General features: G+C 39.1%; 1 protein-coding gene across 3 annotated transcripts; it reads right to left on the reverse strand.

The window, feature by feature from the left end:
* Positions 1-1,183: 1,183 nt before the first annotated feature.
* On the reverse strand, positions 1,184-50,074 carry csk.L (C-terminal Src kinase L homeolog). 3 transcript variants are annotated; one of them, XM_018250591.2, is made up of 14 exons: positions 49,453-50,074; positions 32,818-33,096; positions 21,151-21,226; positions 20,539-20,652; positions 18,024-18,136; positions 15,041-15,260; positions 11,285-11,378; positions 10,076-10,141; positions 9,678-9,777; positions 8,793-8,883; positions 7,370-7,443; positions 5,360-5,555; positions 3,688-3,774; positions 1,184-3,250 (listed from the first exon to the last, which is right to left on the reverse strand). In XM_018250591.2, the coding sequence occupies exons 2-14, from the start codon at positions 32,859-32,861 to the stop codon at positions 3,068-3,070; spliced, it is 1,458 nt and encodes a 485-aa protein (XP_018106080.1). In that variant the 5' UTR covers positions 32,862-33,096; positions 49,453-50,074; the 3' UTR covers positions 1,184-3,067.
* Between the last annotated feature and the right edge of the window lie 22,015 nt (positions 50,075-72,089).

The following is a 72,089-nucleotide window of genomic DNA, read 5'->3' on the forward strand; positions in this document are numbered from 1 at the left end:
CAATTAAAGGGGAATTATGGCAAATTCAAAAATCAATAGGGATGCACCGAATCCAGGATTCGGTTTGGGATTCGGCCTTTTTTCGAACCCGAATTTGCATATGTAAATTAGGGGCAGGTAGGGAAATCACATGACTTTTCGTCACAAAAGAATTCTTTCCACTTTTTCCTTTCCTGCCCACAATTTGCACATGCAAATTAGGGTTCGGATTCGGTCGAATTTTTCACAAAGAATACGGGGATTCGGCCAAATCCCAAATAGTGGAATCGGTGCATCCCTAAAAATCAATAATGTAATTTATTATGCAGTAAAAATGTTTTAATATAAATGCATGTGCAATGCACAATCATTTTCACTTTTGGCATTCCTCTGCTTCAAGCGGCAGTTTTCTTATGACCAATCAGCATGGAGCATCTCATTAAAGGAGATGTTGCTCCTCCTATGAGCTTCACACAGCCTTCTGCCTGGGTCTGATTATATTTTTCTCTCTGACCTTTGTATGCAACAAATAGAAAGACTATGAAGATAAACAAGGGTACATGTATTTAATTAGTATCACGGTCCCTCCACAGTGTTATGGGGCATCTGGAAAAGTCAAGGACATATGTATATTGTGCTAGAGCAGCACGGATATTGCAAAGTCAGCAATTTACATGACCATCAATCTGTCATTTTATGAGAGCCAACATTTCTGGTGCACCAATAAAAGCAGCTGGGGGATCAACCACCCTGCAAGATGGTGTGGCACCAAACCTGACCATCAGTAAGAGAAATGCTTAAAATTCTTTTTGGTCGTGCAAATTACACAGTGGGTTGTGCTATGCTAAAATAATACATATATCTGTTTCAGTCATCCTCCCTCTCTATAGTCACTACAAAAACAAAACAGCAAGAAAAATATATTTCAACCCAGGGAGAATATTATTAGCACCTGTGTAAACTCAGGGCTCAATGGAGTAGGAACAACAGGAGTGAAGGTATCAGTTGTCCATCCATCTCTGATCTCCACTCCAGGACATTTGCTGATCAGAGAAGTAAATAAATGAGTAAGATGTTTAGCCTGTCATAGATACATCCAAGAATAAAGGTTTTTAGGAGGGTAAAGAGAGGAAGTCACAGCAAACATTAAGCTATCGTGTGAAACACTGCAGAATTGTGTGTGTTAATTGAAGAAATGATTGTATACAACTAAGGATTTTATTAAAAGACTTTGGCGATAGTTCCCCTTTAACATTTGAGGCAAGTGAAATGTGATTTGAGGTTTTTCCAGAAATTCAAAAACATTGCTACAAATTAAAATGCTTAATGTCCGTGGTAACTCAAATAACAAATAGGAAGAAATGAATGTGTGATGATCACCACCATTCAAGTCCCTAGATAAACTGCAAAAGGCCCACAGAGTTGTCACAGAGTTGTTCTACTAGAAAGGAAACTGAGAAAGGCCTGGGCTTGGGGCAGATTGTGTGTGTGCAGTAACTTCCAAACACTTATTGCAGCTCTAGGAATGACATGTACGTCCTCCAGTTCGCCTTTGGGTCTTAAAACAGCATTCATGTACATGATTTAGAACGAAGGGTCTTCAGGAAACTGACCAAGATCACCAAGCTCAGTCTTCCTTTCAGTTCTGATATTGTACATCACTGTTTGTATGATAGTGCCACGCTTGGGTGATGAAGTTGACAGGAAATACTGGCAGCCACCAGGTCGCCTCTTGCAAGATGTAGTAACTTTATCGCCTGAGTTGGACGTTGGCTCAGTATTAAAACAAAGTAAAGGTCCATGATGCTGATAATACAGACATACAGCTTCAGACAGTTTTTCCTCTAGTAACTGTGTTAGAAAAATAAACTTTCAGATGTATGAAGGCAGGATCACTGAGACCATTCAGACTCTCTTGCTGCAGGAGCTATTGGGGCTGAGAAGAAATAAACTGAAGTGTTATTTGGATCTAACAGAACCAAACTCTGAGGTTACACAAATGTACGTGTCCTGACTTGTAAATGCACATGTTTAGATTGTAGCACTTGCAAAATAACACACTCAATATTTATTGGAGCCTGCCAATAAAAAAAAAGGCTGTGGAATTCACTATCCACCTCAAAAATGTCACATCAACCAGGAGAGCTGAGAGAATAACCTGTAGTTTGAGGGAATGTCCAATATGATTTAGAAGCAAAGCATACAAAACCTGCAGACCAGGTAACAATTACTAGTGATACCAGGACTGTCAAGCAACGGCGACAAACCCTTTGTCCTGCTAGCACTGGAAATTATTTGAAATGTAAAATTGAATTTAAATGCTGTAGAAAGTAGAAATGTCTGCATTCATTTTCTTCTTCATTCTGTAAATTGAATTTCTTTAATGGACAAGGGTGAACATGAGCCTACAGAGGGTATTGGGATAGAAAAGGATCTGTATATAATACAGTAGTTACATTCTCAGGTTGGGAGGCCATTTGTCTATTCTTGAGGATACACCATGCTGTTGAAATAAAGTCAGCAGCATGTGTGTAAAAAGGTAGGCAATTGTGAGATTGAGAACGTGAGAAGTCACCATGTACTGTGTCATCATGCCCAGTTTCACAGCCGAAATCTCTTCTCATAGTCAGCTCTGTATATTGGTTAAAATAAACTGTATTAAATAAGGCAGACACGATACAGAAGTGATTTTTCCAGTCTGTAATATGTATCCTTATCTGTTCCACTGAAAACGGAACTAGACTGGATTGTTTAGTTTGCCACACATTGTGTCCAAAGCCAATGCAATATTTTTCAATTCGCAGTTCTCGGCTGATCTTCATGAAGTCTCTCAGGCCCACTCAAAACAGGCAATTATAACAGGAGAGGGAGAAATTGAGATTTGGCAAAAATCAATGTAAGAAAATATCGGCATCCTTCCACAGACCAGCACTAAGTTGGTAACTAGTGCAAAACATGTAGGTCAAGGAGCCCAATAATAATTATTACTTTCTGGTGTTATATCTCATATTCCTGATATTGTGGAGTCTGTCTCTTAGGCCAAGGAATGGCTCTGTAGTGACAGAGGACCCCTAGCCTTGCCGATGCTTCAGTGATACAGTTCCTTGGCTTTGATATGCTCTAGCTGTTCTCGCAGATTCCTAAAAGTGGGTCGCTGTTTTGGGTCCAGATGCCAACACTGCTTCATCAAATCATACACAACTGGAGGACAACCATCGGGTGCATCCATTTTATACCCATTCTCCACCTTTGGTACCACTTCTTTGAGGGCCTAAGGCAGAAGGAAGCAGATAATTAGAAATGAGAATGATCAGAAGACTCTTTAGTCATAATGCAAATGCTGTACAGTTGTAATAACCCACACTGCTTGCAGTCATATGATAAAGTGCTTTATAAAAATGTATCAATAATCAATAAATGAATAGGGCAACCCTCTATGCATGTTTCACCCACCAGAGTGACCTATCTCAGCTGACCTATCACAGGTCCCAACTACAGGCAAACCCTGCTTGTTTGTGCCAATATTGCTTCCTCGACTGCAGCTCAGACTGAGACAGAGTAGTGTTATCCAGTATATACAAAATAATAAAGGCTTTCACAAAAAATTATAATTATTTCTCAAACGTGTCACATGAATCATTGAATCTAAAGAGTTTTATAAATTGATAATAAATTGACAAACTATATGAATAGCTCCCTGTGACTTACAATGCGAGGATAAGGCACTCGCCCAAAGGAATAAATTTCCCATAATAGAATTCCAAAACTCCAAACATCAGACTTGGTTGAAAAGAGCTGCAAAAACAAACACAGATATAATTAGAAGTAATTGAGCAATGCACATTTATTATAGCTTTAAGCTAATAATGCAAATATTGGATTTGCCATGAATTATTAGAAATAATTTTATTTAAAATGTCTGCAGGATAAAGATGAATTATCTAAGGCATGCAACTAATAAACAATAGCAGAGCACAGCAGAACTGATAGCAAACAAACTGAAGACAAAGACTTTTTGCTTCAAAGAAAACATTATTCCATGAATAGTTTAATGAATAGTCATTTCAATTAAATGTTTTATGGTGTTAATGGCTTTTAAATTCAGGTTATATTCTTAGAATAAATTAAAGGAATACCTGTCCCCTAACCTACTGCTGCCCAGAGTGCATACTGGCACAAATCTTCAAGTAAAGTCAACTGCAGTCATTGTTCAGTGCTGCTCTGGTTCCACATAGTCCCTCATTTTCATGGACAAACACTTCTGCTGTCCAGGGATGGCCACTGCCACCAACCTTTAATGAAACTGCCAATGCAGTTCTTCACCCATTTCTGCTCACATTTGTCTCAAATCATAAGAATTTGCTTGTCCTATATTTTCTGCCTTCAACACTACAGATCGTCACTACACTTAAAAGAAATAAATACACATTCCCTTCTTAACTGCCATACTGACACACAATGCCAGAAAATCTCAAAGATATGAAAACACATTTTCTCACTGTGATGGGGTGAAGTAATCTGTGTATGTTTATAATTTATGTAAATACTTTGTTTAGGTGTAAACTAGTTTTGGCTAACAAACTGAAGCATACTTAGTGTGAAGCATGTGGCTCAACTGTGCTGACAGTATATGTAAATGGTGCTAAACCAACTGTTTATTGAAAGCGGTGTTTGCTACATGTTAATACACAAGGGTGTGCATGGAAAGCTTTACTTATATATATAATAGTGAAATTGATTGTACAAAGCTTCATGAAGCATTTGCCTAGAGATCTCAGAGACGTCATTTCCTAAAAGGGCAGGTAGCCTCTCTTAATGAATATTTATAGGGTAGATGCTGATCACATGGTGTCCGCATAGAGCAGTCTGGAAGCTATTAAAGGCTGCAGACTGAATTCATTGGGAGTCGGTGTCAGTTCTGGAGTTCTGGACCTCCGGTGTGTGTGCTGGCAGGGTTACTGCTGGTGAAAGTGTATACTGGATCTTTGCACAGTTTTCTGCATTTGCTTAAAAATAAAGTACAAATTTTCCACTGAAGACCTGGCTACTGAACTTACATGCACCCAGTAACACTCGCCCTCTGTCATACTGGCTCCACACTGTAATTAATGTTAAAAAATATACCTCAGGATCCTCACTTGTTGCTGTGTAGGCAATAAACTGACCATAAGCTTCTCAAAAAATGGTAACACATATTCACTCCATCTGCCATACTATCTGCTGTACAATGCCACAAAACTAATCCTTGCTCCCTCACTAGCTGCAATTCAGGTTGCACACTGAGACTAAGCTCTTTTGAAAGGTAAGCCTAGTACCTTATTCTACACTTTATGGTACAAATACTAGATATAATATGTAACGCATGTAATTTTACACTTGCCTTTTCCCGCAATGCTTCTGGTGCTGTCCACTTAACAGGCAGTTTGCTTGTGTCCTGTATGGCAGATGCTTCCTTGGTGAGTCCAAAGTCACTGACTTTAGCAATATTCTCTTCTGATACCAATACATTGCGTGCGGCTAAATCTCTGTGTACAAAGTTATTACTTTCAAGATATTCCATGCCTTCTGATACATCCCTGAAATAAAGAAGATAACAGCTAGAAATTAATCTCAGATTCATCATCCACGTGATGTGAGTACACAATCTTTTTAGTTTTTAGATTTTAGCTTGTTTACAACTGGTCCATTAGATATCAACTACCATGTACACTCAAACTACACAAAGTACCAGAGCATTGTCTGGTGGAGTCCAACATACTAAGATTTTTCAAGCTCTTCCTATTTTCACAACAGGTGTATAACACCTACTACACCAACTGGTTGTAAGGGGAGTGACTGGAAGGCCCTAGGAGATCAAGTATGGCTCCTCCATTTTTCATAATTTTACATATGTCAAAAACCAGGGATTGTTCTTGTAGTTTATCAAATTATCTCTAAGGTTGAATCAGATTGAAAAATCAATTGATTGTGTGTTAGCAATTATTAAATTACATACTACTGCACGGTATCAGAAGCACTAAGCACTTTCACTAATTGATGCACTTTAATGGTAACAGTAGTTTTAAATCAATTTGGATTAAATAAATGACTCAGATAGTGTGGGGTTACTACTTTTTTGGTGGGTAAATCATTTTAAATAATGCAATGAGTTTCCAGATTTAAGGAAACAGTTCGTCACATCCAAACACAACTGTATTACTAAATACAGCTTGCATTTTAAAGGGTACTGCCACACTCTGTGCTTAGTCACTGGCAAAGAAACAGCCCAGTAAGGGCCATGGCAGATGGGAAGATTTGATAACACTTGATAAAGGGCGTTTGAGGCCCGAAACATGTTGTGTGTTTGTAGCAGCTAATAAATCACATTGTTGCAGATCTTCTGCCCTGGGTCGCTCTCCTCACTATTCTACTTGGATAGATGGGAAGATTTGTCGCCTGCTGTCGCGCAAATTTAAAGGCGGCAACAAATCTCCCCAAAATGCTTTACCACCTGCAATAAAGTAAATAGTTGATGGGAAAACATATGCAGTGCTTAGTTTACCGAAGTCACCTCGAGAGGCAACTTTAGACACTCCAGAAAACGAAGTGGCGCATATGTTTTCCCATCTATGATTTACTTTATTGCTGGTGGGAAAGCATCATGGGGAGATTTGTCACCCGAGGTAGAGCAAATTTAAAGGCGGTCGGCCCCCATGTGCAATAGCCTAAGACAAAATCCTTAAACTACAGCTGAATTAGGGGCATGGTAAATTTATTAGCTTTGGTGTTGAAAGGACTGGTTAAGTATGTCTAACAAAAATGAATTTAGCAGCTTCATAATAACAAAAGTACACAGTGCTTTCCTTGTCTAAGACAGGTGAAAAAAGTCACAAATAATAATCTTGAGTCATGAAACTCTAATTTGTTCATTTAGAAGGACTTACAAAAACATATTACTCTAACTCAATCAAAAGCCTTATGAACACCCCAAAAATATGGGGCTACCAGTACATGAGGAAAGCTGGATCAGAAACTATGGAGCTAGTTATGCTCTGTGAACTGCAGGGAAGAGGGATACTAATATACACAGAGTGAATTTGGTGATAGATGAGGAAGAGCTAGCAAATAAATATTCAAGCACCATCTGTACCCACTAACTGTATAGGCTACACTAAATCTGTATGTATTGCTATTGATACAGCATGGAACACCGTATGGTGCACCTTAAAATACATTTACAAGAACAATAACATGGTAAATAACCAGTGAATAGTGCCATAAAGCCAGGGTCCTAACAGTGAGTGTAGATTTAGGAACAAACCAGTCTCAAAAATTAAAATACAAAGACAGATTAGATTAGACTGGAAGTGCCATAAGGCTAAACCTATGTAGGGTTTTACTGGATACTTACAGTGAGAACTTTAGTAGACATTCGCCACCTAGCACGGACCTTCCCCGAGACCTCAAATAATCCACTAGGCTTCCCTAAAAATGGAGAACAACAATGGTCACTGTATACACAGCAAAAAAAAATTCAGGCAATAGCAAATCTTTTTTTCCTGGTTTATTACTTTGTCTATAAATTGTTACCCTGACTATCAGGATGGGAACTTGGAGACTTCCCTTCATTAGATGAGAACAGTTCGTTTTAAAATGACAGCTGAAATCGGCAGTTGAAACTAAATATGGTTAATGTGAGCCAATTTAAACAAATAAGTAGTTTAGCAAGCCATGTATATATTTGTAATTATTACAGGTATGGTATCCGTTATCCAGAAAGCTCCAAATTATGTGAAGGCCATCTTTCATAGACTCCATTGTAATCAAGTAATTACATTTTTTTGAATTATTTCCTTTTTTTTGTGATAATAAAAAGTACCTTCTACTTAATCCAAATAAAGATAGTATTCATCCTTACAGTGTAACCATAAGTTACCCTGGTGGTCCAGTGGCTTACTCTAGTGGTCTAGTGGCCGGCTGGGACTCCCGCCGCATGCGTCCTCTTTCCTCCAGCGCCAGTTTCCCTGGTGGCGCACACAGAATTCCGGGTTTCATAGGCACAATTGCGCTGGCCTGATGACGTCATTGCGCAATGGCGCGAAATTCAAATTGTATAAAAGGGGATTTATGTGTTTAGGACTTTGCCCATTGTTAGGTTCTATTTGATTGTTCCTGGGTGCTTTAATATTCGTGATTCCAATTGATCCTCGGTGTATTGACCCTTGCCTGCCTGTGACTACTCTAATCTCTCCTATCCTGACCCTTGCCTGCTGTGACTACTCTGATCTCTCCAATCCTGACCAATTACATGTCCAATTCCGATTGTGGCCTGTCTGACGTTTCTACTCTGCTTGTGTTGGCCCGGCCTGCCTGTTCCACGCTGTGTTATCTGCCATCTTATCCAGTATCCTTGGTCAGACGATCGTGCCCCTTTGCTCGTCCAGAACCGTTAGCTTTGCGCCTGTCTCAAATAAGACCTGGCGGCATCCGATTAGCCGAGGGCTCCTCCCCGAGCGATTATAGGCAGAAGTGAGAGCCAAGACCGCGGAGCTTAGCTTGGGTTCTGGATTTAGGGTGCCAATTCGTGATATACAGTAGGCAGAACAATCCTATTTGGTTTAATCAATGCTTCAATTATTTTTAGTAGACAATGTATGGTAATTACGAAATTACGAAAAATCCCTTATGCAGAAAACCCCAGGTCCCAAGCCTTTTGGATAACAGACATTTTAGAAAATGTCACAACTTCTCTGTTCTTTTCTAAGGAGAGCAACATTAGAAGAGTTTCCTCTAAGGACTGAGGAAATAAGGTAGAGAGAGAAGAAAGAAATTACCTTTGCCATGAATTCTGTGACGATAAACAACCCACTTTTATCTTCAACGATCACTCCCAACAACTGTACGAGATTTTTATGTTGCAATTGCCTGAAAACAAACAGATTATTTATCGACTATATTCCATCAAATTGAGAGTGTATAAATTTTGTGTACATTCATACGAGTCCAAGGTAGACATACAATATATTTTTATGATTGGAGAGACAATCTTGGCACTGCACACTTTGAGGCATGGTTTTCATGGTCTGTGGAATTTTGCATTATGAAATTAGAGTTTTTTTGCATATTGTAATTTTAAGCAGTTTTCCGATATAAATTCTTTAAAAAATGTCAATGGCTTTAAGTTATTTGTAAATGTAATTGAAGCTGAAAAGCAGTTTATTTTTGTTTATGCTTCTCTGAATCCAACTCTTAAAATGCTGTAAGAAGAGTCAGGTCTCCAACAGTTCTGTTAATCAGCTGGCTTCTTTTTTTATAGAAGTCAGAGCCAGAAAAACAGAGAATATAAACAATCAAACAGATTCTGATTTTAACAGCAATTACAATTAAAACTTATTTAAATAACAATACAAATATTTAAGGTTTATTGGAAATTGTTTCTTTTTCTGTCACTGTGCAAAAACAGAGCTTGGGTATACAGAAAGATAAGGCAACATTGTGTTTTGACCTGTTACTGCGTGAGAGGAATGTACATTTTCTTTCACTGTTTAGAGGACCCCTTTAAAAAAACCGCAACTGCCAAAATACAGGAGACTGTACAGGTTCCTGGTCCACAACAATGTGTCAGAAAAGTGCTGACTTTGTTGATGACACTGGAAATAGAGCAGCAAACTCAGTTGCAGAATCATTCATAAGTTTAGTTACATTTCCCCTCAACTCACGTCATCACCATCGCTTCCGCTATAAATGCTTGTGCTGTGGCATCGTTCTTGATACATTTCACAGCTACTTTCACTCCTTGATGTTCTCCAAGCATGACATCTACAATTATAGCATAAAATACATTTGTCTTATGACATAATAATAGTATCCTAAGTTAAGCATTTGTAGTTATTTTGTAAATGTGGTGAATTTATTAACTATGAATGAATAGATACAACCTATTGCATCAAACCAACTCCTTTTATGACATATTTGCCCCCATGTCTGTAGCTTGTAAACCAGATATTAGAAGCTGGAAGCAGACAATAGTCTAAGAAACCCAACATATATTTATCATTGGATAAGATTATTATAGCTAGGGGCTGAGCCATTCATATAAGCATATACAGCAAATTACCTCCAAATTCTCCCTTGCCAATGGTGTGCTGCAGTTTAAGATCTCTCATCTTGAGGGCCCAGCCACCTGAATGACACAAAAATAGCAAGAATAGGACACAAATACATGAAGGCTAGCAGAGCATGAAAATGAAGGGAGCCAGGTTGGGCCAATATGTAAGTGAGAGTGGAGTATTCTGTGACGCTACACTGATGTGCAGAAAGATCTTGGTTGAAGGCCGGTTTTGTTTACCAATGATTACTAAATCTAGCATGTAACGTAGAAGGTCATGCTATTCAGTAATACAGAGGTTAGTATAGGAGAATATGTGTGTGTGTGTAATAACTACAATAGTTTCATCGGGTGTATGAAGTGTAGGGATGCACCAAGTACATGATTTTTGGACAAAAGATTTTCCCAAATTTGGAACAGAATCTGAACTATAATTTGCTTATTCAAATCGGACAACTCAGAGGGAACAATGTTTATGGTGCATCTAATGTAAGTAATTCTAATTTGAATTACTTATTAGATATACCATGGCCTGGATGAATGAAAATCTTCATAGTCAATGTATATGGTGCTTTGGGCCAACTCCAAGATTGGGATTTTCTGCACTACTGTGAATATCTACAACTTCAGTACACTGACAGTTCTCTGATAAAAACTCAGCTAACAAAAAATCCTTTTGTGACTTATTAATTGATTCAAAGTGAAAAACAAAAGCATTTAAAGGAGAAGGAAAGGCTAAAATTAAGTAAGCTTTATCAGAAAGGTCTATATAAATACACCAGCAAAGCCTCAAAGTAATGTTGCTCTGAGTCATCTGTCAAATGAGACACAGTATTTATTTCCTTCTATTGTGTACACATGGGCTTCTGTATCAGACTTCCTGTTTCCAGCTTAAACCTCCAGGGTAGGGCTTGAGCATGCTCAGTTTGCTCCTCTCCCCCTCCCATCCCTGCTGTAATCTGAGCTCAGAGCTGTAAGTGAGCAGGGAGAGACTCAGGCAGGAAGTGATGTCACACCAAGCTTATATGGCAAACAGCTCTAGACACAGAGACAGTGTCTAGAGCTGTTTACTCAAGTATGGTAAAGCATACTTCAGAATAAATATAGTAATCTAGTTTACACTATTGTGGCTAGTCTGTTGGGAATGAACTGTCTTGGAGCTTTACCTCTCCTTTAAGAAAGATAAAGCCATGTTATCACTGCATTAATGATACGTACTCCGGGAGAATTCATCCTGAGCGGCTACTGTTCCCTCCATCAACTTGGGCTTTATCAAGTTTGTGCACAGACCATCTGCATCATTGGTATAGTGCTGGAAAAGGAAAGAGAGTTGTTACAACGAGTGGAAATAAAAGGCATGCAGGTTGCTAAAAACCACTAGATCACCACACACACACACCCACACAATTTTAATTAAAAAAAAAAAAACGACAAGGATTTAACATTTTTACTGAATGAAAAGTTATGGCAAGGTGGTGACCATTAAAGGGCATGTAAAGGCCAAAAAATAAAATTCCATTTTTACTTTCTTTAATGAAAAAGAAACCTATCTCCAATATACTTTAATTAAAATATGTGTACCGTTTTTATAAGAAATCTGACTGTATGCAGTGAAATTCTCCCTTCATTTACTGCTGTGGATAGGAATTGTCATATGGTCCCTAACTGTTGAGCAGGGAAACAATCATACTTATGAACAGCAGGGGGAGCCCCCACCTTACATCCCAGCCATGCAGAACTCAAGCAGCTTTGTTTATGATGATCCCTAAGAAGCCCAGACCACACTGAGCATGTGCACAGTCCTAGTCTTGCAAAGATTTTTAACAAAGTTACAAGATGGTGACCCCCTGTAGCCAAATTTGAAAGCATAAATTATTTGTTTGATTAGGCTTGTGGTGCAGTAAGTTCATGTTTATGTTTAGTATACAAAATACAGCATTTCTAGCCTTATTCTATTTTAGACTTTACATGCCCTTTAAGGAGAAAACAGTTGGCTTTGGCAGCACTACTACACCGCCTATTGAGAAGCTGGATTGAGACAGATATCACAGGCATATCCACTACGTTTCCCCAGCTTCCTATGTGTTCTATTACTGTATAATATTATAATAGCATACATTTCTTGGAAATACATATTGCTGAGACAACGTTATCATTGCATTTGAATAAGATATCAGCATCAGTGATGGTTAATTAAGGTTATTTAACTGCAGGGGTAATTCTCTGTATTTCTGCCAGCAGCACAAAGCTCTAAGTATCATTGCAACAGAATGCAGAATATATGAGATAAGTGCTGCACTGTCATCTCAGTCTATGTCAGTTCCTGGCACAGGAAGTGGGGCGAGGGGCTAGTCATGATCAGGAAGTAATGAATTCTGCATGGCTCACATCAGCAGTCTAGCTGCACTGTGCACAAATGCTTATGACATGGTATACACATTGCATAGTGGCAACAATAACTTGCTTAATGTGAGCATCTTGTGGTCTACATGGCTACAACATTGACTTTTATTTAACCAAGAACCATGAGAAATCAACAAAGAACAGCGGCAGAAAGATCAGAACAGAGAATATGAAAAATATGTAACATTTCACCCATCACATTTATTGTCTACCTGCACACAATAGACAAGATGCTGCTTGTGTGGATAAGTGGATAAGTTCTATTTAACTTTTAGCATGTCATAGAAATTCTAAGAAGCTTTTCAATTAATCTTTATTATTATTTTTTTTGAATTATTTGCCTTTTTCCGACGCTTTTCAGTTTTCAAATGAAGGGTCACTGACCCCATCACAAATGTATAGTTATTGCTACTTTTTATTACTCATATTTCTATTCAGGCCTCTACTGTTCATATTGCACTTATTCAACTTAATGCATGGCTGCTGAATTTTTTTTTTTTGCAGAGACAACACGAGATGTGAACCAGTAGTATAAATCCAGATCCAGTAGCTGCATTTAACACAAACCCAGGCTACCAAAATCACCAATATGCTGTATTAATATTATTGGATGACAAGGGTATTAAAGCCAATTGGGGGTAATAACCCTGGATGACATTTGTGTCTTTTCCACACTGGGTTGTCTACAAATCTGTGGAGTTGTGGATTTGGAAGCAATGTACCGTCTCAGACTCCTAATAACTTTAAATACAAGCACTGAAAATAATCAAAATCAGATTTAAGAGCTCCTATGAAGTAGGATATGGCAGAAGAAATTCGAATCCTGCTGAAAAAGTCCGAATCCCAAACCGAATCCTGGATTCGGTGCATCCCTACAAATGCATTTGTATATTAAATGAACAGTAACACCAAAATATGAAAGTGTTTTCAAGTAATTAACATATAGTATACTGTTAGCATGCACTGGTAAAAACTGTATCAAAGGAATTAAAATATAATGTACTGTTGCTCTGTACTGGTAAAACTGGTGTGTTTTCTTCAGAAACACTACTATAGTTTATATAAACAAGCTGCTGTGTAGCAATGGGGCAGCCATTTTAGTTGGAAAAAAGGTTTAGGTTACAAAACACCATTGTACTGGGCAGGGCTTATCTATTATGTGATATGTAACCTGTGCCTTTTATCCTTTTTTCCAGTTTGATTGGCTGCCCCAATGGCTACACAGCAGCTTGTTTATATAAACTGTAGAAGTCTTTCTGAAGCAAACACACACAGCTTTTACCAGTGCAGAGCAACAGTACATTATATTTTAATTACTTTGATATTTTACTTTAATTACTTTGAGATTTTGGTGCTACTGTTCCTTTAAAAACAGAGGAGTCAGATGTACCATAAATTGAGGAGTCGGATTTTAACCGAATTCACAGCCCTTGTTCTCTCCAGGTTAACCATTACAGCCTTCACATTCAATATATTATTGTGTCACGTCCCTTAAAATGTGCTATAAAAATTGATCTGGCAGGGCCTGGACCCACTAGCTCGATGGCTTAATATGCTTTTTTTCTCCATTGTATATAACCCTGTGCACTTTGATTTCACAATGAGGACTTACTCAACCATGTAGCCAGTATGTAATGCATCTAACTGCTTCTGATAAATATGGGTGGTGTAGCAAATAATTTATACCGTAATTAGAAATAAGGTAACAGTAACGATTGGTGGGCAAAGATTCCAGGTTTCTGATTTTATTACTAGAACATTGCACAATTCATTTCTAAAATATCCATTATTTCCCAGCCTCTAATATTGTATGTATCAGATACATGATGAGCACTTTAAAAGAACCAAATAAAATGACAACAAGCCTTTGGCTTGCTCAATGGATAAGAATCTTGCATGCAGAAAGTACCTGCTTCTATGATCTTATTTTAGATTTAGTCACAGACAAACCTTATTAAAGCATACAAAGGAACACAGCTGTGGAGTTAGAGTTGTGGAGTTGGAAGCAATTTTGGGTATCTAGAGTCCGACTCCTAATTAACTTAAATACAAGCACTGAAAATAATCCAATCAGATTTAGAAGCTTCTATGAAGGAGGATATGGCAGAAGCAATTCTTTTTCTAAGAACAGCTATTCTACAGCTTTATGCCAGATTCAATTCCACTTCCTCTTCTGTTGATTCACCATGCACTGGCCAACATGAAGCACCAACATACGAAATTTTCTAAACTCTCGGCTTGGAGTAAGGTTCTTAGTGGGCTCAGGGCTCGGTATTGGGTCCACAAAATTTATACAGACAAATACAAGAAGTCCTCTGCACTCAACCCATTATCAATATATTAAGGACATTGAAACATTCTGTGCCTTAAGCTACTAAAAGTGCCTTATCCTTTAAACACAACAGGGACTGTTTGTCCATATATTGCAATATATTTGCAACCAGCAAACCCCACCACTTTACCATGAAGCCCACCCTACCAGGTTCCTCTGCTTTAAAGTATTCGGTTAGACCCTAATCGGATGTTAACCTTTCCAACACCTTCCCTCTAATGGTGGCCCGGGTTTCATACCTCCACCAGTTGCATGAGATTTTCAAAGTATTCCTCTTCGTCAATGCTCAGCTTGCCAGAAGAATAGATAATGCGGTAATGCTCCACTTTCCCTTCACAACTCACACATAGAGTATAATCTCCAGGATAGTTTGTACTCTCCCGCACAAGGAACAAGCCTGTCTCGGGAGGACATAGGAGAAGTTCAGCCTGCTCTCGGGTTATCTTGCCATGAAACCATCTGTAAGGGCAGAACATGATATAAGCTGAAAGAAGTAGACAGAGAAGTGACAAGCATATGACATTCAAAGTAAAAGCATTAACTGTATATAATGGATTTAAATTCGATACTTTGACACTTGCTGATTATGATAGATGTTTTAAGCACACAGTTCATTTTGTTTTCAGGATAGCAATATTAAATGGGTGGTTCACCTTCAGGTTAACTTTTAGTATGGTATAGAATGGACAATTCTAGGCAACTTTTCAATTGGTCCTCATTATTGATTTGTCATAGTTTATGAATTATTTGCCTTCTTCTCCTGACTCTTTCCAGCTTTCAAAAAGGGGTCACTGACTCCATCTAAAAACAAATGCTCTGTAAAGCTACAAATTTGTTGTTATTGCTACTTTTATGACTCATCTTTATGTTCCATATTCTCATTCAAATCAATACATGGTTGCTAGGATATTTTGTACCCTAGCAACCAGATTGTTGGCACTGCAAACTGAATAAAAACCAAAATAACAAAAAACACAAATAATAAAAAATTAAAACCAATTGCAAATAGTCTCAGAATATCACTTTCTACATCATACTAAAAGTTAACTTAAAGGTGAACAACCCCTTTAATTTTGAAACACTTTTACAGTTCAGTTAATTTCAGGTGAAATACCAGAAAGATCAACTTTTTTGAATGGCTTTTCTTTTTGAAAGTTTTTTTATTTTTTATAAAAGTTAAGCTTAAAGGGGTTGTTCACTTTTGAGTTAACTTTAAGTAAGACGTAGAAAGTGATATTGTGAGACAATTTGCAATTGGTTTTCATTTTTTATTATTTGTGGTTTTTGAGTTATTTAGCTTTTTATCCAGCATCTCTTCATTTTCCAGTTTGAGCAATCTGGTTGCTAGGGTCCAAATTACCTTAGCAATCATGCACTGATTTGCATAAGAGACTGAAATAAGAATAGGAAATGACGTGAATAGAAAGATGAGTAATTTAAGTACCAATAACAAAAAATGTGTAGCTTCGGAGAGCATTTGTTATTAGATGGGGTCAGTGACATAAAATGGCAAAAAATGTAACTTCAATATTAGCAAGAAGAGTCTAAAATAACAAAAAATAGAAAGCAATCAACTGAACTGGAAATAAATGGTTCATATGGCAAACAACCATGTATCAACTCTTTTTTCAACTGACTACAACTGTTCAGATCAAGATTTCCTTGTAAGTAGGAATTTTGCCACTGTACAAATATAATGCAGCTTGAATTTGGGGCAATTTGGGAAAAAGGAACTGCTGCAAATGTGCATCTTAAAAATATATATGTAGATATGATCACATTAGCAGCACTTTATATATAAAATGTGCATGTTAATTTGTCTGCAAATTGCTAGGGTGGACTGGTCACATTTTGTCAAGCTAGTGCTGCATTTCAATTCTCACACAAAACATCAAACTGCTAGAAATTCAGTATAAGGAGCTCACTAGTCACAGAAACCTCCAATAACAAATAAGTAAACAGCAACAGTCTGTTCCTTTCTGGACAAAAATGTACCATAAGAGACTAAGATACAAAAGTTTGTCACTCTTTAAAGCCTCTGAATGGGATATAACGAGCATAAAACATTTTTGATTTGAGTATTGTCTTACAGCTTAACATATTAGTTCTGCATGTCATTTGATATAGGCGTGCATGGGGATTATGCATAGGAATCCAAATGGGAGTTTGCCATTTCTGTTAAATACCAGGAAATGTTTGCAAACATTTTTACAGGGCAGTTCACCTTTAAGTTAACTTTAAGTATGTTACAGCACAGCCAATTCTAAGCAACTTTTGGTCTTCATTATTTATTATAGTTTTTGAATTGTTTGCCTTCTTCTTCTGACTCTTTCCTGCTTTCAAATGTGGGCCACTAACCCCATCAAAACAAATGCACCATGAGGCTACAAATGTATTTATATTACTACTTGAATTGCTCTCCTATTCATATTCCAGTCTCTTATTCAAACTAACGCATGATTGCTAGGGTAAGTTTGACCCTAGCAACCAGCTTACTGAAACTGCAGTATGGAGAGCTACCAAATAAAACTACATCCACAAATGATAACAAATGAAAAGCAATTGCAAATTATCTCAGAATAACTCTCAATAGCATCCGTAAAGTCACTCAAAAGGTGAACAACCCCTGTAATGGCTGCCACAGCATATTTGCAGCCATTGCAACCAGGGCCAAAATCACAGCAGCATTTTATAATGTTCAGGAGATGGGGTGGCTGGCTAGTAAGAGACATGGTTACCTAGATGCTTATCCTCTCGGTGGGCTGGAAAGCAGAGCGACATAGTTACACTAGCCGACCCCCTTCCTAGGATGGTATTGACATAATCTTTGATTGAAGCTCTGTATAGGGGAGCCCATCCCCCCTTCTCTTTTCAATCTTCTTCTTCTTCATTTTCCTTATTTCAATCTCTATCCCCCCTTCTCTTTAACTTTCCTTTCCTAAACTACTATGGTTGGAAAAAATCTCAATAAAGAAAATCTTACAAAAAAAATAATGTTCAGAAGATCTGTGGTGGCATCACAAGATAAATAATAACGTCCTTGTCTGCTACTGAACACATTTTTATAGTATACCTCCAATGTTGACCGTAGAGCTTTCATGAGAGGCTCACAGAATGACTTCATTAAGAAAAAGTTAACCGCTCTTAGAAATCCAGTTAAAATAATAGCAAACAAAGGCTTTGATGTTTAAAAGTTGTCGTTTTCTTGCTCAATATACTCACGGCATAAGGCTGAGTTTGGTTCCAGATTTCACTCCTTCTCTCTTCTGGACATAGTTTGCAGGAATAAAGCCCACTCTCCCCACTTTGTTCTTTGCCTTGTACCAATTGGGATCCTTAATGAAGAAAACAAGAGGTACATAAGTTTCTGCCTCCATGAAGTTAATCTAACACTTTAGACAAATGTCGTTAAAAAGCATTGCAACATTTATAGCCTCACATGTAGCCCTGCAATTTTTTAGTCTGCATATTATATTTTAAGCTGGTAATTGTGCAACACCTTTTACTATAAGAAAGACTGTGTAAACAAAAGTGTGTTGTCAAAGCTGTTACTGAATAAATCTTAATTGCATTCAGTATTAAATAAATGTGGAAATGCGAATTACCTGCATGCATACAAACATATCATGGTGTATATCATAATAGTGCAGGTAGCAAGAAATTGGCTTCCTGGTGGATTCTCTAGAAGGGGAGCATCTGCCTTAAGCCGGCCATACATTATAAGATCTGCTCATTTGACTAATGTCACAACTTACACAACTGTGCAATACCTACTTGCACCAGTGCAGAACAAGTGAGTGCTATGGTGAAAGATGTGCTGGTAGAAAGGCTTTGAGAGGAGCATGGCAGTTGAGGGCATAAAGGAACAGTATCTTAAAAGTAATTAAAGTGTTTTAAAGTAATTACAATAGCCCTGCACTGGTGAAACTGATCTATACTATAATAAACTAATTCATATAAACAAGCTGCTGAGCAATGGTGGAAATGGAAAAAAGGCTATATGTTAAAAGGCTACAGGTTAAATAGTGGATGACAAATAACACCATTATGTTCTACAGAGTTTACCTGCTGTGTAATCTGAGCCTTTTTGACACCAAAATAAATTCAAATTTGCTATTCAGACCTTAATAAATCTGCTACTCATAATAGGCTGCTGCTAAAATTTCCTTTCATCTATGGAAGAAGCGAGGAGGACAAACTTGGAATGATAGGTTACACTATAAAAGGTATGGCACATGGGCCATCACCCCCCCCACACACACACACCACTATATGCTCTAATTTACTACACATTCATATCAATGGAATATAAACAGGGCCAGATTTACATAGCACACACCCCTAGGCCCTCTGTCATTCATAGCCCCCCTCCCCTCCCTTTTATTCACTCAAATTTTCATCATTGGGACTAGAGCAATGGGGATTGGTGCATGGAAAATTTGAAAAACTATTGTATCTCCTGTGCATCCCCAGTGTTTCTGAACCAATGTGGGTGTGGTTGGGCAGCATGCTACCCCCTAAAATCCTGCCGCCCTAGGCCCCAGTGGCCTCTCCACAAATCCAGGCCTGAATATAAAGCACCACAGGGGTATTTTCAAGTAATTCATGTTTCAGATTCATCACTACCTGCAGTGATTTGCTTCATACTGCTATGGAAGGGAAATTACTCAGTTACCACAGACATGCACATTTCCCATGCAGTACAATTCTCAACACTTGCTATTCATGACAATAGGAACAACACTACAGCCATTAAAGGGGTGGTTCACCTTTAGAGTAACTTTTATTATGTTATAGAACGGTCAATTCTAAGCAACTTTTTCAATTGGTTTTCATTATTTATTTTTTATAGTCATTTGCCTATTTCTTCTAACCCTTTGCAGCTTTAAAATGGGTGTCACTGACTCCCTTCTAAAAAACAAATGCTCTGTAAGGCTATAACTGTATTGTTATTGCTCCTTTTTATTACTGATCCTTCTATTCAGGCCCTCTCCTATTCATATTCCAGTCTCTTATTCAAATCAATGCATGGTTGCTAGGGTAATTTGGACCCTAGTTACCAGATTGTTTAAGATGTAAATTGAAGAGCTGCTGAATAATATGATAAATAACTCAAAACCCTTCAATAATAAAAATAAATTGCAAATAGTCTCAGAATATCACTTTCTACATCATACTAAAAGTTATCTCAAAGGTGAATAACCCCTTTAAAGGAATCAGTGTCTTTCTGTGTGTAGTTCATGTACATTAAACTGTGATAGTCCTCTCTTCCTAACCATATTTTTAACATTCCAGCGAGCAGCACGGAGCAATCAGCTTCCTTCTTCTTTCTATGTGCCAGTGCGCATGTGCAGTATCGCGAAAAGCCAAACTTTAACGAATAAGTCGGCTATTTTTAATTGTACTGTGCATGCATCTGCCCTGGGAAATTTGAAGAGGGAAGTAGATCGCTCCGGAAGAATCTCTGGATCAGTTTTTTGCTGATAGGAGCACCAGGCCAGGGTTTCTGGTAAGTATATACAAACACTTGGGGGAACAAACTTTTGGCACCCCCAAGTAAACTTAGCCTTTCCTTCAACAACTTTCCAACATACTTTAGTCATTTTTGTGTACCTTTAACATTACTTGTATATCTATTTGCAATTTCATAGCAGTGTTTGTTTATCCATTTCTCTTTTCTACCCTCTCTCCTGGTTCTGACTCTTGAAACAATGCACATGAAACAGTTCTTTGTTACCTTTGTCACAGCCACAATGGTCAGCACTTCACCTTTACTAAAATCAAGGTCCTGCTCAGCCTTTCCTTGGAAGTCATAGTTAGCAATGCATTCAATTCCAGCCTGCCAAGGGGCCTTTAAGAAAAAAAAAACCAAAAAAACTGAATTAAAGTCTTAAACAGAACAAGCATGAACTTTAAAAATGTTAACCATTTAACAATTATCTAAAAGATGGGCCAATAAAGAGAGGTGATGTGAGAATACATAAAATAAATTGGTTGTTAATGTTCATGGCATATTCTAGTCACTGCTCCATTTCTGAGCTGGAGCCAACTGTGCAGTCGGTGATTTGTTTTAATGGACACTGCCCATCACTAAAGAAATGATGTACTGCAAATCTGGGATCTGGAGGCTCTGGGCAGTAACTAAAGAGAAAGCAGACCCTGCGGCTGGGGGGGGGGGGGCTGGAAGTAAAGGGGCCCTATGAGGCCCTAATTCATACACACTTTCAATAAATATTGACATACACATTTTGTGGGCCTGAAAAATTATTTTCTGTGGGGCCCAGTATTGTCTAGTTACGCCACTGCTAAGGCTATAATTGGGTAAACTTGTGATGTTATCATAACTTACCTGTACCACCGACATGTTGGGGCAATATATACTGTAAAGTCTCAGAGAGAAAAATATCCACACAGTATCATCAGACCTAAAAATAAATAAACCAATCAGTCAGCAACTTTAACTTAATGTGACATTATCTAGTACAAAGTAACTCACAATATTTGATTTTACTTAAATAAAATATATCTGAATCTTTTACAGTGTGAAGTGATCTTTCCCAGCCTGCTTTACACTACTAAGATAGGAAAGCAGGCTGGAAGAGATCAAGTCACACGGTCAAAGCTTTAGACAGATCTGCTTTAAGCAACATCAAGCAAAAAACTGTTGCGCCACTCGCAGAGACATATTCCATTAGTATGAAAGCACTTGAAAGGATATCCTTGTACTAAAGTTTGAATGTGCTGACCTTCTTTCTTGGTTAACATATTTACATCATTTAGAACTACCAACCTTTCTACTATGCTACTATTTATTTTACCCCCACTCATCCTTAAAGGAGAAAAGCCCTTAATAAAAAAACCATAACCCCCGTACCCTACACAGACCCCCCCCCCAGCATAGCTGCTACCTTCCCACCAGCAAATGTCCCTAACTCTTTACCTACCCCTCCATACCGATTCTGTCCAGTGGAGTTGACGACAGCCATCTTCTTCTGTTCGGTAATCTCCGGAATGAGACCAGCGAAGTGGCGCATGCGCAGTTGGAGCAATATTCTGCTCCGCGACACCTGCGCATGTGCCGAAACTCACGAAAATTGCAGAAACGCTGGTCTCATTCTGAAGATTACAGAAGCGGCTGAAGATGGCGCCCGTGAACTCCGCTGGACAGAATCTGCATGGAGGGGTAAGTAAAGAGTTAGGGGAATTTGCCCAGGGGGGGGCAGCTAGGCTGGCGGGTCTATGTAGGGTAGGGGGGTAGGATTTTTTTTATTAAGGGTTTGTTTCTCCTTTAAAGAGACACGTTTAATACGAGTTAAATAACCAGGGCTTGTTATGAGCACAAAAAAAAATATGGTTTTATTTCTTGACCAAAACAGGCAAAGCTACTCCATGTTTGTTCCTTGCGAGGTAAGTAATAAAACAATGGACAAAATGGAGGTTAGGCCTATTTACTGAACTTGTGCAAAAAAAATGAGAAAAACTTCCCCTTTAAAACAGTTACAATAGCTGGCAGGTCAGTTGGATGTTATATTATTTGGACATGAACATCCCACTTTAAGTGTCACTGATATGCTTATTTGGACAATGGGTTGAATAAGAGAAGTGCAGCAATCAGGAGGGTAGGGTAAATTGCTTCCCAAGGGAGCCACACATTTAGCAATAGCCGGGGAGGCCGAAACTGCCTGACTGCATTACTCCATGAATCTTCCTTCCACTTTGCAGATTGCATTTGCACTAATTACCTTGTGTGTGCTTTTAGTGAGATAAGGGGCTGGGTGCTTCAGCAAGCCATGGAGAGAGGAAAGAGCACAAAAGGAGGGAATAATGGGGAGAAAGATTATAGGGCAGAGCAAAAAAGTGCTCTGGAGAGAGAAAGAATGGAGTGACCATAAGCTATGTCATAGTTGGGGTCACTGGATTAGAGGGCAGCCCTAGAAAGGGTGGAAAAACTGATGACAGATTTAAATATGCCAACGGGCAATAGCGGACACAGAAAAGGAAGGCTGGCATTTTATTCACTGATAGGCAGCAGAAAAATGAGTATTTTTACCAGATGTAGAACAGGAAGTGTTTTGTATGTGAAAATGAAAAGTTCAGTGACACATGTAAAATGAAACAGTGGGGAAAGTTCCTTGTTATTGCTACAAAGGGGGATTTCTTAGTAGTAGACAGAGATGAAGGAATGTTGGGACAAGGGACTAAAAACAGGATCTCAATACTTCTCATATTTGCTGGTTAAGAAAAAAAAAACTGGTGTAAGAAGAGTTCTTGAAAGCCAATATGTCAGAGTGCAGAATGGCACTGTTTTACAAAAAGATATATTTATAATGTCTGGCATATCCCAGCTGTGTGTGGTTATTTAGAAGAGAGTCCGATACACAGCAGTGAGCCTCCCAGGGGGCACAAACATTCATAAGCTCAGCTGCATAAAGAACAAGGCGATAGGAAGAATTATCACCCCTCCCCCAGGCTGGCTGGACATTTTAGGGGCAAAGAGAAATATTTGAGTCCCAGCTGTTGCCTTCTATTTTAGATAATGAATTTAATTTGGAGAAGACAGAAATAGCACTGAAGGGAGAAGTGAGAGCAGGAAAATAGCATGCAATTGACTGAACAGCGTAACCATGAGATGGGAGGAAGAAAGCATGGAGGGGAAAGAATATCAGAGAGAGAGTAAAGCAACAGCTGGGGCAGCATATATGGTTTAATATAAGGAAGAGTAATGAGCTGACCAGTTGACTTTAGTTATACATATACTGTATTATGAGAATAGTGCATATTTCAGCTGATTAATAAAGTAAGTTAAAGGAAAATAAAGTGAATTATAAACTGTAGGGTCCCAGCCCTCCCCAACAGAAGCAACCAGGCTCCCAACAATGGCTGTGCTCCTCCTGTACCAGACCACTCAAACCACAGCAGAGATCTTGCCACCATATTTGACCACCGCACATACAGTCCATTGCTCCTTGGGGCTGATGGACAAACAGAATGATGCACATTTTAAGCCAATCAGGTATTAGCTTCCAGTGCACCTGCTCTTGTCATTGAGAACCAGGCACAGAAGTGAAGAGGACAAACATAACAGCTGACAATCGGTCTCTAAAAAACAAATGTTCTTGCAGACTACAGCTATATTGTTATTGCTACTTTGCTACTCATCTTTCTATTCAGACCCTGTCCTATACATATTCTGGTTTCTCATCCAAATCAATCCATACTTGCTAGGGTAATTAGGATGCTAGCAACCAGATGGCTGAAATTGCAAACTAAAGAGCTGCTGAATAAAAAGCTAAATACCTCAAAAAGCACAAATACCGTAAATACTCGAGTGTAAGCCGTCCCGAGTATAAGCCGAGGTACCTAATTTTACCTCCAAAAACTGGGAAAGCTTATTGACTCGAGTATAAGCCGAGGGTGAGAAATGCAGCAGCTTCTGGTAAGTTTTAATTTTGAGGGTTTCTGCTCCCATTGGAGGTGCCGGCGTCTTGTTTTTGGATGCCAGCGACCATTCTTGGACGCCGGCGAATATTCTTGGAGACTATTCTTGGATGCCTGCGACTATTCTTAGACGCCGGCGACCGTTTTTGCGCTTGACCCGAGTATAAGCCGAGGTAGAGTTTTTCAGCATATTTTGGGGGCTGAAAAACTCGGCTTATACTCGAGTATATACGGTAATAAAAAATGAAAACCAACCAAATTGTCTCAAAATATCACTCTCTACATCAGTGATCCCCAACCAGTAGCTCGTGAGCAACATGTTGCTCTCCAACCCCTTGGATGTTGCTCCCAGTGGCCTCAAAGCAGGTGCTTATTTTTGAATTACAGACTTGGAGGCAAGTTTTGGTTGTATGAAAACAAGGTGTACTGCCAAACAGAGTCTCAATGTAGGTTGACTATCTAAATGGGGCTACCAAATGGCCAATCACAGCCCTTATTTGGCAGCCCAAGAACATTTTTCATGCTTGTGTTGCTCCCCAACTCCTTTTACTTCTGAATGTTGCTCATGGGTTCAAAAGGTTGGGGATCCCTGCTCTACATCATACTAGAAGTTAATGTAAGGGTGAACAACCCCTTTAACCATGGACAGGCACAGCAGTGCTAGATCAAAAAAGCAATTTTTCTAGACATGCTTTATTCATAGCATACACAGAAGCCCAATATATCTTGTGTATTATATCATAATTAAAGACAACAATAGAGTTTGTCATTGTTGCTGTAGCTTGCTGTCAACATACATTTGAATTAGCCCCATTACAGATATCAAGCCGTGCATACAACAGAAAGGAAGAAGATAAAACAGGCTGGCTGGCATTTCTTCTTCCAGTGGGTAAACGAAAAAGGGGAACAGTCTCATTTCCTTAGCCTAAAATAGAACTAGTTTTAAAATCTTATATTTGGTGACTTGATTTAGCATCATATGATTAACAACCTTTCAGTTCTCCTTCACACAGGCAGGTGAGCCAAAGATCACAGCCCTGTAGATGCACAATGATTCAATTCTAGCAAAGCATTTTGCACTACATTGCAGCACAATGTCCGATTCACTAGACAAAATCATCCTTGGGCCAGGTTTTTTGTTTTTTTTCATGGTCCCCTGAAACACCTAAAATTTGGATTCTACTGTAGGTACATTGGTAAACAGGTGAATTTGCCAATGATAAATGCGGAGCCAAAATGTTGCAGTGATTCTGATCTGCCCGATAGTATCAACTTACTACAAATATATTTTGATTGATTGAGTGGTACATATAGATTTCTTTATGTAACTCTACTTTTTACTAAAAATGTGTATGCCAATTTATTCACTATGCTTTTGTACAAAGAATAATTAAAATCAATTTTTCTACAAAATAATACCGCTCTTTTTTGTTCATTTACTCAAACAGCAACATATCTATTATTATTATTGTTATTCTAAAAGATAACAGAGCAGCTCAGTGTCTCTTTCCTTAATTACAGGGTTTGCTTTCAGGAAACAGTATTGAGATGAGGCAAACTAGTGACCAGTGCTGATTCACAGAGAATTTCGAAGGATTGGTCGGACTTCCCTAAAATCAGTCGTTCGGCAAGAAGAATCGTTGCGTCTATGGGGAGCTTTAGTGTTCAGTGGAATCTAAAGATATGCTTTCCTACACAGGAGCCTTCTATTACTTCCACTTCATGTGGCTTTGTAGAACATGCTGTGCACCTTACTAAAGCCAATGATTATGTATGAATGACACGGCAGAGATAAGCACTGAAGGCACATTAATGTTACATGCATAACCCTGTACTTTTATACGGGCAGCTAGAATTGCATTAGTCTGAAAAAAAAATTATATATAGCTTAAATTAAATAAAAAAAAATATATAGCTCAATAAATGTAATAAAAAAATATAGCTTAAAAAATTAAATAAAAAAATATATCTGTACGCAGAGAAAAATATAAATTCAGAGGAACCCCATAATTAACTAAACTCTCTGATAACAAGTGTAGTAATGTTGTCACTATTTTTAAGTTAACACAAGATTTTGACAACAAAACATTAGGACTTGTTTCAGGTAACCAAAGATTTTTGAATGATTTGGGCTCCTTGGTCAAGATTCACTTGTCCCCCAGCCCCAACTCTAATTAAACGTGTTTTAACCTGAAATATTGTTCTTCATCTACAATAAAGCAGCACCATACTACATTATTCTTGTATTTTAAATACAACCAGAAGTGATCTATAAAAAAAAAAAACAAAAAAAAAAACTTTTTATTGTAGCAACCATTCCTAAGAGAAAATCAGGGCCACAAAATACCACACTTACCATTGAAAGCAGCATTTGCTTAACTCCTGCTTGTTACTTTTTAAACAATGTTGCAAAAGTCTTAGTTCCCCAGCAAAGACAGGTCTGTTAATCAGCCGCCTTGTCTTACAGTGTATCAACAGACTGAGTCACCAGTGCAGAGAATAGAAAGGGACAGACAAATTCTGCTTTCAACAGCATTGCAAGCACAAATAACTTAAAGGGGTTGTTCACCGTCAAACAACTAGTTGTTTTCAGATAGATCACCAGAAATAACGACTTTGTTGAAGTAATGGAGGCAAGATTCTTGGAAGCATCTCATTCTAAAAAAGGTTTATTTTCTGGTAGCTTAAACAATATCTGTCCAGCTCTTCACCCTGTAACAACTGCACTAAGTATCTATATGACAGATAAGCAGCAGCAACTGAGAGACACCTGACAACCACTGCCGTTGCTCAGACACACAGAAACCCCTTAATTATCCTAAAATGGAAGCAGACAAAAAGTTTATTGACTATGGCTGTATGGACTGGTGATTTTAAAAGAGTACGGGGTCCCTTTAAGAGCCTTACAGAAAAGGAATGACAGCATCTGGTCTAGCTGCATTTTCTCTGTTCTAGGAAATACATCGTTTTGCCACTCCCTGCCTTCGTTTACCATTCTGGGCAAGAGAGGACAAGAAATGAGGGGGGGTTTGAATGGAAAGACCCAGAGCTTGTTGGATGCTATGAGCCTTCGTTTTTACCCACTCTTTCTTTCAATCTCTTGGCTTTTGTTACATTTGAATTTTACTTACAAGGAAGTTCTGATTTTAGCATGATGGATACCTTCATACAGTTTACTTTCTAGGTGAATTACATGTTTGGGATAACTGCACTTTAGATAATTTGTTTTTAAGCAACATTCATATATAATATGGTACACGGAACATTTAGAAAATGCTAAAAGACATAGGCTAATGTCACACGGGGGCCGATATTGACATGCGTAAAAAAGTTGGCAGCTGTTTTCCTCTTCGCCTGCACCGGAACAATTGTGTCAACCGGGATTGAAGAGAAAATGTAAAGCATAAACCTTACTCATTTGTAGAGGGCGGACACCACCCTCACACTGGTGTGACCCATGCTGTTGGGGTGCATTCAATATATTAAATCAATATATATATATATATATATATATATATATATATATATATATATATATATATATATATATGTGTGTGTGTGTATAAATGTATATATTTATGTATGCATGTATATATAAAAGTTTCAGTGGTTTTAACATTATTTGTAAATGTAATTGCAATGTGTCTGTCCCTTTTTGTACTGCTGGAAGCAAAATACTACATTTGGTATGTTATAAATCCATCACAGGCAGTAGGGTCATTTATATATTTTTTTCTGGCTCCTCTTGTGCTGGTGTCATATGAATTGTTCTCTTATACCCTATCTTGACAGATGCACGTACATGCATGGTTGGCATCTATCAGTCAGTGCACGTATGCAGATGCTGTGCCTGTCATTTGTAAAAACAGGGTGGAATGTAGCCGATTGCATTATCTCCTCCGGTGAAGTCAGAAAAATCACACTGTGTGATACTAGCCTTTATAAGTATGTACTTGCCATTATGGTAAACTAAATACGTTTAGTTTTGCCTAAGCAATGGTTTATCTCTTTACAATGACTGGAATGGCTGGAATTAACAGCGGAGGAGAAAAACTACTTTCCCCACTATTTTTGTACTATTTGTATTTGCATGATTATTTTTTCTTTAAGGCAAAAACACAGCAATGCAGGGCTGGGCACCCAAGGCACCCTCTCGGTTACTCCCCCCCTCCATGCACGCTCGAGAGTGAGCACATGTCCGAATGCGCCATAATAGAAGAGACGGGAGGGATGGGAGTCCAATGAAGGGGAGGGAGGTAAGGGTGAGTGACGGAGGCAAGGGAGAGTGATAGAGGGCAGGTGGATAGAGGGGAGCAGACCAGGAGTAGGGGTAGACAGAAGACCTTTGAACAGGTAGCAGCCCAGCACCCCCACATTGTTGTGGCCTAAGTAGGTGCCTCTTCTGCCTACCTCTAGTTCTGGCCCCGCAGCAATGTAACCCTATTTTCCATTGGTGCTACATACAACTTGTTTGCATTACTGTGCAATTTAGACTCTCCAGAGACATTTGCTATGTAATAACTCTGGAGTAACATGGCATGCTGTACAGTAGAAAATAAAATCACAAGCGGAGTCACATGAACCTGACCAAATGTGGACTTTGAAATCATAAATCCTCAATGAAATGTTTGCTAAGAATGCAGCAACAGGTTGATAAGGAAGTAGCTGTGACTCTCACACTAGAATTAGCACCTGACAGAGAAAGCTAAATTGCTATCAAGCACAAGCTGCAAAAACATGTTAGTTGCAACTACCAGCACTCGAGCTATTGCAGCATTTCAGGAGATCCCACATCCTATTTTAACTCAAAGCCCCACATTTAACAAGTAAAAAAAGGCACAAACTTGCCATGGTGTAGCAGCCCATAGCAACCTGATGATGTTTGCTTTTAAACAGATCAGCAGTAAATGTTGCCTGCTCATTGGTTGCCATAGGTAATTGGACCTGTAGCAAACACTAAGATACTTCTCTGGTTTTGGGAACTGACTGTTATATGTTCACATGTGTACAGCAATACTGCTATTGCCTTAACTAGCAGTAGTAAAGGAACTATGAACAGCACTGCATGTAAATGCCGATCAAGCTGGGGACATGTCCATCTGCCAACCACCACCCCCTTGAGCTATAGTGCCAGCAAGGCAGAAGATAAATATAATATAAAATAATAAAACATATAAAAAATACATTTGCTCAGGCTTTCCCCTACTTTTTCCCCTCTCCGTAACTTTCCTTTTCAGCACCCATAGGTGTTTTATTAACCTTATAGAGAAGTCTAAAACTTAACATTGTCTAGGAGCCCAGGAGGTGCAGTCTAGCATGACTGGGGCATAACCAACTCTTTTATCAATTTCATAATACTTTAATCAGCAAGGGTGTGGGGTATGATACGGCCCCACATAGTAGCACATTAGCTGTAAGTAAAAATATTTTGAAACAATATTAGCATAGATCTACAGCTGCACTGCAGAGAATTCAGAAATATAATTTTAAGATTTGCTATGTAGTTATGTATAGGCTCAAATAATTGTTTTTAAAGACTTTATGAACAAGAAGAATGATAAGGCCCAATAACATTTTGTTTGGGGTGACAACCTGCTTCCCTTCACTCTTTTATTAGGGCAGCTTGTGCTTTATAAGCCCAACAGTTCCGTGTTCTGAGACATCTCACTTTAATTGAATGAAACCATAAAGGTGGCCATAGACATTACAATAATGATCTTTCCAGGAAAGATTGTTGGTTTCAAAACACACATGTAGAGCTTAATCGTCAGATATACAGATAGAAACAATAGAATTCTATCTGTATCGGACGATTTAGCACTAACAATGGCCAATGTTCAGGTGCTTTTAAAGGCGCCCAATCAAAATTTTCCAGCAAGCCCGATCGATAAGCTAAACAATATCCAAGTCTTCTGCCAATATCGGTCCACTCTTCTCCCACCATACACGCACCAAATATTGTACGAATTAATTGTTTTCAGATTTTAATAGAGTGAGCTCTAATACATCTTCTAGGCAAAAGGAGCCCCCCTATAAGATACAATGGATCTAACTGTCAATGTATATCTGACACCAGGGGCGTAACTACAGAGGAAGCAGAACCTGCAGTTGTAGGGAGGCTCAGGAGGTATACGGGCATAGGCGGAGGGTGAATTTTTTGTTTGGGAAGGCTAAAGAGGGACCTAAAGCTAATCTCAGACATTGATCTGTTGGCGTAAAAATTATTGTTCCCCCCAAACCACTTCAAGCAGTGTCTACTAACTTTCAGGAAAACTGTGCAGAAGTGCAGGTGATAGTGCTTTTGGTAGTGGTAGTGCTTTTCTAAAATGCATGTAAAAGTACTAACACGTGCACTTCCATGAGATTCCAACTGAGGTTACATAAAAGGGGTTATCCATCTGTCTTTGTTCACAGTTATTCCCCTTAATTCTAATAAAGGGGACATCGTTTTGTGGAGTGTTAAATTGAAATCATTTTTAAATTGAAAATGTGCTGTAGACTGAAATCTGGTTTGTTTGTATGGGTTCTCAGCCTAAATCAAACACTGCAACAATTACTATATTTTTTAACCCTAAGGGCTAAAAAAAAGTATAAACTGTTGGCACATTAAAGGGGTTGTTCACCTTTGAGTTAACTGTTAACATGATGTAGAGAGGTATATTCTGAGATAATTTGCAATGGTTTTCATTTTTTATTATTTGTGGTTTTTGAGTTATTTAGCTTTTTATTCAGCAGCTCTCCAGTTAGCAATTTCAGCCATCTGATTACTAGAGTCCAAATTTCCCTAGCAACCATGCACTGATTTGAATAAGAGACTGGAATATGAATAGGAGAGGCCTGAATAGAAAGATGAGGAATAAAAAGTAGCAATAACGGATTTGTTGTTAGATGGGGTCAGTGACCCCTGTTTGAAAGCTGGAAAGAGTCAGAAGAAGAACGCAAATAATTAAAAAAATATTAAAAATAAATTTTGAAGTCCAGTTGAAAAGTTGCTTAGAATTAGCCATTCTATAACATACTAAAAGTTAATTGAAAGGCGAACCACCCCTTTAAAGCATTGTGTCCTAGGTAAGTATACTGACAGGAAGATAGTGGGTACTGACACCCCAGGAACATTATATGCAGTGAGATGCAATGGACAGTGACACCCCATACATATATATGCAGTGAGATGCATACAGTGAAAAGCAGTAGGTAGGCACCCAGACATATTATATACAGTGAGTACTGATGCCCGACATTCAGATCCCCCCACACAAACACACATTGTCACGCTACAATGAAACATAGGGTTATAGCCTATCCATGCCTTAACTAACCAAAAATTATCAAAACAATGACAAAAAAAATTCAAGTGCAAAAACAAAAAAACCCCAAAACGCAAAAAAAAAATTTCAGGGGAAAAGAGTTAATTTAGGACTAATGCAAGGGTGATAGGAATATTACTGATGCTAGGTGACAAAATGTTAAATCCAGCAAGTGAGGCAGCTTTCAGAAGGTAAACAGTATAGTACCTTAGAACCTGTGAGAGTGGGATGAAATCTGCAGCACATGAGCTAGTGGGGTGCTTTGGCAAAGGTTACAGCATACACATCGTTTCTACAGTCCCTTCAATAAGATACGATCTCTCCAGCCCCACCTACATCTGTAGCATTAATTGGTACATTTTACTGTCTGTCAAGAGAGCTGCGCTCTGATTGGAGGAGTCATGAAGAGAATGATCCAATCAGAGCACAGCTGGTTGCAGCAGAACCGGGAAGGACTGCAGTAAGCTTTCCACTCCTTTTAAAATAGCAGCACAAGTCAGTAAGGGAGCAAGTTTTTTTTAAAATTTTATTAGGGTGCCAGACAGGTTTGGGGAGGCTTAGCCTCCCCAAGCCTTATTGAAAATCCGCCTATGTATACGGGGCCCCATGAAGCCCTAATTAATGAGCAATTTCAATATATATTGGTAATCAGGACAACCTCTCGATTTTTGGGGGCCCTCAAATGTATTTGCTGTGGGGCCCCATCTAGTTAAGCCACTCAACTCCTGCATGAAGACAGAATGAAGATATAAGATATATTGCATGTAACTGTTATATCTGACACTCAACTCCTGCATAAAGACAGAATGAAGAGAAACAGATGCTGAGAGAGGAATAGTGAAGATTAACTTGATTATGTAATAATCAGACAAGAATATTTAATTGATTGTATTTAGAAAGTTTCCTATTTCAGTATGCTGAAGCTTATATTACATTTTCATTTTCCCAATAGTTCTCTTTTACTGTACCTTGAGATTAAAGGGCAAAAAGTCAGCAGAAAGTGTATGGGACAGCCAGAAGAACTCCAAAAATGCTTGAAAGAAAGCAGCCATAAAGTACAATGTAACATGTGACAATTCTAGCAAACCTTATTAAACAGATGTAGGTATACTATGCCTATTTATTCCCCATTGTATTTTATTTGTAAAACGTTTTTAGTATTTTGGGGAATAGAGTAACCCTCCTCAAATAGGTTTTGGTATATGAAACGGTCTCAGTTTTAACATTAGTTATATGAAGTAAAGTAAAATAGCTTTAGAGGAAAAAATTACTTGAAATCTGAAGAATGTTCAGTGACTTTTGCCTGCATGGACATGTGTAAAACTGCTGCTCTCACAAACCAGCAATTCTGTCATGCTTCAGGCCTATGACCCCCAGTCTTTTTTACTTGATTCCTGCTTGACAGCACCTCCGAAAAGAAAAAGTCACCAGTGCTGGCATTTTTGTTTAACTGCCATTGTTAGGAATACAGGGCAATTCATCTGGCTGTTTCAACAGAACATTATTGACTCAGTAGTTTGAAGCACAACTGAAACCCACTGTAGGCATCACTGCAGGATCATAAAAAAAAAATAATTGAGATAGATTAGAAAATATAAATTTTTTATACCATTGCCTCACATCTTTAAAATAACATTCTAATCACATATACATTTGATATATTCTTCATTGAGGAATAAAGCAGAGTACTCCTGTCTGAGAAATGCGGAACTGAAAAAATAATTGTCTGGTAAATCTTAGCGTGTATTTTACCACTTTTACAACAAATGGGGATACTGTCACAGATTGATTAGAATCTACTATCACTGTAACAATGGCAAGTAAATTCACTCAATCAGTAGCAGTGAATATGGGAAGCACCTATGTAGAGTTACATATACAGGTATGGGATCTATTACCCAGATCGGGAGACCTTATTTTTCAGGTAATGCTCTTATGCCGGGAGGCTTTAGCATTTGAAATTATGACCAGAGGTAAATAGTTAGGGACCGCCATATGGGTTTTACCTTGACGTGGTATGGTGGCTTATCAATCTTATGATCATAATTTTGTAACTAAAAAACCCCCTGTCTTTGTAAATACATGCATCTGCATAGATTACTGATATGACAGGGGACCAGGGAATGTGCATTGATCAATTTTTCTTTTTTTCTATGACATTTTTATTTATCTTCTTTTATTATCACAAAGAAAATAATTTAAATACATCTGAATTACTTGCATAAAGGACCAGTAATATAAAAAAATTTTTTTTAAAACATTCGTTAGTATACATCGAAAAAAAAAAAACACCAAGACAAATTCAACTTTAAAAGTCTTTATTAAGAAATAACTTACCTCCGCTTGTGCTCCTCTACAGAAAGCGATTGGGTGATCCATCGTGCGGCGCTCGATTTCTCCTCCCTGCCCCGCACGATGGATCGTCGTTTTGTCGCCTTTTCTGAAGAGGAGCGGAAGCAGAGTTTTGGTAAGTTATTTTTTAATAAAGGCTTTGCGATTTTAAAGTTTAATTAGTTTATTTGTATTTTTTTTATGTTACTGGTCCTTTAAAGGGACCTTTACACTAACTTTTAGTATGTTATAGAATGGCTAATTTTAAGCAACCTTTCAAATGGCCTTCAATTTTTTCTTTTTTTTGTAGTTTTTAAATATTTTCCTTCTTCTTCTGACTGTTTCCAGCTTTCAAATGGGGGTCACTGACCCCATCTAAAAATAATGGCTTTGTAAGTCTACAAAAGTACTGTTATTTCTATTTTTATTACTCGGCTTTCTATTCGGCCCACTCCTTTCATATTCCAGTCTCTTACTGAAATCAATGCATGGTTGCTACGGTAATTTGAGCCCTAGCAATCAGACTGTTGAAATTCCAAACGGAAAAGCTGCTGAATAAAATGCTAAATAACTCAAAAAACACAAAAATTAAATATTCAATTGCAAACTGTGTCAGAATTCTACTGTTTAAATTAACTTTTAGTATGATGTAAAGGTGAACAACTTGTTTAAAATAGAAGACTGCCTATCCATAATTCACATTTTCAAAGATATTGGGGTTTCTGGATAAAAAAAATCAGTGCCTTTTTAATTATATTTGAAAAATAAAGTTTCCATTATTGAACATATCATTTTAGCTTTGATAACAGTCACTTTAAAGCAAATTGACAAAGGGATGCAAAATGAATCAATGGCATTAAAGGGACTTACTGGTACTCAAAATATTTTTTAATTGAAACCATGGCAGCACATGGAAGAACAGCTGTAGGGGTCCCCACCATTGTTGGGACCCTGAAAACCAATGTTTAATACTGCTTAAAAAGCAGGTTATCCCCAAATAACACCCATATAAAAGACCCCTATGAGCAACATCACCAGTAAATGTTTTGTTCCACTTTTTACACAGTCATGGGATCAGTGTTCTATGTGAACATATCTTTCACAGACACAACTTTAAAATGTATACATTTTAAAAGGCAGCATAAAAAACAGTGAATAAAGTTAACTAAATCTAGATGCTTGCTATTTTGGCTTATGTAGGAGGGGAAGTGAGATAAAAAGAAATGGCAATACTTGTATAGGAGTAGTGAGTGCGGATTCAGACAAACCAACCCACTGTGCAGGCTGAGTGGTGCAAAGGGAAGTGGGGCTACAAGGTGGTAGTCCCAAAATGCAAATGATCTTCAGAAAGAGGAACTGTTTGACAATGCTATGGCTGTTTGCATACAACCAAAAATATCCATTTAATAAAAATAAAACCACACAAATGACAATTGCAATAAACAGGTTTTCTGTACCATGAATGGCTGCCACAGGTGTATGCACTTTTTCACATATCTGCTATGAAACTAAACAGATTTACCAAAACTCTCTCAGCACATTAATGAGGGGGGGGGGGGGAACTAACAAAACCCACGACAACCAAAAAGGTCTTACACATTCTTACAAATGACCCAGAGAGCTACACGCAGGCAGCACTTGCAGGTACACTTCTATCATCTGGCACAGGGAACAATAAATAGCCTTACAGTAAAAACTTAACTTTTTATTTCAAGTGAACAGGGTTTCTAAGTATGTTCTTCACAAACTGAAATTGTATGGAGGGCTCAACAACAACTTTCATTGAAGGACCGCACACACAACGAAGAAGAAATGCTATAGTATATAAAGGGATTTTGCAAAAGGATTTCATCCTCCTATGTTTTAACTGACATCAGAGGAAGAAGCCTGCTTCATAGCTACAGTGTCATCCTCTGGTGTCAATCACAACACAGCAGCTGCCAATTGTGTAGCTACAAGTGGGAGGGGAAGTTCCCGGGTAACACAATGTTTTGTGTTAGTGTTGATGTCAAATGATGATTTAAAAGTTGCAGCTGAATTTATATTCCTTTGCCTTTTCAACCAAAGTAACACCAAATCCCCACAAAGCATTGTCTGAAACTAGAAACAATAGTGTAAACGAAAATGTCTGAAGGGTCTCGGGACTGCATGTGACCACTAAAATACCAGTCTGACATGACTGCTCTACACTATAAGCATGTGAAGCACTGAAAAGTATACTGCAGACACTTTGGGTGGAGCGACCAGGCATGTGTATAAATGCACTACAACGAAGATGAAATATGGGGCATAATATAACCTACGGAGACCTGGCCTGGGCATTGTTCTGCCAGTGTCTGTGTGTGTTTCCTCCACATACTCCATGTTCCTCCCACACTCAAAAAAGCATACAGGTAAGTAAAATGGCTTCTAATTAATTTGACCATAGTGTGTGTAAATCTGATTAAGTTGGCAGTTTATTGCCCACTGTCTGGGGCCCTCTGACAGGCTTCCCCGATCTATATCTGGCCAAAAGTTGGCCAAGTGTCAATCGGACAGGGCTAAAAATGCCGTTGGATCGTGGGCTACATCGTTTTTTTTATGCAGTCAATCCAACCGCTCGTATGCTCATCGCTGTGGTCCAATCGTTGGGCCCACGATCGGATCAGCCCGATATTGCCTAACTCAAGGTGGGCATATCGGGGAGAGATCTGCTCGTTTGGTGATCATTACATGTATGGCCACCTTCAGATTGTAAGCTCCACCTGGGCAGGGACTGATGTGTGTGATGTATAATCTCTGTAAAATGCTGTGTAAAGGTTTTGTCACTATATAAATACAAATAAATAAATAAAAATCTCAGAAACACGTTATGATGCATAGTGTAAATGGTGTTTGTATATGTAGCAGAATATACTGAATATATATCCTGCATATAATTGAGAGTATAATGTTTATGCAGGATCATTTATGATGCAGGACACCTGGGGGGGGATATTTTTTTAAACTATATGAGCACTGTTCTGAGAATAATGAAAGCAGAGCAGTCTCCACGAAAGAGAAGCCTTCTGCATAAGGAAACACATCTGTGCCTCTGGTATTGCAGCTTGAAATCTATGTCATATGATAGTATAAGCACAAAATATATATAGTGATAGTATATGCACAATATAAATAAATAAATATATATATATATATATATATATATATATATATATATATATATATATAGTGATAATATAAGTGATCATGTGAACCTTTGTGAGCAGAAGCGGTTGTGTATGTCAGGTTTAGCAATTTCTATAGGTTAATATAGAAAGCAGTGTGACAGGCAGATAATGTTTACAGGCACGCTTTTCCTCCTGTTTAGCCTCAGGCTGAATGTGGGCTGATTTAACAAATAGCACATTCCTTCAGAAGTTGCCTCTTCTGCAAAACCAGCCAGAAAGAAATTCTTGGTAAAAGCTAAACCAACTAGGATGATACTGTGTAACATAATTAGGAAAACAACACTACACATTAAATTTTCATTAGCCGCTTCCTAGTTTGGCCACAAAACTGGCTTTATTGGTCTGGCTGACACATCACCCACAAAAATTTATATCAAAAGATATTTGTCCCAAGGCTCATCTTCAGTAAAAATAAATATTTATTATTCACATTTTTAAAAAGTATTATGATACATACTGACCCCACATGGCCCACTTTAAGCGTTTCGCACCCAGATATCACATGGGATTATTCCTTAAAACCAATCTAAAATCAAAGGGGATTAATCCCATGTGATATCTGATTGGGTCCAAGAAAAATGGGAGGGATGATTTGGGTTTAAATATTGTGTAACACATGCTGTTGATTGAGACACTTATGACCGGGTGCCGGAGGGTGTGAAACGTGTAAGGTGGGCCATGTGGGGTCAGTATGTATCATAATACTTTTTAAAAAACGTGAATAATATATATTTATTTTTACTGAAGATGAGCCTTGGGACCTTTATCTTTTGATATAAATGTTTGTGGGTAACAAAACCTTCAGCTCAACAACTACTGTTTTAGCCACAGCAAAAAGAAATTACCCTCTCTGTGCCTAAAAATGGCAGTTGGAGATTTATTAAAACAATCAAAATACACTAGAATAGTTCCATAATAAACTGCTCAGGTGGTTCTAGAACAAGCTTCTAGAAGCAGTTGTTGGGCATTGTTTTTTTTATTCTTGCGCTTAAACAGTCAAGCGGTTTGTTGGCAGTGTTTTGAGATCTACTAATCACCAACTAAATGTTTACTGGTAGATCCTGATCTACCCTTTGGACACCCCTGCCTTACAGTATCACGATGAAAGGGGAATATGACTAGACTATCGCACTTTACAAATACTGCATATAATTAGGCATATCTGTGACCTCAAGGGTGAGGTCTATTAAAATTATTTGACAACAGTTTGTACACAAACAAAAGAGGGAGCATGACGACAGTGCACATCAAAATAGGGCAGCTAATGAGGAGAGCGGTAAAAGGAGCAGTTCTTTACCCATTCATGGCAAGCAGTTCTTCTAAAATACAATTCAGTTAAGAAACTACAGTATAAATCAAGGAGGATCATAAAATATGCCTCTTTATGGGAAAGGTTGCAGAACTTTTTTGCCAAAACCAAAGTTAGTTGTGAACGTGGGCAGAAATGAACCCAACATTGAATTACAAAGTACAAGCAAATTTTCTAAAACATGAAAAGAGTTAGTTTCGGGTGTGGTGTGCAAAGTGCAATTTCAGACCCTATTTGCTATTTTTCTTTAACCAAAATGCAAAAATTACAGTGTCACACGAGTATAGGGTAGTTACTCCTGACGCATCAAAACAAACACAACTGCACCAGGGTCTGCCCTGCATCAATAGGGGCACTTGCATCAGATTCAGCAAAACTATATGGAAGTGCAAGGAATATGTATGATAGCAAGTAACTTTAATGAATGGCATCAAAATGTTCATCGTTTTAGCACAACTGCACCTGCAACTATGTTTGTAAATTACCCCTGAAATTTTAGAGTGGGCATACTGTGTAAAAAACAACAATGTGCTAGTGTATTATACACCTCTAAATTTAGACTGAATGTCCTTTAAAAGTTGTGTTTTATGCCGATTTATTGAAAATTTCTTCCAAAACCCTACTAGTCCTGCCTATCTATCAGGTTGACCTGATGGGGAACTGAAACCTGTTTTTTGCCTGTGTGACAGCAGGGCTGTGACTGGTTATCCCACTCCTACTGTGCTTCTGGCAAGGACCACTACGACATGCCCACCCCTCATTTGAAACAAGGACAGGGACTGTAGAAGATCTATGAGAAACCCCAATAAAGGGGCTATTTTAAAGTTAATAATCATTTTTAGTACAGAGTGAAAGTTGCACCATACAATATTTATTATAGCTTAGGGGGATTTTCAGTTATACAATTTATCTCCTTTAACCTATGGTTCCCTAAGCTGTCATCATAATGATTACCTTTAATACACTGTATAATTTATTCCATTCCAATTTTTAGGTACCAAAGCTAAACCCTAACTTATCCTGGGCCTTCAAGAAAATAGATTCAAGAAAAAATTCTGAATACAAAAAAGGCAAAATATTTGTTCAACCTCAAACACAAACACATTTTCAAAAGAAATTTACACTCTGGTACATTACCCTGAAATGTTAAAAGCCGTTTTGCGCACTGTTGGAAAAGGTCCCTGCTAATTTTATTATATTTAACGACTTTGTCTGTTTCTCACATTATCGTGTTCCTGTTTAATATTCTCACAGTTTTGGCATAGAACACTATTACTTACTTCCTCTTACAAGCTCTTCCGCCCTTTACATGCAGTCATTAATGTTCTTCACCAGTTATGAGGCACATACAAAGCTCAAATAGAAACAAATACAAAACAAATTCCAATTTAAACCCTGATGAAAATATCTCTATGTAAAGCTATGCATCTACAGACTTTTCTATATTTCTACTTGTGAATAGAAACACTGCCTTTCTTACATTTTACAAATAATAAGGCCAGATGCGTGACTCAAGCTGGGCATTCACATGATCCTGACTTTTGTCCTCTTATTTGGTCATCAAGTGGCAAACCAAACCAGCCTGATCTTAACTTTCAGGACTCAGATTGTGTGGGGTGCATCTTAAAAGTTTGGTGATGGACATGGTTTTCTTTCCAGCTTAGCAAATATATGCTGTAGTTACGTGGCCCTACCATACACAGGTCTGGAAAGACCCATAACCATCCTGCATCCAGACCCTCTACCCTACCCAATCCAACCTACAGCTGCTTTAACAACCAGAAAAGGCACATAATAAGCGACCTCATTTGAGGGTGAGAGAAGGTAGCCAGTGAAACCTAAAAGGAGACCTGTGACTGTAGACCCACTGTCCTGCATCCATAACAGCATCAATGTTTCAACCTTCAACTCTCCAAATACATGTGCTTTATTCTGGAATTCATAGGGTACCCAACTAGCTGCAGGACTCTAGCAAAGACAAACACAATTCGGTTTAAATTAGGGCGTGAGTGTATCGTCATATTCCCAGAATTATAGCATTGTGACTATTATGATAATATCTTGGTGGTTTGGTGGTTAGCACCGAGTATGATCCTGGTCTGGGCATTATATGAACGGAGTTTGTATGTTCTCACCATCCTTGCATGGTGGTCCAGGTACTACACTTTCCTCACAACCCAAAAACATATAAACTTTCAATTCTTAACGCTTAAGAGTTCGGGCAGAAGGGAACTTTATTGCACGTGCTTAATCTCCTCTAGCACTGGGTGACAAAACATGCTAAAATATCTTTCTACTGAGGTTGCAATTCGCTGGTAAAATAATGAAGTCTGAAGTCGCTTCACAAAAAAAGGTAGCACTACTATACGATACGCATGTGATACATGTTTTACCACCAACAATTTACATTAATCGTTACAGGAAGGTAACTATAAGTGAACTGTGGATAACCCATACGAGGTGCAAACTTAACGAGGTATGGCAAAATAATAAAACAAGAACAAAAAATGGTGTAAAATGCAGAAAACTATAGGGAAAAAAAACAACCATTGCAATGAATACTAATTGGTAAGATAAAAAAAGCTTTAAGATTTGGGAAAACCAAAATGTGGTAATTTACTACTACTAGTCTGCAACCCTGTGCTAAAAGGATCATTAACATAAAAAAAAATTAGTTTGTATACTACAGAAAAAAAAACACCATCACATATTAAACTTTAAAATCGCAAAGTCTTTATTTACAAATAACTTACCAAAACTCCGTTTACGCTCCTCTCCAGAAAAGGGGATTGGGTGATCCATCGTGCGGAGCACGATTTCGCCTCACTGCCTTCCTTAAAGGAGATAGCCAGGGAGGAGAAATTGAGCGCCGCACAATGGATTGTCGCCCTGTCGCCTTTTATGAAGAGGAGAGCAAGCGGAGTTTCGGCAAGTTATTTCTATATAAAGACTTTGCGATTTTAAAGTTTAATATGTGTTAGTGGTTTCTTTTCGTAGTATACTAACGTTTTTTTTTTTTTTTTTTTAAATGTTGATGTTACTGGTCCTTTAAAGGGGAAAACCACACAAACATAACTTAAGCTTTTTGAAAAGTAAACATAATTTCAAGCAACTTTGCCATATACATCAATTAAAAAATATGCAGGCTTTTCATGATTTTGGATGATTTGGAACAGTTCCCTAAGCCTAGCCCCCTGCTCTCCTTCTAATCTGTCCGACTACTTTGCTGAGCTGGCTGACTACTGTTACTTTGCATCAGCAGCCATCTGTCCTTAGGCTGCATCCTCCAAACCTCACAATTCCAATATGGAACGGAACATCCCAGTGCAATGCATTGTGGGTTATGTAGTTCCTGCATGCTGTCTGTAAGCTGTGGAGAAGTTGTTACAATTTGTGTTTTAGTCCCTCCTTCCCTGCCAGGATTTCAAATGATGCAGAAAGAGAAGAACTGTTAAACAGTTAGATTTCAACATAGCAAATGGCATTTATTCATACTTTTTTAAGAAATATGTAACTGTGATGGGTATGTTCGGGGTTTCTATGTTATGTGGGCCTCTTTATCAAATTTTGGTTTGTAAGCCAGAGTTCCCCTTTAAGGTTAAAGAGCCACAAAATATGTTCCTGGGCACTGCAGATACCGCTCATGTTTGCCACTTACAGCAGAAATGAATTAAGGCAGGAAATGGCTGAGGTATTTTATAGCAACAGATTGGGCAGCTGGAACCACAGAAGAGATGCAGTGTCACAGACATACATATGCACCAAGACTTGTACAGGGTATCTGCCAAGCTTCCCCTCAGCACATTAGGAGCCGTACGCTAATGAATACTGTGACTCACATTTCCCCCACGCTGCATTCTCTTTATAACAAACAGATAAGTGCTACTATTCTAGAATACTGCTCAACACTGAAGCACATCTAATTTCACATGCACAACAGCAAAAGGTAGTATAGGAGGATTATGTTGTATCTACAGACAGATAAGGGTGTATAAAATAGCCACTCTGACGAGCATTCTTCTCGACACCCATCAGAAATTTCTGTTAATATGGAGCCCTTAGATTGCGTATAGATACGGGCCTGGAGCGCCTAGCATTCTTTTTTTCATTGTAGTTACTCTTTTTTTCCTAACTTAGAGTCAGTGTAGATGAGGTAATTTATTTATTTTTTTTATTATTTTATTTTCCCTTTTTTTTTTGGTTTAATAATGGATATGTAACCCTAATGCTTATGGACATGTACTCTGTTAATTATCAACCTTACATTTGGTTAGAATAAATTGTGTGACATATTTACATCTGCTTCAATAATATAAAGCATATTATTGTTGTCATACGTATATCACCAGTTGCCTGAGGCCGCATTGCTAGTGCAGAGAGAACACCATGGTGTTTTCCGCAATTGAAAAGCTGAATTTGCCATTTAATAACCAGAAATTCGTCTTTTAAAGTTACAAGGAGAGGCTGTTTGCTACCCCTGGTAACTTGACTGCGAACTGTCTCCTGAGGCGAGGTTCTCACCTTGGCTTATGCCAGAAACACCCCTGCTCAAAATATGGGAAATGCAAATAACTCAGACAGAGGACAGACAGAGTGTATGTCTATATTGGTTTTTCAAAAGCTTGAGGCAGTTGCTAGTAGGTGCTCCTTACCGTGTAACTGCTGACCAGCTTCAACAAGTACTCCAAAGGTCTGGGACACTTTTGGCCCCAGTACAGCAAATTGAATTTTCTCTTTCAAAGTCACAAAAGACATTCAGCATGATTTCTAAATAGGTACCTGGGGTAACCTGCTGCAAACCAGCTTTTGGCTGCCCCTTCAACAACCCCACTTAGCATACAAATCCTACTTTTTTTCCCCTGGATGATATTGGTAGGAAAAACCGAAGGACATCAATTCCATCCATGCAATGACTACACTAGAAAAAGCTTCTAATTCTAAACAAACAAAAAAAAAAGACACTCAATTGCAGGCAGGGTAGACTACTCTGATATATTCTATATTTTTTTCCACTGAAGGATGCAAATCTAAATCAGTATTTTAGCAGTGTTTTTTCGTCTCTGTGCCGAGAAGTTTGCAATCTAAGATCCCTATCTCAGTTAGCACACTAGCATCAGTTTCAGGAGAAGCGAGGTAAAGCTGCTGGTAGGTTTTTAGAGTGTGACAGGCATCCGGACTACCTGGAAGAAGCCCCACTGAGATATGAGGAGAACATACAATCTCAAACCTGGCTGGAATCAAAACACCAGCACTGCAAGGCCAAAGTACTACCCACCTGTGCCGCCCAGTATAAACATTCAACTGCATGATAAATACATTGAAAAGAGGCCACAGCAGAGACAACTGTATACCAGATAATTACTGCTATTGCAAATTTCCTTGTTCGCTTCTCTGCAACTCCTACATCACTGGCCATAATCGCTTACCCTAAGGGGCAGATTTATTAATGGTTGAACAGTAAATTAGAATTAAAATTTTTCAAATTGTATTATTGGTCAAAACTCACAAATTCAAATTGGGCATTATCCAAACTCGATTTGAATTTGAAATTTATCAAATCTTGACCCTGGGAACAATTCAAATTCGTCTGTTCGCCAACTAAAATCTGCAGAGTTCAAGTCGAAGTCAATGGCAGAGGTCCACTGACCTATTTGAAGATGTTAATAATAGCCTTCCTGACATTCAAGTTTTGAAAAACTCTATTCAAGTTTAGTCGAATTTGAGACTAATCGCCTCGTCTTCCGAGCAACAATCTCTCCGAACTGCCTCAGCGTGTTTTCCCATAGGCTATAATGACAAGTCGCCTGCGCTAAATCACACAGCCTATGGGAAGACACGCTGAGGCAGTTCAGGGAGATTGTCGCTCAGAAGACGAGGCGACAAAATCTCCCCGAATCTCCTCGTGTGAACTAACCCTAAAAAGGGCAAGTGGGTTGTTTGAGTGGGCTATGTGCACCAGTTATGCAGCCACTTTCTGTTCCATATCCACTACTATTGTATTTAAAATATAATTCATTTGCCGGTGATATTTTTCTGGCTGTTCCTGCTCTGAGCAGTCCATTTAAATTTTATGACAAATAGCAAACTTGAACCCTTAGGGTAATCGCATTGATTCTTTACATGGAATTTGAATTGATACACTGTGAAAAGTGTTTAAGAACTGCCAGTGGCCATCATGATGCAGTATTTTTATTCACAAGGACAATTCAAACAAGATCTTGTCCTTGCAACAATTATCAGCTATTTCACGATAAAAAGTGCCTAACAAGTCCTTCATTCATAAGATGCCAAGAAGACAAACTGAACAAAAAACAGCTTGCTAAAAATAAGATCAGGCAAAGAAGAAGTATAAGTTTTGCCTTATTTGCATTCACATTCTGCCTCTTAGCATCTTCCTATTTCTAATAGTCTCAGTTATTTGGGGTCATGAACTACACCAGTGAAAAATATTCTGTCCAGTGGGGCTATAGTTTAATTGTTACTTTTTACAGTGCAAAATGGATTGATGAAGGTCTAAAATGAAATACATTAAATTATAAAAAAAAAACAGCATTTACTAATTAAGACAGTGAAAAGAAAATCCCACTACACCCTCAGACTGGAGATACATTCTAAAGGGCATAATTATTACCACTTGAATTAATTTTGAATTACAGGGATTTAAAAAAAAAAAAATACAATTGCTGGCATCTCTTACTACAAATAGGCTCCTTGAATATTAATAAATATAACATTAATTGTATTACTGCAAGTCACAGACTGAATAATAAATACATATGCTATGCTTTGAACGGCCATGCACCAGGATATACAATATTGTGAGTTCAAGCAGAAGCAGGAAGTGGAGTTACAAATAACTCGGGCTATCACTGTAAATATACCACTGCCCACCAATGCTTATTATAACTTGTACTCCAACTCTCTTTACTGTTATAGATTATGCAGAATGGCGTTTTCTAGGGTTAGTGAAATAACTGTTAGATTTAGTTGTAATTGTACAGGTATGGGACCTGTTATCCAGAATACTCAGGACCTGGGGTTTTCCAGATAATGGATCTTTTCATAATTTTCATAATTTTTTTTAGAGTCTACTAGGAAATCATATAAATATAAAATAAACCAAATAGGCTGGTTTAGCTTCCAATAAGGATTAATTCTATCTTAGTTTGGACCAAATACAAGGTACTGTTATATTATTATGGAGAAAAAGGAAATCATTTTTGAAAATTTGGATTTTTGGATAAAATGGAGTACATGGGAGATGGTCTTTCTGTAATTTGGAGCTTTCTGGATAACAGATTTCCTGATAACTGATCCCATACCTTTACTACACTGTGCATGTTCCTGGACAGCAACAAGGGATTGCTAAGAATTTAGTGAAGATGGCACAGGACACACACGGGTCTGGTGCATTTTCCAGCAAAAAGGAGCACCAGCCTGGGGTCCAAGTTTAGCAACTTTATTTAATGGGAGTGCCTAAAAAAATTGGCACCCCACTGAAATACAGAGTCCTTTAATGCAATAATGACATACAAACTGTGCAGATATGCTTAGTTTAACTACTTACCATATTCTACGGAATGCAGACTAAGGTGCTGGCTGAACACCCTATTGCACAGAGCCTATGTTTTTGCCTAACAATGCACAGTACTGGCAGCAGCTTCCACAAAAAGTGTTCGGCATTACAAACCTTGTTGCCTATTACACTCACTCATGTCTTTTACATAATGCAATGTACAGTGGATCTGATCCCTACAGACTACTAAAACATGCATTTATTGTGTATCCACATATGCATCATCAAAATAAGCCTTTTAAATTACATGTGTATATGGGTTTCCCAGCTGGATGATCAAATCATAATGGAACAGGACAGGGCAATGCTAATATGTAGCCCACATACAGGGGCCACCACCAGGGGGACACAGGGGGTACTCCTGTACCAGGCCCAGGCTTAAAAGTGGGCCCGGCTGTGCTGCACCATACTATGAATATTCAAGAAGCAATGGGTCTCTGCTTTATCACACACACACATTCCAAAAGTCCACTGAAGTGGATTAATTCAGCAGAGAAGCACTGCTACCCTGAGCCAAACAGCCAGACGGGCTAGTGAAGCCTTTATGCCTTCCGAGCCACAAACATAGCAAACAGGGTCCAGCCTCCGTAGGTCAGCCAATGTGAGGTCAGTGACACGAGCCTCTACAGTACGTCACCAATTCTAAGAATCCTCCCCTTTAGCTTGCCGATTGGCTTGAAAATCATGATTGACAACGGCTCTGGCGCACAGATTGCGACTTGATTGGTTGGTTGCTCCGGTTACGCTTTTCTTGTTACTGTATGTGATGTGTGTATTTGCTGCTGTAACTGGACTGTCTCACAAAAGCAAGTGGATGCTTTGTGTGGGTGACAGCTGATAAGAGGGTGAGTGTGGCATGGGAGTCTGAACTGAATCAGTCTGGAAAATAAAACGCAGAACTGTTGGGACTTCTAAAATAACCAGTGCATGTTTATTATGTGGCAGGCAACAATGGGCTCTTGTCATGAATTCACATGGCTGGGGTAAATTGGGTGACATGCAGCATTCTTTCTATGTGTCTTGCCATAAGCTGGGGTGTAACAGGGTAGCACTAATACTAGCCCTGTTTTATGTAATTGTGTTGTGTCGCTTGTTTATGATCACTAGGGATGGGCGAATTTGACCCGTTTCGCCAAAAATTAGTCGCCGACGCCCATTAAAGTCTATGGGCCAAAATGAGCCAAATTTTTTTGAGACGCACAAAGCCATACAAGTCTATGGGCGTCATTTTTTCAGCAAAACAAGGCGAAAGAATTCGCCCAACCCTAATGATCACCACAAAAAGATCAGGTAACATTATTAGACAAAAGTAGCCAACTCTGAGTCAGCTAAAGAGGATCATCTACTCTCAGTGCAAAGCAAATGATCCTTTTACAAGGCTATCCTACGTCAGGCAATAGTTCACACAGGGACGCCATCAGGGGGTACTCCTGTAGCGGGCCCGGGCCTAAAGGAGGGCTGTGCTGCATTTTTTAAATAGCCGGGCCCCCCTTGACAGCTCTGAAGCCGTGCCACCTCTTCTGAAGTCCTAAACCGCCGAAAAGCCGTATTCCGAACAGCCGAAGTCCCAAAGCCACGAAAAGACCCAAAGTCATAAAAGGAGCCGAAGTTGAAGTCCTGAAGCCACAAGTTCAGTTCTACTGAACACCAATGTGTGTTTTTTACTTTTTTAAACCCCTGACCACCAATGTATTGTTTTAATACTCTATAGGCCCCTGCCACCAATGTTTTTTTAAAAAAATTCTCTGGAGCTCCAATTTTTCTTTTTTTAACTTGTAAGGGGGGCCCTGGCGCCAATGTTTTTTTTAAACAATATTCTCTGGGGCCCTAGTCACCAATTATTTTTTTTAACTTGTAGGGGGGCCCTGACCACCAATTTTTTTAAAAAAAAACTTTTAAGGGGCAATGGCATCACAGTTTTTTTTTTAACTTATAAGGGGGCCCTGACCAATAGTTTTTTATAACTTGTGTGTGGGGGGGGGGGTTACCCTTTTTAGCACTGATGTCTGTGTTGCCTTTTAACTGTTGTGTGGAGTGTTTGGGATCTGGGGTGTGGCTTGGAGGGGCCTGGGGGCCCCCGAAAATTTTGTTGTCCTGGCCCCCGTAATTTCTAATGGCGGCCCTTCCCACATATATACCTATTTATTTGTAACAAGTATACAGAGGCCTGCAGCCTACACAGCTTATATTGAAATTCTGAGTACATTAACTGCAGTACTTGAATTCAAAAAAACAGGTTTAATGGGGCCGTTCACCATCCAAACACTTGGATGTAAAGATATGAAATGAAATATATGCAACTGCTTATGAGTATTAGTCCATATAACAACATCCTAACTGATGACATCACACATCCTTACAGAGCAAAATATGACTATAAGTGATAAAGGGATGACAATGATTGTTTTCCCAATTCCCATTCTATTCCTATTCCTATATTACCAAATTATTCATTAACACCTTATACTCAGGTGATCATTTATAGATCAATTAAGTAAATATACCTGGTGTCAGAAGACTGAGGCCAAAATGGAAACCAAAGGTCCCACAACTTTCAGATTTAGAGTACCAGTGGATTATACAAGAAAATATGACAGGTTGACTTGAATTTGGTAACATTAGCAATGAATACAAATAAAGTTATTTACCTACTCTTTCTATGAAAAAGCAATACAATATTACAATACAAGATGTAGGCCTCAAAAATGGTGGAATTACTGTTTCACAGCATACATATATGGCAACACCCCACAAGTGAAATTAATTCTATTTGAATTTCTGAACAGGAAGCTGAAAAAAACCAGATGAGTGGACTAAAAATAAACTAAAGTGCTTGTATCATTTACAGCACTAATTTAAATGACATCAACAACTCCTCTCAGCATCCTCTGCAGTTGGTCAGGCTGGGGATGATTGACAGGGAACGAAAACATGTAAGGTGGACATCCATCCATTGACTTTACAATGCAATAGGCCCTGCACTACGAACGTACTATGCTACCTAAATGTATGGAAAATGTAACGGAAAACTACATTTGCCATCTACAGACTCAGCGTAGGACTTTCTCAATATGAAACTGTATAAAATAACACACACTTATTTTCTGTATTTTCAGTGACCTATGATGTCTAAAACAAAATAAATAAAGTTACTGAATGTAGAAATCATTTATCAGTAAATAAGTAATAAATACCAATATAATGTAATAATACCAATATGACGGGATAATGGCAGGGAGTGTGAGTGACAAACAGGGAAATGCCATATAAATCCTTCCCAATGATTTAAAACAGGGACATCCAATCAGTTGTCTGAACTATAATTCTCTGAATGCTTCAAGCAACCAAAACAAACAAAAGATAGTGTTGCAGCTGAACTACTTCTACTAAAAAGGATTGTGAAAATCAGATAAAAGATAGAGATGATAAAGTAATATAAATATTGCAATATTCTGGGACAGTAACAATCAGTGGGTCTTACCTGGAGGTGGCAAGGTCCGGTGCTTTCCATAGAGGGGAAGTCGCAGAGGTTTGGAGAGGAGGTTCAGATGGGGAGGCAGAGAGAAGGGAGGGTGGGTAGGTGGGATGCAAGCTACAACATAGGACTATGTTAGGGGACCGACTTAAATGGGGGAGGTGCAGAAGGTATTTAAAGGAAGACAGCTGTGATATGAATGGGGCGAGGGATAATTAGAGTGTATAAAGGGCAACTGCAAATTACACGGTGCAAACAGAGCGTTGGCTACTGAAGCAGTGGATGTTTGAGATGAGAATGGAAGGAGCAGCCAGTTATAGTAGTAAAGGCACTCGGATTTATGAAGTAGAGAGATGTCCCTATCAGGAATCAATAGAAGAAATTAGAAGCAATGACAGCCCTCTTTGGCGTTAATAGGTGGTGCACTGATTTATGAGGCACAGCGCACTACGTCCCCGGTTCGCTTCGGTTATTTGGGGGGGAAGGGAAGGCCTCCTCTCACTGTCTTCTCAAACGCGGCCCTGACAGAGGAAACGGTGTCAGGTCCACCCACGGTATTAGGCATGCGCAAACAAAAACCAAACCCAGGGCGTGAGCAGCAATACTTTTCCGTCCGCCATATTGGGGATGGCACGGCCCTGCAGCTATGTTCCAGTGATTGGTTGATGCGCCTTTTGCGTGATCCCGGCTGGCGACGTCAATAGAACGCAACATTCAGAGCCATATTTTGGCTGGCAGATGTTGCCATGGTTGGGTCTGCATTATTTTGGTAGGATGTTGAATATATAACCGTTGAATTCTATCGTATAATAATCTAGTGTGATAAAAAAACGATAGAGTCTAATGTGGGTACCAAAACGGGGTTTCTGCAGAGTTTGAGATGCTAACATTGAGGATGCAGTTAGCCAAGTCACCCTTCAAACTGCTAGACAGACAAGTTATAGAAGATGAAGCTCATTGCAGCCTAACTCTGATTATTAATTATATACATACATGCATAAACATTAAATACATTCATCCATTTGCTTATATAAATATCACATACATTTATCTTTGCACATTTCTCTCTCATATGTCTTAAATTGAACCTGGAATCATTTACATACACCACCATGTGGCTCATAGGCCTAATAAGAATGTAAATATATGTGTACATACCTTGTAAACAAGTGTGACAGAATCTTGCCTGTTTTGTATTAATGGAATCTTGCCTGTTTTGTATTAATGGAATAGAATCTCATACCTCCCCCAACATCTGAATTATTAAATAAGGAACACATGATTAGACCATGACCTTGTTCTTCCTCAACCACTTATTGGTCTACCCACTTTTACAAGAAGCCCTGTCCCTATATTGGGTCCATAATTCAGGGCTGTCCTTGACCATTTAGAGGTACGGTAGGTAGTGGGGGGCAAGGCAGCCTTATAGCTAAATATGATAACATCTGAGAGTCAGGCTTATTTCTTATGTTGGATATCATTATAGGAGAGTAATAGCTGCTACCAAGATTTTATATATCTGTAACCTCGTTATGAGCTAAGAAGGGCCAAACCAAATGTTTCACTAAAAATGGTGGGTCCTGAACCCATAAAGTCTGAAGATCTCTGGACTAAATTCTATTGGCCTAAAGGCACTGTTACAGTAGGAATTTCACCCCTTTAAAAAGCAAGACAGACCAGCAGGGTTCTTTTAATGCATGTTATGATTGCTTCATTTGTAAATTGCTTTGTGAAGAATATCTTTTTAGAGATTATAGGGCCATCACTAGATTGATGTGTGGATAGGCCATCACTGTGAAAAGCAGATGTGTTAAGCTCCCCATAGACGCGACGATTCTTCTTGCCGAACGACCAATTTTAGGGAAGCCCGACCAATCCTTCGAAATTATTGTGCGGTTAGTGGTATTCAAACGATCGTACATCTTACGATTTTTCGGCCGACATCTGTCAGGAAATTGATCGGCCAGGTCAAAAAATCTTTGTCGGTCCCAGTACAATCTATCTATGTTTGCAGGGCCAAGCAGGCAGCTCCCCTTTGTTTTCCTTGTAAATTGGTCTTTTAAGTTGATGGTACGATCGTACTGAGAAGATCGTGGTCTCACGATCAGGATCTGATCTTTTAAAAATCTCAACATCTATGGTCAGCTGTAGACACTGGTGCATCGAAACAACGCACAGAAGCAACTTTCACATGGATGAACGGGTACAGAGTTGAATCTGGAAGCCTGACTCATCAATAGGCAAGAAACACTAATGAGCTCTTCTTTTCACATACATGTATCACACATGCATTCCCTCTCACAAAGTCTCTAGTGCCAGTTGTATGAATGCAGTAGCATAGTGCTGTTATCAGGCCAAAGACAAAGTCTCTGGCTCTTGCAATTCCCTATATTGGCTCCTTTTAAGGGAATTCCTCCATCAAATCAGCATGTTCTTGGTGATAGCATTCTGAACATAATAGTCCCCCAGAAGAGCTTTGTAGCTGTGGTTAGTAGAACATGCCCTGGTGGGCACTGAGAAAGTGCTCCTCTACTCATTTTTTTTTAAAGCAGCCCTATAAGCAAATATTGCTTTGTAAAAGCACCCTCACACATTGACTGGCATTGCTGATGTGAGAAAGAAGTTATTATAATATGCACATAGACATTATGAGGGTTACAAAATAAACATAACCACAGAGTTAGTGATTATTGCCGTTACATTTAGACAGAAAGTGAAAGCGTCAGAGCAGACTGATCCTGTCAGAATTATGAATAGAGCTATAAAAAAGGAAAATAGAGCAGAAACATATACAATAGAGCAGAAATGTATACAACAGAGCAGAAACAGGGAATCAAAGTAGAGAAAAGAGCATATACTAAAGAAGCAAATGTTGATACTTTTCTCAGCAGCTGTCACCAGTTGGTGAACTCTAGTTGACTACTTCTAATTTCTGTAATCCAGTAAAGCCAATGTTCTCTCTAAGCTGTGTGCTCAGTGAGGCCTGCGCACACAACTATCTGTAGTATGCACAAAGAAATTAGTGCAGTTTTAAAAATGCGCACAAAACTTTAAAATGTGCGCACAAAAGATTTTTTTTGCACGCATAGCCAAGAAGGAGTTTGAGGGAACATTGACTAAAGTCATTGAACACCATGCCTGCTCCATGATGAGCACAATGCCTTTACTCTGGCAGAGTAAAAGCTTTAAATCACCTTTGGATGAGAAAATTGTTGTTTTTGCAACAGGCATGAACATTTAAGGCAGTTGTGAAGGTACCTGTAATGCAGGGTCGTCTGCCGCGCCATCGGCGGGGAAGCCCGCCGCACCTGCCTTCTTCATAGCCGCGCCAGCGTGCTTTCGCTGGCGCCGGCTCCTCTATAGGGCCCGTGGCACGCCTCCTTTCATTTAAAGGCGCACCGACGTCATGCGAAATTCAAACTGTATTTAAAGCCCATTCTGTCCACAGCACCTTGCCCGTGATAGGATTTGTGCCTGGTGCTTCTGAGCTTAAGCTATTTCTGTCTGAACCTGTTTGTGATTCCTGTTGTGACCCCTGCCTGGCTTTTGACTATTCTGACTTCTGGATCCTGACCCTTGCCTGATTACCGGCTACCTCTTTTGCTTAACCCTTTTGATTGACAACCCGGTTTGACCCTTGCCTGCCTGACAATTCTTGATATCTGCCTGCCTCGACCCAGCCTGTCTGACGATTTTCTTGCCTGCTCCATTTGTACAGTGACCTTCGGCCCAAAAGACTTTGCTAACAACCGTGCCCCTTTGCCAGCCAGAACATCTCGCTTGTTCCCCTCGTTAAGTCCAGGTGACACCCAAGTAAGCTGAGGGCTCCTCCCGAAGCCCAACGGTGGTCACACTACTGGTGAAGCCGAGACCAGGGTACTTGGCACCTGTTCTGGTATTGGGTGCCGGTCGTGACAGCAGTTTAATGTTCTACTAAATTGCCTTTTTTGAGAAACTTAAATTTGAAATGATTGACCATTAAGTACCTTAAGTTACATCATCTCTTGTATCCATATGTGGACTTATGTTGGTGACTAATATCCAAGCAACCTCCAGAGATCCCAATGGGAGAGGAAGGTAAGTGTCCTGCAGTGGTGGGGGAAGAGAGCCCAGACTAGCGGAAGGTAGAAAGAGGGTATGTGCCTAGCACGTCCTCCCAATGTTGCACACTAGCCATTTGCTTCTTCTGCCTACCCCTAGTTGTGTACATTATATATTTTATAGTTTTATTTATCACAAACCTATCCCACTGATAATTTCAAATATACTGCTTCTGTGACTTTATGTTTGGCCTGTTTCAGTGAACAGCTGATTCGATTTAGAGAGTTAGTTGTAAGGAAATTGTTGCAACTATTTTTACATCTTAAGAAAACAAGCATAACCTTTAATAATAGCCAACTTGTTCTACTGGTTTTATTACAATGCAACACAGTTAACAAGATATTTTGGAACAGGTAAGAAAAAAATTGATCTGACTTTTGTGGCCAGCTTACTGTAATATGGGCTTTCTGTAAGCAAACCATACAATAGAAGTAGATTTGAAGTCTTTCAACCTTAGAAAAGATTGTTGGCATTTTTATCAAGACAGAAACATACCCTTGCTTTCTTTACAACTGGGAATAATAAACGTCAGACTAATGGAGGTAGTGCCCTGGTTTTGAAAGCCCATAATCTAAAGAGCAAGCTTATGACACATTATGTGGTAGGAGGTGCTGAAACTCAACTTTATTAAATTGTTGCTGTGAAAATGTTTTCAGATTATTGGACGAAAACCCAGACTTTATCAGATTATCCAGCGCTGATCACGATGTCAAAAGAAACAACTTTTTGCCATTGACTTCTTCATGACCTTGACAGATTTGAGATGGAGTATTTTGGGATTTGATTTTTAGTAGTTTTGGGGTATAAGAAATCTCTTAAAATTTGAGGGGTTTTTTCCAAGAAAAAATAGAGTTTCCCCTTTAAAACCTCAACCAAATACATTCAAGGTTTATTAAATGGGCTACTTTATCCTATATAATAAAGTTGAAGTGTCTCTGCGTCCAGTCCCTGTGTCCGTGGGATTGCGCTACTGCGCATGTGCCCCACGGACCGTCGTTACATATGTTCGAGTGCCCGTTAAGTTAACGGGCTTAATGTCTAGTGTTAATATAATATCTTATTGATTTGTATGTACAATACCCCAGGCAAGTTAATGCATCACAGTTTTATCACGAGTCAGTTAACCTGCCTGTATGTTATGGAGTGTACAAAGAAACCAGAGCACTTAGAGGAAACCCACACAAGCAAAGGGAGAACATAATGGGGCACATTTACGGTGTGTGAATTTTCTCTTCACCTAACTTCACCACAGTTCTCACTTTGCTAGGTGTATTTTCACAACTAAAATTCGTAAGTTAATTTTTTCAAGAGAAATGTGGTGAAAGGTATCTTTGTGAATGGCTTTTTATTGAGTGCATTTTTTCTGCACCATTCCATCAAATTTGCAATGAAGTGCATGTGTAACTGCCCATCTTTGCATGTTTGTATCAGGCACATTGCCATCCCCACTGCAATGTGAGTAAAAACCTGGCAACTTGTGCCCTAAATTGCATACTGTAGTAGTGGTTATAAATGAGTAGGGTTGCCACCTGGCCGGTATTTTACTGGCCGGTAAAAAAGATGGTTGATCCCAATGTTATTAATAGGGAAAAAAGAAATATATAGGAAGGCTGGTATTTTTTTCCAGAAAAGATGGCAACCCTATAAATGAGCCATTATATGTAGGCCACCAGACCCTCACCAATCTGTTTTTGCCCTAATGGAATCAACTTACAGCTCATAAGTGCAGTGTAAGAATGGGTCCAGTGTGTAACCCCTACTATGTGGCTGAAAACACATGAATTTACAGCACAGGGTGCAGGTGTAACGTTCACAGCGGGAAGCCACTGTAACGGGAGTAAGTCTCACACTTAGTAGTGGGTGTGGTGGAAGCCCAGGGAAATAGCCATAAACAATTGGAGCAGGCATAGGGACTTTGCAGATTTAATGGAACTGAAGATAAACACAGGAACAGGTCAAAATCAGATACAAAGTCAAAACAAAAGTCTTTACCAGGCAGGCAAGGAAAGCTGAAACAAAATCACAGGAACAAGAACTCTGGAACTAGGAATTACAGGAGCAAGGAACAACGGTTATCCAGGAACAAACTAAATCAATCACAATGACTCAGCCGTGAGGGCAGGTGATTAGGAAATACAAAACACATGAGGGTAACAAGATGGGAGGAGACCAGGGAGGAGACAAACTGTAAACAGACAGAAATACAGAATAATAATAAGACACGATCAGGACCAGGTCCAAGAGTCTCCAGTGGCTCACTCGGTAAGTGCACTGAATGTCCAGAAACACCAGTTCCAAGAGTTTGAGTCCCAGCTGGTCCTTACAGTAGGATATTCCGACTAGTCAATGAATAGATCAGGTGCACAATGTGGTGTGTGGTCCAATGGCCTACATATTCAAAAAGAACACATGCAAAATGCTTTGGTAGTTACCATTACTTTATTGATTGGTTTACATTTTGTTTAAGAAGTTTAGCTTCCACTATAATTGATAACTGTTTTTAAGGACTTCTTTTACTGTACTAGTAACAATATGTTTATGATAGAATACATTTCAGTGTATCAGTCTCTGCCGAGGTCATATTCCAGATATGCGGCGTATGTCAGGCTTCCTTGGTATTCAGATATGCCTTACATCATTTGGGTGAGGTTTCTGGGTGGGTGCTTTCATTGCAGAGGCTGTAAAAGAGCCACTGAGGTTTATTTGAAGAACACAATGCCAACGTTACAACACTATCATAAATGAAACCCACTCTTATCTCACCCATACCTGCTTATGTTTGGGTCATAGTTAAATAGCTCCCTGAGGCCATAGAGCTAAAAGGCTATTAATGTGGTGTAATGTCATAATGGAAATAGTGGAATTGCAGAGGCGAATTCATGAATAAGGAAGAGGAAGAGGAAAGCCCAGGCACATACATAATGACAGTGCAAATCAGGTGAATTGTACTCTGGTAATCTTTTAGCTGTTCTAGAGCACATTTTATAAAAATACACTGGCCAAATACATGTATTATTAGTTCTCGCATCTTTTTTTTTTTAATAATTGTTTTTTCTGGTACTGTGCCAAAATGTATTGTAGAGTGCTTTTCTAGTTATCAGTGTGGTCAATCAATGGCAGCCGGTTTTCTTGTATGTATTGTAGAGTGCTTTTCTAGTTATCAGTGTGGTCAATCAATGGCAGCCGGTTTTCTTACTGGCTGTTCCACATGTCATATTACTATATAAATAACAGTATTTTTCTTAGCAGCAGGCTGCACTCAGCAGCATCCATACATAATATTACTGACATTGCAGCTGCTGGCTAAATGTGGAAAATCTCATCCCCTGAACTGCAGAGCATTTAAAAAGCTGGCCCATTGCCAGTTCCCTTGGCCCGTCTGCCCTCTCTGGTCATTTTGCTCTTTACAATACATGTACAGTCTTCCTCAAACCTCATTTAGTAGGAACAAGAAGACCTTTTGACTCTTCTCTCATTATTCCCTACATTCAACACTGATTCCCAGGATTTTTTTTATATGGGGCTGAAACTAAAGTTTTACATTTGACTATACCAAATAAGGCCATTTACCTCCAAATAACTGGGGGCGAATTTATATTAAGGTTTTGGGGGCAGCCCTCGGGTGCCATTTCTTTTTTGGCTTTTTGGGTTTTTTTTCAATTCCCCCACCCTCTGAGCTGCGGGGGGGTGAGGGGTAGGGGGGCCAAGGAATCATACGGAAGTGACGTCACATGCACAGCGCAATGATGTCACTTGACGTCACAACGTAAGGGGCGTGTTTAGGCCCGGTGCCTATGGCAGCATCGGACCTAAATACAGTCCAGCAAAGAACTACATTAATAAGTGTCTCTGTGTGACATGAGCTGAAAACATTTGTCTCCTCTGGATCTCATCTTCCACCTCTGTGTAGCCTGGTTAAATGACTCAGTAAATATTGCCCTTTAACATCTTTTTACCTTGAGCTACAATTTTATGAAATTCTCTGTGCTGCCTCAAAGATCACCTGACCAGAAATACTGCAGCTCTAACATTAACAGGAAGAATTGTGGGAGTAAAAGACAGAACTTTGTCCAGCAATTGGCTCTTTTGACCTAACATGTATGTGTGTCCTTGATTGGTATGATCCCAGGGGGAGATCCTTAGTACTTAAAATGGTAGTTTTCTATTTAGGATTACCTAATGGCACATACTACAAAAAGGATATTTTTATGAAAATAGTTTAGTTATGATAAGTATTATGTGATATATTTTTATAGAGACCTACATTGTTCATGGGTATAGTTTTGCTGTTTGCAAGTTATCCTGTGTAGAAGAATAAAGGTTAATTTCTCACTCTAAGACAGGAGTGCCCATACTTTACTAATGTGAGGTCTACATTTAGTGATGTTGTCCCATCATGATCTACATCCATAAAAGCATTGTTAGGATCCTGTTCCATGGAAAATATTACTTAAATCTTAAGCCAATGTCATTTCTCTGTGTGCAGTATACTACTTTTCAAATCCCCCTCTCTCCAACCTAGTTGGTACAATCTTGCAAATCTATTACTCCCCACATGTGTTGCAAAATTCACTCTTCTGGCTTGACCCCTGTTTTCTTTTAAAGTACAGCCCTATTAACGCATAATACAGTTCTTTGTATATGTACATAAGGCTGTTATAGCACACATTTTTATTTCTGCAATGCAATGTAAGTGTAATGTAATGTAATACAGCCTGTTGAGTGTGATACTGCGTAGGCACAATAATGTACTTTTTTTCAATACCAATAACCCCATCACTCAAATATGCTGTGTGTTTTGGGATATTACACAATGAATTGCATTGCATTTATCCTGCCACATCTTCTGGGGTTGTATACACAGAGTTGTGTATCCTGCCATGTATTCTGGAGTATTATACATGGAATTGGCAGGGCATTTATTCCAGCATCTGGAGTATTATCAAGCGGGGGTGGCCATAATTAGCCACCCAAAAACACTATCACCCTACACCCTACGCTACATTTCCAACTAGGCAAATAGGAAATTACACTTTTATACCTTGTTAGAGATTGCTTGCAGATTGTAGTCCTTGGTACAAGCACCCCCTCTCTCAGTAACTTAACTAGAGGGGGGCGGGCCCTGGCGCAGGACGTGCAGCCATGCCCGCCCCCCTTCGTATGCTATTTTCTGCCGGGGGATGCGGGCCCTGGCCCAATCGCAACCCCTGCTCCCCCGGTAGTTACGCCACTGCCCTCTCTATATGGGCATGTCATTTTTACTCAAAATAATCTATTTACTGAAATTTGTATATTGATAACATCTACCTAGTTTAAGAAAGTACAAACTACAACAACATCATATTTTTAGGCAGGATCCCAACCAAGAATGTAATACAAAGCTCTGCGTACTACAGTACAGGTAAAAGGGTGTACGTCTGCCAAATATATGACTTTATTATGTTTCTTCCCATCTTTTCCCATCTTTCACGTATTTATTTAGGTGTGGGGGAGCCTATTTTTTTACATAGTCAATCAATGATCATCAGAGGCTCTGAGAACATGTACTTATATGTTCAGTCTCACCTGCCCCTCATGAATACAGTGCTGCTAAACGAGTGATTAAACAATCACCAGGTAAATAATTTACTTTTGACCTGAGTGGAAAACTGTATGTTATTTTATGTATAAACCTAATACTTTGTCTTGCATTTGTAATGATATGCTTATGTAACCAGTAGCAAAAATAAAATAGCGCAGGACTTTTGTTGATGGGCTATAAGAGACATCTAGTGGCAATTATGGATATTACAAAAAATGTGATTTAGTACTAAAATCTAAGAAGCAGCAACACTTCTATTAAAAGAGTGAGACTGACCAAAAACCATTGTGTGGAGCTGTAGAGAAAAGAGCTGACTGTATGTAAGGAAGTTGCCTGGTGGTCTAGTGGGCAGCGGGGTCCATCGCCGCTTCCCTCACGTGGACACCCTCTGCTGCACTGCTCCCTTCCTGGTTCCGGGTTCCCGTATGGCACGTAAAGGCACAGGCGCGCTCAGTGTCGGACTGGGACACCAGGGGCCCACCCAAAAACCTTTGACCAGGGGCCCCCCAATTAATCTTAGACCAGGAGCCCACTCTTAGTACTGTTTTTCTTCCTTTCCTCACTCAACCTCTGTTCTCCTAGTCTCTTTTCTTTACATACTATACTCTATTTTTCCATCTATTTTAGCCTCTTTGTTCTCATAGAAATAGGGAATGGCCATGAAACTGACACCTGGGCCCACCGGGACTTTTCCTGGTATCCCTGTGGGCCAGTCCGACACTGGGCGCGCTGGCGTGATGACGCCAGCGCGCATTGGCGTGAAATTCAAACAGTAGAAAAGGGGAATTCAGTTTTCAGCAAGTTGCCCGTTGTTAGGTTCAATTAGCCTTGTTCCTGGGTGTGTTATTCTTAGTAATTCTATTGATCCTTTGCGTATTGACCCATGCCTGCCTGCTTTACTACTCTGACCTCTCCAATCCTGATCCTGCCTGTCTGTGAAAACTCTGATCTCTCCAATCCTGATCCTTTGCCTGTCCACTGACTATTCTACGCTATCCAATCCGATTCCGGCCTGTCTGACGATTTTCTGCTTGTGTTGGCCCGGCCTGCCTGTTCCTGGTGGTTTTCTTCCTTCCATTTTCCTGGTGAGACGATCGTGCCCCTTTGCTAGTCCAGAACCGTTTAGCTTAGCATCTCTCTCAATTAAGACCTGGCGGCATCCAATTAGCCGAGGGCTCCTCCCGAGGTGAAAGGCGGCGGTTAAAGGCAGAAGTGAGAGCCGAGACCAGGGAGCTTAGCTTTGGTTCTGGATATAGGGTGCCGAACGTGACACTGTATTTCTTTCTCTTTAAAGGGGAGTGTTTTTGAACATTATTGGATTGTGAACTGTATAATGCAGAGATGCTTCACGAACCTCCAGTTACTTTTGAACTATTACTCCTAAACTCCTTCACCAGATTTCAAATTTCAAGGGATGCAGAGAGTTGTATTTCAACAATAGATTGGGGGGGAGGCCTGCTTTGTACATTTTCAATATTATTCAACCTGCAGCCAAGACCAATGGTGAATGCTGGTATGTGTAGTTCAAGAGCCAGTTAGCTGAAAGTTGGATATCCCTGAACTAAACGGATACAGGTAACAGTGGCACGCACAGCATAGAGCAAATGCTAATACATCTGTTTTCCTTTTAAAAAATGAAAGTGTTTTAAAGTAATAAAAATATAATGCAGTGTTGCCCTGTACTGGTAAAACTGGTGTGTGTGCTTCAGAAACACTACTATTGTTTATATAAATAAGCTGCTGTGTAGCAATGTGGGCAGCCATTCAAAGGAGAAAAGGATCAGGTCAGTGTCGGACTGGCCCGGCGGGACACCGGGAAAATACCCGGTGTGCCCCGACCCTCATGGGCCAGAACCCCTCTCTAAATATTTATATTTGGAAAAAAAACAAATTTCCCGGCGCTGTGCAGCACCATCTGCGCATGCGCGCCATGCAACGCTGTTGCGCATGCGCACCGAGCGGGTTCCTTGCTGAGCCGGCGCGCCACAGTGGGGGGACAGGTGGCCGTAGGGGGGTCCACGGCAGCAGTCCCCTTGGGCCCCGGTCCCCCCAGTCCGACCCTGGATCAGGTTTCACAGCAGATAAGCTCTGTAGAACATAATGGTGTTATCTGTAATCCACAATTTAACCTGTGCCATATAGCCTTTTTTCAATTTCCACCATTGCTACACAGCAGCTTGTTTATATGAACTATAGTAGTGTTTCTGAAGCAAACACATCAGTTTAACCAGTGCAGGGCAACAGTACATGATATTGTCTTTATTTTAAAACACTTTAATTTTTTGTTGTTACTGTTCCTTTAGGATGAAAGGTATCTTTGCTCTGAGGAATATTTGTCTGTCTTCCAAGTATAACATAGGACTATCCAGTCTACTCACAAACTACTAGCTACTTCTGGCTTATAATCAGTTTTTAGAGTGCCTTCCTCAGCAGCAACCAGCTTTGTCTGATATGCACAGGGCCGCCATCAGGGGGGGACAGGGGGGACAAGCGTACCGGGCCCGGGCATGAAGGGGGGCCCGGCAGCGCTGCATTTTTTGAAGATCCGGGCCCCCCTTACGAGCGCCCGAGCCGTACGCCCTCCCTCTAAGTTGCCGAATGCGGAAGTGCCGAAAAGCCGAAGCCGATCCGCCGAAAAGACCCGAAGTCACGGAAAGACCCGAAGTCACGAAGCGCTGAAAAGACCCGAAGTCACGAAGCGCCGAAAAGACCCGAAGTCACGAAAACAGCCGAAGCCGAAGTCCTGAAGCGGCGCAAAGACCCGAAGTCACGAAAGGAGGCGAAGTTGAAGTAGTGAAGCCATGAGTTCAATTCTACTGAACACCAGTTTGTGTATTTTTTTTTTTTAATCCCCTGGCCACCAATGTATTATTTTAATATTCTATAGGCCCCTGCCACCAATCTTTTTGTAAAAAAAATTTTTTTGGGGCCCCAATTTTTTTTAACTTGTAAGGGGGCCCCTGACACCAATGTTTTTTTAAAAAAACCTTTTTTTTTTTTTTTTTTAATTTTTTGGGGCCCCAATTTGTTTTTAATTTATAAGGGGACCCCTGCCACCAATGTTTTTTTTTAAAAAAAACATTTTTTTTAATTTTTTTTTTTAATTTTTTGGGGCCCCAATTTTTTTCAACTTGTAAGGGGGCCCCTGCCACTTTTTTTTTTTCAAAAAAAATTTTTTAAAAATTTTTTTTTTGGGGCCCCAATTTGTTTTTAACTTATAAGGGGGCCCCTGCCACCAATGTTTTTTTTAAAAAAACATTTTTTTTTACATTTTTTTTTGGGGCCCCAATCTTTTATAAGGGGGCCCTGACCATCAATAGCTTTTTATAACTTGTGTGGGGGGGTTACTTTTTTAGCGATGATGTCTGTGTGGTCTTTTAACTGCGATGTGGAGTGGGCGGCATATGGGGTGGAGCTTGGTCGTTAGTGTGGGCGGGGCCCCGTGATTTCTAATGGCGGCCCTGGATATGCATATATATATATATACAGTTTAGCCCCCACTATTTATAACATTCCCATAGCTGAAATAATTTTATTCCTAAGGGGGGCATTCACCAACCCTTGCATTCTCCATCAGTAGAAAATGTTCTTACTTGACTTGAATAAATATACACATATTGTATATGCCATGAAAACTGCAGTTGATTTGTATTTTATTGAGTCATGATGCTTCTGTATCTTCATGGCTAGCATTCTGACATACCCCACACTATGTATTAATGGTTTACAAATGGGTTATGTATACATAGCACTAACTAACCATAGCCATTTACATAAATATACACTGTTAGGAAATTGTGCAGTACTTATTCAAGGATATTTTTCAGAGCATCAAGTTGCATGCCAGCATGTGTCCATTTTCCAGCTTTGGAAGGCAGATTATTTCTGTAGATGAGATTTTCATTTTATCTCTCCTGTCCATATCTATAGATGTAAACATGGTTGACTTGGCCTGACAGAGCCCTAATAGCTATCCCAATGTGCCCCAGTCCTCGTTGGTTTTAGCCAAGCACAATAATTTCCACACTAAGTCTTTATGACACCTATTGAAACTGCTGACCACTTTGCACTGGAAAATAAATACAACACTCATAATGTAGCTAGTCCATCTTACTGGGCATGTGCCCAGACCAACTGGCCCCGCTTACAAAAGAGAAGTGTGTAACAATTAGGGGCAGATTTATCAAGGGTCGAAGTGAATTCGAGGGAATTTTCGAAATTAAAAAATTCGAAGTAATTTTTTGGATACTTCAACCATCGAATAGGATACTACGACTAGTAAAAATAGTTTGAATATTCGACCATTCGATAATATAAGTACTGTCTCTTTAAAAAAACTTCGACTTCAATACTTCGCCAAATTAAACCTGCCAAAGTGCTATGTATGCCTATGGGGACCTTCTAGACCATTTTTCTAAGTCTTCACACATCGAAGTAAAATCGTTCGATCGTACACTAAAATCGTTCGAACCGTTCGATTCGAACATTTTAATCGTTTGATCAAACGATTTTACTTTGATCGCCAAATTCGGTGAAAAATACTTCGATATTCGAAGTCGAAGTATTTCAATTTGAGGGTCGAATTTCGAATTATTTATCAATTCAAAATTCGAGCCTTGATAAATCTGCCCCTTAAATGCTACATTTGTAATATTTCTCTCTGGTGCGTTTTAGAATATCCTGTAGTACAGGGCACTGTGAATGAGAAGATGCCAAGAGAAAGCACTGGGTAAAGTTAGCCTGAAAGGCACAGTGACTAGGTAACCTCTCTGTAGGACAAGACACCAGTTCAGCACAATGATTATTAAACAGGTATCTAATCCCTTAACCTATAAGAAGTTACAGCCTGGAAAATACAAAGAAATTAAATAAAGAAGCAAAATGAATGCTTTGTATTTTAAACTAATGGCACAATTCCAGGGAAGCCGTTTAGACTCCCATCTACTAATTTAATTTATTTATTAAAAAATCAGCTAGAAAAAATTGGTGTGGTAAAAGTCTAGACAAAACTGTGCGACTATTCAAATCGTACTAATCGTACGATTTTTGCAGTTGCCGCCCAAAAACCGACACATTTGCAGATTATAGACGTTACCAGCGGAGAACACAATGTCGAGAAACATTTCAAATTGTAAAAGGGACATCTGCCATGGACTTCTACATGACCTTGACAGATTTTAGATGGAGTATTTTCGAATTTGGATTTTTTCCTCTAAAAATTTTTCCCCCTAACAAACTTGATCCGAAAAATTTGAGGCTTCATAAATATGACCCTTAATGTATACTAAAGCATACTAAATCTTATAGTACATAAAGCCAACAAAACTTTAATACACTGCGGTATTGTTGTTTGCTGCGTTGCCTTGTTAACACCAGTTTACCCCTATCATTTTAAATATAAAAATATTAGAGTCCCATGACCTTTATAAAAGCATTCAAGCTTCAACCTTGTGCCTTTATATGGTTATAAATCACCTTCTTTCCATCCATTACTCTTATATATTAAAAGAGTCATGTAGTTAGGTGCTGCTAGTACTCTCTACAGACATATTCAGTGGCGTAACTAGATGTCGCTGGGCCCCACAGCAAATTAATTTTAGGGCCCCCAACATATCCAGTGTTTGTCCTGTTTTACCAATATATGTTCAAATTGCTCATCAATGAGAACCTCATGGGGCCCCCTGTACCTTCTGGGCCCCCCTGCAGCCTTATTGTACTCCACTCCACATGGGGGAAAACACTGAAATGAAGACCACTGACTGAAGAGGGAAGGAGTGCCTCTGTCTCTGTAATATGACCAGATGAACTGCACGATCGTTCGGTTGACATCGACATGGCTTTCTAACATGATACGATCTACATACTATGTAAATCAATTAACATAAAATGGTGTAAAATAAATGACACATTTATCAAACTGTGTATATTATTTTACACCACCTGAATGCCCGCATTGGATTATATATATATATATATACCACTTCAGACCAAGTCAATGGGAAAAATGAAAGCGTCAAGTAAGTATGGGGGAAGTCTCTCTGGGAGAAAACGCATAAGAACCTGTGATGGATGAACTCCATATTTTCCTACAACATTTTTTTGTTTAATTTAACACTGTATTTTTACACAGAAGTACGCAGTCACTGAAAATCAATACACTATTTTATATGTGGCGATGCCTGGTGATGTGTAGTGTACTTGATTTATATTTACACAATATGATATGTAGATAACAACCTTGCTTTCTGTGTACTTTTAGGGCAGAGACACACGGTTAGATTCTGGGAGATTAGTCGCCCGGCAACAAATCTCCTCTTCTTCTTTCCTCTTGAGGCAACTTCGGGCGACTTCGGAAAATGAAGCACTCCGAGTGACATCCCGCCGGCGATTTACATTCTGGCCAGCGGGAAGGCAGTTTGGGTAGATTAGTTGCCCTGAAGAAGAGGAGATTTATTGCCTGACAACTAATCTCCCCGAATCTGACCATATGTCTCTGCTCTTAGTAGTGTCGATTCTCACTACCTGATACACTAGAGGGCATTGTTGCACACCAAAAGACAGTGTGTATCGGGTGACATCACTAAACTAATGACTTGTTTATTTGAAAATAGGAAAGGAATTTTGCCAAAAGCATTTTTATTTAATGCGAGGAAGTGTCTCTGATGCCTATTATCATAATAAACATGTTGATATGTATGATATTTATTTCATACCTTGGGGACTGTTCCTGATAGATCAACACAAAAAAAATAAAAAATAAATTCACTGATCTTGAAAAGCCACTGGGCAGACATCATATTCACCTTTCTCTAGTCCCCTTGGAATGCAATGGGTTTAGCAAGATTGTTCCCCCAGGCTCTACTATGTAACAGCAAACAAATGGAAAGGATGGGAAAACTATCTGTATTTATGGTGATGAGAAGATACATAGCCTAGTTAAAAGGTTAACCTCTGGCCTCTTTTTATTTTGTATTGTGCCTGGCTCTTTAGATTGTTTTAGTAGGAGCAACTTACAGTCATCTTTCATTCTGTTAAAGGAACAGTAATGTCAAAAAATAAAAGTGTTTTAAAGTAATGAAAATATAATGCAGTGTTGCCCTGCACTCATAAAACTGCTGTGTTTGCTTAAGAAACATTACTATTGTTTATATAAATCAGCTGCTGTGTAGCAATGGGGGCAGCCATTCAAAGGAGAAAAGGCTCAGGTTACACAGCAGATCGCAAATAAGCTCTGTCTATCTAATGGTGTTATCTTTTATCCATTAGTTAACCTGTGCCATATAGCCGTTTTTCAATTTCTGCCATTGCTCCACAGCAGCAGCTTGTTTATATGAACTATAGTAGTGTTTCTGAAGCAAACACACCAGTTTTACAAGTGCAGGGCAACAGTACATGATATTTTCATTACTTTAAAACACTTAAATTTTTTGTTACTGTTCCTTTAATTAACACTGACAAGCACAATTTCATATATTTGGAGTAATTCAATTAATTTAGTTAAACTTGAAAAACTCAACATTATACCAGTTCTGACTTTCAGTGGATAGCTTCACTCACATTAAGGAGAAATGCCCTTTAGGAAACATCCTATAAATACATATTTGGTTTAAAGGGTGTTTCACCTTTCAGTTAACATTTAGTAAGTTATAGAACGGCCAATTCTAAGCAACTTTTCAATTGGTCTTAATTGTTTATTTTTTTTAGTTTTTAAATTATTTGCCTTTTTCTTCTGATTCTTTCCAGCTTTCAAATGGGGGTCACTGACACAATCTAAAAACAAATGCTCTGTAAGGCTACAAATGTATTGTTATTGCTACTTTTTATTACCCCTCTGTCCATTCAGGTCTCTCCTATTCATATGCATAGTCTCCTATTCAAATCAGTGCATGGTTGGTGGGGTAATTTGAACCCTAGCAACCAGATTGCTGAAATTGCAAACTGGAGAGTTGCTGAATAAAAAGCTAAATAAACCACAAATAATAAAAAATTAAAACCAATTGCAAATTGTCTCAGAATATCACTCTCTACATCATACCAAAAGTTAATTTAAAGGTGAACAATCCCTTTAAGGTACACTCACATAAACATACTAGTTTCTGTTCAGGTACAAGTATCAATGGCAGTATATACAAAAAATATAAAAAGTCCATATAAATTATATGTCCCTCTGTCCCATTAGTTTTGGTGCACAGAGACATAATAAGCACATGTACCTGTATTACAGCTGTCTAAAGCTCAGTATCTCCCAATAGGGCACATGAACTAGATCAATTCTCAAAGGTACTTATGTCGTATTTATCATATTTTTTCAGCACAGTTTTGCTTACGTTTATGACCATTTTTGTGTGTGAGAATGATATTTCATGATCATGAGGCCACATTAGCACTCTTTATTTATAGAAGCAAATGACTGATTAGTGTGGTAGTTGTTTCTATACATGGAATAGATGTCCGTTTGCACTTGACTTGCTCTACCCCCAGGCCCGGACTGGCAATCTATGGGTTCTGGCAAATGCCAGAGGGGCTGCTATAAGGTTCCATAGAAAGTCAGTATTTAGTGGGCTGGTGGGGACTGTTTGGGCCTCTGTGTGGGCTGATTGAGCCTCTGTGTACCTGAAATGCCAGGTCCTATTTTAATTCTCAGTCCAGCCCTGCCTACCACTACTCTTTTACAATTTATATCTCCTGGTGTTAGTATGGGCCTTATAAACTACTGAGACAATGTAATAAAAAGGTGTAACATTTCCTAGAGCTTTCTAGTAACTTATTGCAGCATTTATGGATCTACTATTTGAAAGCAAGGATCTCACTGGTTGCATGGGCACACTGGAGCAAAGATTATTGTGTCATGTTTTCAATATCACACAGACAGGGGTATGCTGAAAAATATACAGCCACATATTAGATATATTCCAGAAGTCTCCTTTCTTCACTGATCTAGTATAACTGTAATAAAAAATATACTGGCTAACTTGGCCCGCCAGGCTCCCAACCTGATCATGCCTATTATCTTTAAAAGTATAGAAAACCATGGTTGTAAAAATGCAGCTCCTAAGCATATAGCGTGTGTTCTTTAAATACTCCCGATTTCATGGCTCATAATAAGCTCCTTTTAGAGAGACAATGTCAATCATCAGCAATCACGTATTAAAGTTCTGGTGCACTTGCTGGAAGGCAGTTTGGAGGATCTTAGTTTTGTTAGTCTCAGAACAAAACAGGCTCACATCACATTATACAGTCACATACTATTAAAGCAAGGTTTTCAGTGCCGAAAAACAGTCTATATGTGAAGGGAATGTTAGTCACAGCAATGCAGTTTCCCTTATAACTTAGCATTTCCAGTATACATTCATTCGATGGGTGATATCTGACTTAAACCAATCTTTGGCCCTAGGGCAAAACAATTTGATTGCAGGGATGGGAATACGCGCTGTCAGAGTGAGGACAGTAACAACCAACAGATGTGGTTCTCGATGGATGGGAAAATAAAACATACCTGATTGACATCTGCCTGATTTTTGACCACATATTGGTTGGGTGGACCCATCAGAGAGTTACATGCAAGGGCAAATAAGCTGCCAAATTGGTCTAAAGGGCCCGAATTGTCAGTTCAAATCTGCACATGTATGGTCATCCCTATCACATTCAAACAACTCACATGCTAGGGTACATTTTTTAGAACCCTGTCTATGGGGCAAATTTACTAAAGGGCAAAGTGACTAAAAAGGGTGAGAATTTGACAGTGTGACATCATTTCGGTACTTCGCCGATTTGTCGCTGTCGTAACTTCGCTAGCGAAGGAGATAGACTCTATCGGTACTTCGCTTCCTAACGCCTGGCGAATTTGCGCTCTTGTGAAAGGAGGTAACTATGCAAATTCACTAAGATGTGGATTTTACTGAACGTTACCTCTTGCGCCAGACTTGCCTTCGCCACCTCACACCAGGTGAAGTGCAATAGAGTAGATAGGAGTTATTCAAAAAATAGTTGAAAATTTTTCTAAGTCCCAAAAAACGCTAGCATCTTTTCCTTTTTCAGGGTGATAGGCTGGAAAAGAGTGTAATTTTTTTTGGGGTAACCGGCTTCCCCCCTACATTTCATAATATATATAGACTATACACTGGGCTCATGTGTAGGGCAATATAACAACTTTATTTTATTTTATTAAGGTTTCCCGGGCTTGTGTAGTGTAATGTATTTGCTGCAACATATACGTCCATTGACGTCCTGCTGTATGTAAATTAGGCAACGCTACCGCAACTTCACTTCACTTGGTGCAGTAACGCTACCACAACTTCGCCAGCATTTGGCACCCTGGACGCAACTTCAGATTTTAGTGAATTAGCATTGTCCTGGCGAATCTACGCCTGGTGAAGTTTTGCGATGTGAGCGAAGCCGTCGCTGGCGAATTTTCGGAGGTTAGTAAATTTGCCCCTATGCCTGCTGTAATGTACACCCCACTCCCTGAAATTCAGAATTTACAACAGACGTTGCTTTATTTTATTCTGTTACGTTGAATGTTTGTGTATTACTTTACATATATAAATGCAATATAGTTATTACTGATTCTATTAATAACTATAGTGAACTCATATAAATATTTTGGTAGGACAATGCTGTGCGTGCAGAATCAGTGTGTAATATAAATTGCTTTTGCCTGGGGCCTCAAAAGTGATTTACTGTTCAATTACATGCACAGCTTGAGGAAGAGGAAAGGTGAAGAAATGCAAAAGACACAACTTTCCCTAACTGGGCCTGAAGCTTTTTCTCTAGCGAGGATTGCGTGCACCAAACTTTTATCTCTCTATCAGTAAAATAGGGCTTACTTCTTTTATCCTGAGGATCAACTACATACACGTGCACTACTTTTTCCCAGACTCATAACACTTGGGAAATTAGCATCTTTTGCACTAGCTGTGAGTCAATACCTTCAGGTAAGGTTCTATAGCAACAGTAAATTATCTTATTAGGAATAGGGTTTATGAGGCAATTAAGCGTGAAAGCGTAAAGATTTAGTTTGTGCCCCCTATGTAAGTTAACAGCTAGTATAGAACAATGAACCTACTTACTTAGTGAGAGAATATAGTTAACTCCAGTAGGGATGTTTGTTGGAGAATTCCCCTTAGGGAAGAAGAGAAGATGTGTTTCTTAAAGGCAGAGTCACAATGAGCTCAAAAATGCATACTTTTACATTGCTTAAGGATGTGCTCTTACGTCCCTTAGTGCTCTTGCACTTGCACCCCCAGGGTCATGAATGACCCTTAAAATATTTTGCATGCACTAAAAATTTGTGCACACTTGCACACAAGAACAGCTTAGAGCATTGCTGTAAAATTGTCCAGGGTCACTTAACCAAATGGGCTAAACGGCCATTTATCAGCCCTTTCATCTACAATAACAATTGAAGAAGTATTGCCAAAAATGGCAACAGGCTCATTTTAATCAGCTAAAAGATCTCTACCATAAAAGCAGTCAGTCCTGATATATACACATGTGTACTAAGTGAGGTAAAGCTAGTACTCTCCCATAATATCCAGTTTATAATGTCAAAGGCATGTATTAGGTATTTTAGAAACAGAAATGTTTTTCCATATTATTTGGAATAACATGGAGAATATCTACCTGACATAATGAGACCAAATCAATTCTCTACAGCATGCAAAACTGACTCAGAGCAGTGATATAACTACTCTGCACTGGGCCCACCTTGGAGGGGCTTGGCACAGAATAGCAAACCCTACCCTCTCCCCTCCTTGCTCACAAATTTCCCCCTGACTGATTGTGTATAAATTGCCGCTCCTCATCCCCTCTAGGGATTTATATGCAACAATAGAAGACGTAGACCCATCGGTACAGGCCCTCCGACCCTCCCCCAAAACAACCCCACCATGATGATAGGGTCTGTTTCCACTATTGTTTGTAGCTATAATTAAAGCCAAAGGTGGTTCTACCAAGTACTGACTTTAGTGATAATATTTGTACAACATATTTTGTAAACTTATTTTTTTTGTTGTTTCATTGACTTTTGTCACACTAAAATAATTGTGCACCCTCAAAGTATGAAGTATTTTGTGTATCAAATGGTAAAAATCCAAGTTAAACTATTTTATTTCCAGGTTATATAATAACAAAAAGTGGATAAATTCAATGGGGTGAGTGGGATGTTTATATAAGGAACTGTAAATAATCCAGATTTGTCATTCAAAACTAAAGAAATGGCTATGGAAACAGATAATTATTACATGGAGGTGTATAGTTTCCTTTAATAGTTTTATCCATTAATACTTCTTTTTCTCTGTTTAGCTCCATCTAATATTCAGTTAGCCTCTGCCTTCTCCCCTGTGCGTGTTTATGCAATGCCAGAATAAGCAAGCCAGTTTGGTTAATAAGTTAATGAACTACAAAGTGTCCTTGTAGATAGGCAAGCTGATTAGGGGATTTCAGGAGCATAGCGTGCAGACTCGGGGTCGTGAATAGAAGGAAAACATGCAAGCCTTCACCTGCTGACTGGGAAATTATGTGACTAAAGTTGGGAAATTACAACTGGGAATGTGCAAATAAATCTGTACGGTAAACATGGAAAAGTCATATGGAGTATGCCTCTGACATGCCTCTGACAGTAGACTGTCTAATACATGTTAGGTTAGAAGTAAAGTTTGTATGGCACATTGGTAAAAATTATGGGATAGATAAGCAAGAGTATGCAGGATGATAATATATACATGCAGGATAAGGGAAACATTGCACATAAGCCATGTTTATGTGCAATAAGCCAACTGTATAACATAGCACAATGTATATATCACAATGTATATGTCCTTCCCTTAGTCAAGGAATGTCAGACTGGTAGCCATCCAGCTGATCTGCAGTGTCCCAGCATATTCAATATATTGCCAAGGTTTAATTTGCAACAGCTTCATGACAATATTTGCCATAATGGTTCTGTAATTTTAACAAGGCA

The sequence above is a fragment of the Xenopus laevis genome, chromosome 3L (genome assembly GCF_017654675.1).
Source record: "Xenopus laevis strain J_2021 chromosome 3L, Xenopus_laevis_v10.1, whole genome shotgun sequence".
Taxonomy (NCBI): domain Eukaryota; kingdom Metazoa; phylum Chordata; class Amphibia; order Anura; family Pipidae; genus Xenopus; species Xenopus laevis.

What these genes read in the sequence shown, in the direction of transcription:
- csk.L (XM_018250591.2), bottom strand. Translation starts at nt 32,861, where the DNA reads ATGTCCATGCAGGCAAAAGTCACTGAACATTCTTCAGATTTCAA. An exon ending in GAACATTCTTCAGATTTCAA is followed by an intron (nt 21,227 to 32,817) that starts GTAATTTTTTCC and finishes ATTTATTTTTAG; the next exon opens with GTCTGATGATACTGTGTGGA. An exon ending in CCAACATGTCGGTGGTACAG is followed by an intron (nt 20,653 to 21,150) that starts GTAAGTTATGAT and finishes TTTTTCTTAAAG; the next exon opens with GCCCCTTGGCAGGCTGGAAT.